Raw genomic sequence first — 72,089 nt, 5'->3', positions numbered from 1 at the left:
ACCGGCGTTTCCTTAAGTAGGGACTTAATCGTCATTTAAGCCCTTAGTTAACCCTAATGCATCCACCTAATTTCCACTATAAATACCCCATTAGTCTAATTGGAAGAGCATGTTCTTCTTATCAATTCTTAGAGTAGTTAATATCAATCAAATCTCTCTTTAGTTTTGTAATCAACAATTAATCAAGTTTTAATACAAGTTTTATTTCCTTAATCTCTCTTTTGTTCATCCTTTATTTTAGGTAATTGAAGATTATTTGGGTTATTATGGGGAGATTGACAACCTCTCAATCAAGCATCAAGTACTTCTTTTATTCTTTGCTTTATTATTGGAATCATTAGTAGGTATAATTCTCTTAATCCCTTTTTAATTATTGCTAATTACTTTCATTTGTTCATCATGTTTCACTTTGTTGGTATGATTGACAACCTTGCTAGCATGTTCAACATGATAATGAGTGAGTAGTTCCATAGCTAGGGTTAATGGGTAATTAGGGGAAACCAACATGGGGAAAGATTCATGCTTAAATTAATATGCTTTCATGGTTTATTTGCTTGCTTGTTTTGATCTCAACTCATGCACATGTTATGTTTGATGAAATGCGAGCCTATGAATCCTTGCATTTTTTACCCATCACCTACCTTTTCAATGAGACTTGTAAGACATAAACAAACTAGAGTCTCATTAGACCATGAATGTTATTGATTAGGGAAGACTAAGTCGACTTGTAGGTGTTGTATAATCTAATCGATTCGGCTCTGGGACCCAAACTTTCCTAGGATTGTAAGATATAGCCCAACTCAATCCATCACAACAATAATTGCTTGCTTATAATTTGAGAACATGTTTGTATGATCAATTCCCATGATTCCCCTATGACCCCATGATACCCTAGTGCTTTTTATCAATTGTTTACAACCCTTTCAAATCATCTTGCTTATTTACTTTCATTGCTATTTAGTTTAGTGACCTTTTACATCAACCCAAATTGTGACACCCCTAAGACACCACTAGTTTCAATCGAAATCTCATTTCAATTCCCGTCCCTTGGTATCCGACCTTTACTTGCCTCTTTACTAATTGTAGAGTTGTTTGTGGAGCTATAAATTGTGTTTTGGTCTAGGTGCTCCTAACGACAAGTTACCGAAAAGATTTAGTCCGACCAGTTAGTCAATAGGGAAAATAAATAAAAGACAAAATAAAAGAATTAAAGAAAAAGATAGAGTAGAGAAAAGCTTATTTGAATCTGGTACCCTCAGGCCTATGTGGATGTTGACTATTAATGAATTTCGACTTTTGCGTAAATTAACGGCTCTTATGCGCTTATATTCAACTGGGATAATTTAATGTGTGGTTTGAAACTGGGATAGAATATTTGAGACGGTTTGTACTGAGTATAGAATTTCTGGGACTGATCTTGTATTAAATCATTCGGTATTATGTGAATCTCGTCCTCTGGAGATTATTGTTGTCCCGTCTGTTCCCCCTTCTTCTGACTTTGTATGTAATATTTATATGATTGGGTTCAAGTTTCCATGTACACGTCCAACACAACAAAATGATCCAGTTGTTGGCATAAAGACTTTCTTATTCTTCTACTATCTCATATTATCCCGTATACTTGGATAGATTAGTCTGTCAAAATTCTAATGGTGTTGGGTTTCCTTGAATTAATCAATAATCCTAATCTTTGTCACTTTGGTACTTCCTGTAACCCGACACTTTGTTTGATAGTTGAATTGTTCTCGACTTTTACTGCTACTTTGATTAATGGGCCTCCATGTAGTGCACTTATCATAAGCATTAACCCAACGATGTGCTCATTTATGAACTTCTATTTTCTTAACCCATTTAACAAAAGCTTAAGTAATTATAAGATTTGGCCATAAAATGAGATATCAAAATGGAAAAGAATGGAACCGATATTTACTAATGGTTTTATACCATTTTAAGTAGTTTTCGGGAAATAAGCGTAAAGAGCCGTTAAATTATTAACATTGTCAATCTTCATTTAATCATTAAATATTAGCCTCATCATCGGGCACCCGTAAAAGGCTAGCAGACATTTTGAGGTGTGTCGAAGCCTCCACTTTGATCGAGTCCGAGTAAGACGAAGGTCAAAGTAGTCCGTCGGAGACAGATAAAGGATAAGATACGTCACAGGCCTCTTATTTACCCGTCTGGAGTATTTGAATCGGAGTAGCTTAGCAAAACTTTTTTTTACTAATCTGAAATGAAGATGGAACGGGTGCAACGAAACTTTGTTTAGCTGGTCTGGATTTGGTAGAGCGAAGCTTTGTTTCGCTGGTCTGGAATCTGGTATAGCTAAACTTTGTTTAGCTACTCTGGAATCTGGTTAAGCAAAACTTTGTTTCACTTAAGAGTGTACCTGCAAAATTTCATTTCACAAGCTCGAATGCGTGTCAGGGCCCGCCGACCGAGGATTCAAAATTTTATTTTGAAAAGGGATTAGAATATAAAATTTGATTTTACAAAATTGGATCTGCAAAATTTTATTTCGCAAAGAGGAAAGTTCAAAAGAAAATTATTTTAAGAACTCAAATGCATGTCAGGGCCTGCCGACCAATTTATTCAAAATTTTATTTTGAAAAAGGATGGGTAAGATCGTAAAATTTTATTTTACAAACTTAGATGCGTGTCAGGGCCCGCCGACCGATAAGTTTAAAAATTGCAAAATTTTATTTCGCAAAAAGAGCAAGTTCAGAAAATTTTATTTTAAGAACTCAAATGCATGTTAGGGCCTGCCGACCAAAGGATTCAAAATTTTATTTTGAAAAAGGATTAGAATGTAAAATTTGATTTTACAAACTAGGATTTGCAAAATTTTATTTCGCAAAAAGGCAAGTTCAGAAAATTTTATTTTAAGAACACAGATGCATGTCAGGGTCAGCCGACCAAAGGATTCAAAATTTTATTTTGAAAAGGGATGGGTAAGATCGTAAAATTTTATTTTACAAACTTAGATGCGTGTCAGGGCCCGCCGACCGATAAGTTTAAAAATTGCAAAATTTTATTTCGCAAAAAGGGCAAGTTCAGAAAATTTTATTTTAAGAACTCAAATGCTTGTCAGGGCATGCCGACCAAATAATTTCAAAATTTTATTTTGAAAAAGAAGCTGATTTGAGGATAGTAAAATTTTATTTCACGAAAAAAGAGCTGAGAAGCGATTGATTTTGGCGGCAAAATTTTATTACGAGAAAAAATGAGATTTTATGAGAAGCCCCCACTTTGGACGAATCTTGAAGATGAATGACAAAGAAGTCGACTGGAGCAGTTAGTGACAAATATATTACACATAAAATGCAATGCATGTCCTAGATATGATGCAAAAAAAAATGTTATTTTTTGAAAACATTTGAATGAGTATTAAAAAACATTTTATTTTTATTTTTTTTGAAAATATTTTGAAAAAGATGGGGTCTGACCCAAATGTGATCCAAGTAGAAAGATTGGACACTATTACTCTAGAAGTAACTCTAAACAAATTCTCTGATGTGGAGAATATTTATCATTTTTTATTTAACATAAGAATTTGAGTCATATTTTTGACGAGTTCTGCCCTTTTTAAAGTATCAAGCTCTACCAATTACGCAAAACTAATACCATAGAAACAAAATACTTTTGTGACCGTATAAACTTAGTGTACATCCTCCGAATTCTTAGATGTTGAACGAGGGTGATAAATGGAGTGGGGTAGAAGGTTCTATGGCGTTAGAAGTCACTGGAGACCTATGTGCCTCTCTCACTCACCTAAGTGAATGAAAGGATCGTTCCAGGAGAAATGAGACAATGAAACTGTGAATTGACTCGTCTGAGATGACTACTCTGGAGTTTGATTTGAATTGTAGTTTTGACTGGAATTTTTTGCCTCTTTTTTTTTACTGGATTTTTTTTGTCTTGTGAATCTTGCATATCTTTGACACTAGATTAAATTGCAACTTTGGTTGGATTTTTTGTCTTTTGAATTTTTGAGACTTTTGATATTTGATTTGATTGCAAATTTGACTGAAATTTTTGTTAACTTGTGAAATTTGAGTCTTTGACACAGGAGTTGTATCTATTTGTGATCATAACTTTTCTCTTTGAATATTTGATAGTCTTGAAACCGGATATGGATATATTTGAGCTTGCTTAGGTACTTAGACTCACATCTTAAGTTCATTTTAAGGGACTAGTGGTCACCTCCCTTGTTTTAATAGTACGGAGTGCGCGCTCCCGTGTCTTATTTGGCAAGTTCGGACACGGGTGTACTGAGAATCTGGTTTGAATATGTTCGAGCTAGTTTTCTAGCACCAATGGGAATGAATGATAATATTTTTTTTAATATGGTCGATCATATGAGTTTGTGCTCATCTAGTAGTCATTTGAGATATGGGAAATTGACAAATTTGGTAGAAAGCAATTTTTGCTTTTTTGGGAAATTGACGAATCTGGTAGTCATTTGAAACATGGAAATTTGACGAATCAGATAGATAGAGGGTTGTGCTCATTTAGATTAGTAGTCGCAGGAAATATGGAAAATTAACGAATCAAGTAGAAAGATGGAATCTCCAAACCTATAGGTCACCAAGTTAGAGACACGGCGATCAAGGAATTATCACACCACAGAAATGGAAAAGATGGTCTAGTGCACGCCCTCGTTTAGGCTGACTCTAAGAGGTCGATTGACCTACACTAAAAATATACAATCTAAAGTATTTCAAGTCTATTCTACTAGTTAAGAGTAAAAAGTAGAACAAATGACTAATAAAAATGACATATGCTCTTTGTTTCATTTTTTATGCAACTCAAAAAAATTAGGATGGTCCTAATTTTTATTCAAATTTCATGAATGGGTACGTTAGCACTGAAACTAATCTGTATACAATAAAACTGGGTTTCGTTGAATGGGTACACGTACAGTCGTACACTACCTTATTAAAAGCTCTATAGGAGTTGTTCCAGAAATTGATTTTGAGAGAAGGAGGCTTATAAAGTATTGATATTCATTTGTTTGGTAGACAGAGTATATGATGTGCTTTTGTTTTATGTGTATGTCATCATTTAATCTTTCCTTCCCCTAACTCATTGAGGTCAGCTTGTCGCAAAAAAAAAAAGTGCATGGTCGTTGAAGGCACTCAAATACTCAATGTGTGATGACAGCTTACAAGGATTTCTATATGGATCACAAATGAGTCTAAAAGAATGGAAAAAGAATAATTGTCAAAGAAAGCAAAAAAAATAAAAATAAATAAATAAATAAATAAATTGAAAAAAGATAAGACCCCAATTTTTAGAGGCATGGTAACAAGCCAAACAAACAAAATGCAAGCTAAGGCTTTAAGACTAACGAATGCTCGAGAAGTATCCTAATGTTCTAATAAAGCTATCATGCATTGTTGTTACAGATGATATGCACATGGAAACTACTACTGTGAAATCACAAATTCTCATTATAGACGGACACTATCCGTCTATACGTATAGACGGATATCATTTCCTCTCATAAAATACTCATTTGTCATAAAGTGGGAAGCACATGGGCGGTGCCCCACCTTGTCCCCCCTACCCATTTTATTAGAGGTTTTTACCCGTCTGTTCGCCCAACCCGTCTATGCCAAGACCTATTGCTGTGAAATATCTATGAGTAAATTAACTGATGGTATCATGTTATGTGGATTTTATGTACATAGTATGTTATTTATAGTATGTTAATGTAGAACTATCTTATAAATCATCTGAACTGAAGCATACAAGACCCATAAAAAAAAGGTTTACTGTTATCTACTCATGGAAACATATGAAAATTTGTTAAATGATTAATCAGACTTAAACACGCACAATTGCAAACTATTAATGTCAATAAATATATACAAATTATCCTAATCAATGGTTCTACGGGCTCTATGGTTAGGTTAATAGGTTGGAAATTGGGTACTCACGACATTAAAACACCCGAGAGTATCTCTCGCTTTTGTGCTCCCCCAGTCATATGGACCAGACGAGTTGCCAAAACGCGACGTCATGAGGTGGAAAATACGTGTAAGGCCTAGTCGGTCGAATCGACCTTCTAAGTATACAACATATTTTACCGAGGGTAAATTAGGGTAGCTTAAGATGGCGTAATATTGGCTAACGGAGAGCCTACACCTTTTTTGTCTTTATACAATGATATAGAAAATCAAACTCAAAAAATAAATAGGAGAAGACAAAAAAAAGAAAACAAGACATGAAGAAAGTTAATATACGAACATTAGTTCAAGGGCAAAAAAATCTTATGCAACTAGCAATTCGTGATATGTATAACGAGAAATATTTGATCAACATGCATAGATCTTAGTAATTTCCACCGCAAATTTCAATCTTGACAAATTTCCACGGTTCGACATGAAGATGCAGTTGTCCAAACTATAGGTGAAAAAAAAAAAAAGAAAGTCAAATATATAATATTAAAAATAAATTTCAAGTCTGACCCGCTTATTTATCCCCAGCGGAGTTGCCACTGTGAGATCCCTGGAAGATCTCCTTTTTGAAATATATGTAAATAATGTGGAGTCGCCGGAAGGTTTTATAAAAAAACATACAAAACAATTTGACGGAAAAAAGCCCATTTTTGGTCCCAGGACTGATCCGTCACTCTGGTCTGAACCAAAGATTGCGGATTCGGGGGTAAAGGTACGGTCAGGGAAGGTGTTAGGCACCCGGATCGCCCATCAAACTGACGGCCTCTACTATTTATTTATAATATTATATATTTGACGAAACTTAACAAAAGAAAGGTTAATTATACAATTTCAATAAGTCTTGCAGAAGACGGGTCGGAACAAGTGACGGATAATGCCACTCACAAAATGAATAGGGGCGTAAGGTGGGGGCACTCCCATGTGCTTCCCTCTCTCCTCTATATGGGTCATTTGTGAGGGAAAATGGTATCCGTCACTCCAAAGTGACGGATACGTGCCGTCACAAATAGATTTTGTGTTACAATTTTATACACAAGACGATGTAAATTTGAGACAAAGAAACATTAATTAGGTTAGTCAATAGAGAATAAATAAAAGACAAAATAAAAGATTTAAAGAAAAAGATAGAGTAGAGAAAAGCTTATTTGAATCTGGTACCCTCAGGCCTATGTGGATGTTAACTATTAATAAATTTCGAATTTTGCGTAAATTAACGGCTCTTATGCACTTATATTCAACTGGGATAATTTAATGTGTGGTTTGAAACTGGGATAGAATATTTCAAACGGTTTGTACTGAGTATAGAATTCCTGGGACTGATCTTGTATTAAATCATTCGGTATTATGTGAATCTCGTCCTCAGGAGATTATTGTTGTCCCGTCTGTTCCCCCTTTTTCTGACTTTGTATGTAGTATTTATATGATTGGGTTCAAGTTTCCATGTACACGTCCAACACAACAAAAAGATCCAGTTGTTGGCATAAAGACTTTCTTATTCTTCTACTATCTCATATTATCCCGTATACTTGGATAGATTAGTCCGTCAAAATTCTAATGGTGTTGGGTTTCCTTGAATTAATCAATAATCCTAATCTTTGTCACTTTGGTACTTCCTGTAACCCGACACTTTGTTTGATAGTTGAATTGTTCTCGACTTTTACTGCTACTTTGATTAATGGGTCTCCATGTAGTGCACTTATCTTAAGCATTAACCCAACGATGTGCTCATTTATGAACTTCTATTTTCTTAACCCATTTAACAAAAGCTTAAGTAATTATAAGATTTGGCCATAAAATGAGATATCAAAATGGAAAAGAATGGAACGGATATTTACTAATGGTTTTATGCCATTTTAAGTAGTTTTCGGGAAATAAGCGTAAAGAGCCGTTAAATTATTAACATTGTCAATCTTCATTTAATCATTAAATATTAGCCTCATCATCGGGTACCCGTAAGGCTAGACAGACATTTTGAGATGAACTTCTATTTTCTTAACCCATTTAACAAAAGCTTAAGTAATTATAAGATTTGGCCATAAAATGAGATATCAAAATGGAAAAGAATGGAACGGATATTTACTAATGGTTTTATGCCATTTTAAGTAGTTTTCGGGAAATAAGCGTAAAGAGCCGTTAAATTATTAACATTGTCAATCTTCATTTAATCATTAAATATTAGCCTCATCATCGGGTACCCGTAAGGCTAGGCAGACATTTTGAGGTGTCTACAGAAGGGTATAGGAAAGGTCCTCTCGGTCCACTTTCTGCCCTAAGATACAACTAACTTAACTCTCGCCCTCATTAGTGTAGTCTTACTGTTCATAACAGGTCTATTCATTCCAATCTCTCGATCTAGGTCTGAATTTAACCAAATTAACTGATTTAGAAGCGTGCACTCAACTAAACGATTACAGTTATATTGTTATAAAACAGTTATCAGAGTTCAACCATCTCATCTATTCATAACTTCATCTATTCACAACCATGGCTCCCCTAATCCTAACATAGAGAGAATTAGCTACTCATATTATCAATGAAACAAACAATAATAACAATGAATAAAATAGCAAGAGACATAATAGAATGATTAAAATAACAATATTGCATAAATTAACAACAGCGATACATAAACAGAAATTAAGGACAAGAGATTAAGATGCAAAGAAAGATTAAATTGTATCAAAGGGGAAAGAATGATTACAAAGTATTGAATCCGTCACAAGATCAGAGCAACGTACGAAAGAAAAAAAGGGAAGAAAAGTGTCTGCTTAAAGTTTCTGAGATTAGTGAGTAATTAAGGGAATAAAACAGAATGTAAAAGGTGTGTTTTAACCTAATGACGTCTTCACCTTATATAGGGAAGATTTTTATTAAATAAACTAAGATACTAATTAAGTTACAGGAATTAGAAATCTCATGTAAAACAGTAAACCTCTCGATCGAGGATCTTCATTCCACTCGATCGAGCAAATCTCTAGCCAAGTTCTTCGATCGAACAAAAAGCACGTTCGATCGAAGATCTTCAAATCAGTCTATTTCGACCGAGTTTAGCAAGGACTCGATCGAGCACTTGTAACCACCAAAGCCACTCGATCGAACAAAGAAGCCTTCGATTGAGTGCCCAGCTACTGAAACAGCTCGTATTCTTCACTTGGTCAGCTTCCAAGACTCATTCATGCTTCCGGAGGCATAGCATATCTGCACAAAACCTTCCATCTCCATAAATGCATGCTAAAGGACTGGAAACAGGTACGATTCTACTACTTTCGGGTCTATTCCTGCAATTAAGACAAACAAAACCAAAGTAGCCTATTCGGGGCATTTTGCAATACAAAACTATGAGAATGACATGAAAATACGTGCAATAAGAGGCCAAAAAGGACTATAAAAATTGCACGTATCAAATATTCCCAAACCGAACCTTACTCATCCTCGAGTAAACTAAATGCAAACTAATGGAATGTTTAAGAAAACTCAGAGCTAGCTATAACTTGTCCACTTAAACCAATTTAATGCAAATAAAACTGACACTTATAGCCATAATAGTCAAGTGCAAACGAGTTGTATGATGTCTATAAATAAGCTGAACTGTCGACCTTGTAAGACCTTTAAAAACAGACTCTCACGGGTCACTCTTCACTCATAAAGCAAAGGGTAAGTATATAAATGTAAGAGAAGAAGAGAAATAGTCACTCACCTAAACTACGACCCACATAAACATGCTTACAACAAAAATGATAGACAATTCTAATCACCATACATACATTCCAACCAATCGAGGACCGTCAGAGCTGAGAGCTTACAAAAATTATGGTAAAGTGAGGCAATGGGTAAGAAAAGGCAAAACAATTATTGGATTTTGAGGTAATAGTCAAGCTATCTTCCTAACGAAATCATACTAAGCAAATCCGATTCTTACTCAATTATAAAATTAAGCACAAGTGCCCTTCATTTGGCACAAAAACTCACTAACATACACAAAAACTCCTCAAAAGATATAAATAAAGCATAGGAGTGAAAACCATCACAAACAAACTTTTTTTTCTTTTCCACATGGTTTTTTTTCTTTTTTTTTTCTTCTTCTTCTTTCACGTTTTCTTCTTTTTCTTTTCTCATTTTCCTTCTCACATTATTTTTTCATTTTTCAACTCTTTTTTTTTCCTTTTAAACACATCCTCATTTTTTTCTTTTCTACCAACTCCAGGCAATACAATATAAACCAAACTCGAATCAAAATACCAAATACCGCAATAACATAATAAACTAGCTTGATAAGCAGGCTTAATTTGGGTGTAGTTAAGGGTAAAAAAGGCTAAGTTTGGCTAATAGTGGAGTTAAGTGGGTGAAAGTGAAAGAAAGGGAAATTGTAAGCACCTCCCTGCACGTGACACCGACCACAAACCCGAATGTATGCGAGCAAAAAAGAAATTGAATTTCATAAAAGTGAAAAATAATGGAACATGCTATGCAAGGAGTACACTACTCTAAATTCCTACATGAACTGGTCATAAATGACACCAGTTTTACGGCTCTAAAACTTAGAAATTTTAGGTAGTTTGCCAAATTTATTAGGTCAAGTCTATATTTTCAGATGTATTTTTAACATTAACTCGTAGATTATGCACATGACAAGCTAATAAAATGACAGTTTGTTGCAAGGCTTAAGTAAAATGACAAGTTATAGTGCAATATCATTACATAAATCTACCGTTCCGACTCGACCTAAATGCAAAACTAAATGTGAAATATTTTTAAATTTTTGAATTTTATGATTTTTATTTGATTTTTTCATTTTTTTTTTATAATTAAAGTACAATGCAAGCAGAAAATAAACGTGAATGCAAAACAAATGCAAATGCAGACTCAAAGGATGCAATACCCTCCCCAAACAAAAACGGACAACGCCCTCGTTGTCCTCCAGCATACACCAACAGTGAAAATGGGGAACGGGAAAAATACAACGAATAAATGAAATAAATAAGTAAAAGGAGATGAAAAAGAAAATAAAAGCAGAATACTCACAATATATACGAACTTCCCCAAACCACCCAGAAAACTGGGGCAGTGAGTAGACCAGCAGCTACTCGTCCGACTCCTCCTCGTCAACCACCGTGTAGTCGGGGTCACGCTCCTCCTCGGCTCTCCTCCTCTGGCCAGCAATGACCCTCTCCTCCTCCTCCTCCGCTGTGTCTGCCTCGCTCTCCGGTTGTGTGTACCCCTCCGCCGGGTACTGGTAAAAAGAGGGGTGTGGCCAGCCATCTAGAATGGGACGCCCTCTCATCATGTTGTACTCATATAGGGGGAACAAGGCAAGTGCCTGGTCCCGCTCTATACGAGCTAGTCTCCTGCACATCTCCAAAAACTGAGCATCACGACGCCCTTGGTCCATGACCTCGGGTGCCTCAAAGGGTGGACGAGCAACAAAATTAGCCGGTAACTCCGGCTAAGGGACAGTGGGTGTAGGTGTAGGGGTCGGGATAGGCGTAGGCGTGGACGTGGACGTCTGCCTAGCATGTGTCGATGTGGACCCCTCACCGGTCTTTCTGAAAGTAGTGTCAGGTCTCTTCCGCTTCTTAGAAGCGGGAGGAGCAAGTGTAAGGAGGTAAGAAGGTGGAGGTGGAGGCAACCTACCCGAAACAGTAGTCAAGGGTAAAAGACGGGGTAGGTCGGGTGAAGGTAAGGTCACGGACAAGGAACCACAAATATTCCATGTCCGCTGATCCTTTGCTAACCAAAACATGGCCAACATGGCCTGAATATCAATGAATGTGTCCATATCTACATGTGTCAGGCCGCGTGGAAAGTCAGTGAAGAGGCTACGGGCAATGTGGGTTGCTAAACCACCACAAGAAATCGAGCCTTTCACTTTCTTCCCGACAACGTTAAAATGTTGAGTTGTCAAGTAAGCAATGTTAAGAACAAAGGGGCCACCGCATCAATATTTAGGTAACCCGCTAAAATCCACAACTCAACATTGTTAACGTTGTTAGGCTCGTGGCGTTTAAAGATCATCTATCCTAAGAGATGGAGGTAGTAACGGGCTGGGGGAAGATGGACGTGAGCCACCTTCCTCTGGTCGAAGGGAGTCTGTGCAAGAGTGGGCCAAAGTAAAGCAAGGAGCATCCCAGGAGGCTCCGAGGGACCGTCATTAGTCAAACCGAACCGCCTCCCAAACTTAGCTAAGGTCCTGGTGAAGGTCCGGTTAAACAGTCTAAATGAAATACGAGAACTCCCTGGGTCAGTCTTATAAGCAGCGGGTGAAAATGTGAAAGAGCTAAAGAATTCGAGGGTCACTTGTTCATATGTTAGCTCTCTCATCGAGGCCAAACCCGTCATCCCAGTCCTATTTAACAACTCAGCCACGGGTTCATAAATTCCCAACTTTTCTAATCAAGAACGACACCAAAAACGAGTAGAGGTAACGTCACAGTCCAGCAAATGAGTGAAACGAACACGATAAAGCGGGCTAATGAAACAGTAACAGTAGCAGGGGTGACAGTAACGGCGGGAGTAACAGTGGCGGTGGTGACAGTTGTGGCAGCAGGGACCACCGTCTTAGTAGCGGATGGAATAGTAGCGGAACTAGAATCAGAAATAGGGGTACTACTATACATCCTATCAATCAAAGACAAGTTCTATAATCAAAACAAGCAATTAAACTTGAATTTTTCCCAAATTGAAAATTCTGAAACCCTAAATTCGAAATATCAAGGACAAAATGCAATTAAACAATAAAGAAGAGAGGAAAGAACTTACTTGACGATTTACCCGACAAAGATTGCAATTAGAATCAACAAAGAAAGCACAAAAACAATCGAACAATTTGATTGCCGCAAAACCCTAACCCGCAGAAAACCCGCAAAAAGCACGAAATTTCAAGGGGAAATTAAGGGGTAATGGTCGAAATGATTGCAAGGTTTGATTTTGGGTAATTAACTTGATAATTAAGGGAAGAAAAAGGAGGATTTGGGGAGATTTTAAGGGTTTATCGCAATAAAGGGAAAGAACAAAATGAAGAAATGAAATAGAAAAAGGGGAAAAGTTACTCCCTCGTGTTCATATCAGCTGCCGTCACTTGATCGAGTGATTTGGAACAACTCGATCGAGAGTTTTCCTTGCTATTCTGCTTGATCGAGTTCTTTGGAATTTTCTCGATCGAACACTTTTTCCTTGTTCTTGGATGCTACTAGATCGAGAACAGTAATGTGTTTGATCGAGTACTTTTGTTCTTCAATTCTTCTCGACCGAGTACAGGACAACTCGATCGAGGACCCCTCAATTTGGACATTTCGATCGAGTACCGTGGTTCACTCGATCGAGGGCTTTACCTGGCAATCTGCTTGATCGAGTAGAAAAACACCTCGATCGAGGCCTTTTCCTTTGGCACACATCCTAATGGTAGCATATCTTCCCCAAACCTGCATAAAAACACGGAAAATGCTTCCCGAAAATACCAAATTCACAATAGCAGTCTATATTCGGTCTTACGCTATTTAAAACTAACTACGCTAATGTCTAAAAATCAATTTAAAATGTCCAAAAAAATTATCAAATTACAAAGTTTTTTTCAACGGGACATCTCCCCGTTTATCTTTCAAAACACTTCAATGGCCCACGGGAGGGCTTCTGACTGGAGGAGGTCCCTTCAGCATTGAATTAACTGAAGAAGAATAGTTTGCGTCAACATAAGCCTTCACTTTCTTCTTTTCCTAGTTCCAGCCTTTCTCTTTCGCATCTTCTTTGGCATCATTTCTATACCTGTATCGACGGAATCTCCAATGTCCACTCTGTTAATACCTGTAACAATAGAAACACAGAATGGTCCTCCATATTGCTCTCAGTCTGAGGCGGAGGTGTCAATATAGCAGCACGTGACTCAATATTATCAATTGGAGAATCTGTGTCAGGGTCTATAGAGGGTAGTGCATTGTAAGGCTGAACCTGCATAGGGGCCCTACGAACATTGGATTGATAGAAAATCAGCTCCTCATCACCTACCTGAAAAGTTAAGAGTCTTCCCCCCGACATGTATTACTGCGCGAGCGGTAAATAGGAATGCTCATCCTAATATAATAGGAGTGTAAGAGTCTTCGGGGATGTCCAAGACTACAAAGTCAACGGGAATAAAGAACTTCCCGATCTTAACACGTATGTCCTCTAAGACACCTAGGGGTCGTGATAAAGTACGGTCGTCCATCTGCACAGTCATGTTGGTACACTGAAATTTTGTCAAACCGAGTCTCTTAGCGAGAGACAACGGTAAGACGCTCACACTAGCTCCCAGATCACATAATGCATTATCAATTAAATTGGTCCCTATATTGTATGAAATAGAAAAGCTACCCGGGTTAGACAATTTAGGTGGTGTCTTATTTTAAATTAGACCAGTGCCCACTTCAGTCAAAGCCACCGTCTCGTGATCATTGATATGCCTCTTACGTTTTAATATTTATTTCATAAATTTCATATAAGAGGGTACCTGCGTTAGCAATTCGGCAAAAGGAACGTTAACATGAAGGCTTTTTAAAATATCAGCAAATTTACTGAATTGTTGCCCGGCCTTTTTGTTCTGCAATCGCCTCGGGAATGGGACCGTGATGGGAATAGCTAGTCCTTCATTTCTTTTTGCCAAAGAATTCTCGTAATCATCACCAGTTTTACTCGATCGAGCTTCAATTCCTCTCGATCGAGTAACATTCTCAGCAATGTAATTCGATCGAGGACTTTCATTCACTCGATCGATTGCTCCTTTTTTAACAAGGCTCGATCGAGCATCATCACCATTCGATCGAGCAACTTCCATAGCAATTCCTCTCGATCGACCTCCAGAGATTGGTCGATCGAGTACTTTTCTCGGATTCAGCATTGTTTTGTCAGATGACGACTGTTCATGTACAAAAACATCTATTTCCGGGTCTGATTTATCACCTAGTCGGCATTTTGGGTCCTTCATAGGAAAGACAACTCCTCAGATTAATTAAATTTGCCGTCTCATAATGTTTCTTATCAGGTTGGGACGGCAAATGACCCGAGTGCCTTGAAGCTTGATTGGTGGCTAGTTGAGCTATTTGTGATTCAAGTGACTTAATTGATGCATCTTTTTGTTGGTCACTCTTCTGCAATTGAATTGTCAACGATTGTATCATTGACTTCAACTCAACCACATCAGTTACACCACTAGAGGAAGCACTGATGTGACCATTATTTGAGCATATTTAGTCCCCGAATTAGCCTTGTTCCCATGCTTTTTAGTGCATATTTAGGTCATTTATTGTCTTTAGTCCTTTGTTTTGCATATTCTTTGAGGTTTTGATCCCTTGGTAGGAAAGAAGTGCAAACCTTGCATTTTCATGGCAAAATAGAGCTAAATTGATTGAATTCAATGACCAAGCATCGAAGAGAAGACAAGACTAGAAGGCCTTTGTACATATTGTAGTAGATGGGCAATGATGAGAAAAGATCCTTGAATCTCCGATGAAATCCCCAAGGATTGTATGAAGAAGAAGGAAGAAAAGAAGAAGGGAAGAAGCTGACCAAGAATCCGAGCGGATTGCCCTCTGGATGCCCGTGCAAGACAAGGAATCCCAGCGTCATCCTCAGAGGGACGCTCTTCCAAAAGCCAGAGAATCTGCCCGTCCAGCCACTGAATCCGCTCGTCCAAAATCTAGACAATCCGCTCGTCCCGTGCCCTAGACGCTCGATTGTGTTACAGCTATTCCGTTTTCTTCTTGTTCTATGAAGGATGCACATCCCTCGGAAAGACTAGCAAAAAGGAGACTCGCATATTTTTCTGAGAGGAGCGATTCCTCAAGGACTTAATCGTCATTTAAGCCCTTAGTAAACCCTAATTTGTGTACCTAATCCCCACTATAAATACCCCATTAGTCTATTTAGATTAGCATGTTTTTCTTATCAATCTTTAGTGTAGTTTATATCATTTTCATCTCTCTTTAAGCTTGTAATCAACTTTTAATCAAGTCTTAATACAAATCTCATTTCCTTAATCTCTCTTTTGTTCATCTTTTATTTTGGGTAATTGAAGATTATTTGGGTTATTATTGGGAGATTGACAACTTTCCAATCAATCATCAAGTACTTCTATTATTCTTTGCATTATTATTGGAATCATTAGTAGGTATAATTCTCTTAATCCCTTTTTAATTATTGTTAATCATCTTCATTTATTCATCATGTTTTACTTTGTTGGTATGATTGACAACCTTGCTAGCATGTTCAACATGATAATGAGTGAGTAGTTTCCTTAACTAGGGTTAATGGGTAATTAGGGGAAACCAACATGGGGGATGATTCATGCTTAATTTAATATGTTTTCATAGTTTATTTGCTTGCTTGTTGTGATTTCAACTTATGCACATGTTATGTTTGATGAAATGCGAGCCTATGAATCCTTGCATTTTTTACCCATCACTTACCTTTTCAATGAGACTTGTAAGACATAAACCAACTCGAGTCTCATTAGACCATGCATATAGTTGAGTAGGGAAGATTAAGTCGACTTGTAGGTGTTGTACAATCTAATCGATTCGGCTCCGGGACCCAAACTTTCCTAGGATTGTAAGATATAAACCAACTCGATCCATCACAACAACAATTGCTTGCTTATAATTTGAGAATATGGTTGTATGATCAATTCCCATGAATCCCCTATGACCCCATGACACCCTAGTGCCTTTTACCAATTGTTTGCGTCCCTTTTTAATCATCTTGCTTGTCTAGTTTCATTGCTATTTTGTTTAGTGATCTTCTATTCCAACCCCAAATTGTGACACCCCTAGACACCGCTACTTGCAATTGAAAATCTCACTTCAATACCCGTCCCTTGGGATCCGACCTTTACTTTCCTCTTTACTAATAGTAGAGTTGTTTGTGGAGTTATAAGTATTGTTTTGGTCTAGGTGCTCCTAACGACAAGTACCGAAAACTAAACCTCTCAAGAGGGCTCGACCAAAAATGGCGCCGTTGCCGGGGACGGTGTTAACTTGATTTAGATTTTCTTAGATTGTTGCTAGTTGTGTCTTTCTTTGCCTTGGGGAAGTAAAATTCCACAAGGGTTGTTCTAATTATTTTCGAGTTGTTTGATATTTTGCATGTCTAGAAGATCACAAGGTAACTTGTTACCCTTTGTAATACTCCGTATTTATGAGTCTTGGGGTACTCTATCGAGTAGGCCTTACTCTGTCGAGTAAGGGAGTTTTGCGAAATAAAATAGTTTCTGACCTGTTGGGTACTCGATCGAGTAACTAGGGTACTCGATCGAGTAAAGGGGTACTCGATCGAGTAGCCTTGGGTACTCGATCGAGTAGCCGTTTCTGGGAGTTTTTCTCGGGTTTTGTTAATTATGCGATTAAGATATATAACCTTCCGTCATTGTTTCTAAATCACTTTTGCAAAACCTAATTTACTGTTTAAGAGAGAAGGCAAGTATGTTCTTAATCCTAATCGCATTGTTGACAAATCCCGGAGCTTGAGAGGTCGGATTCCATCGTTCTTTATACCTTTGTGATCCTTGCGTCGAAGGTAAGATCTGCATACCAATTTTATTGTATTTCGTCAAGTTTCGTTAAACCCTAATTTTGGGATTGAGGGTTTTTTTGATTTGTTAAGGTTAGATTGTGATTATGTGATTATGTGATAGGAGAGGGATTTGTAAAGGAGAGGTTTTGAGACAGCTGCTAGATCGTCTGATGATTGTGTTGCTTTCCAGGTAGGATTTCCTACTCAGTATTAGTCCCATAATGGGATATTGGTTGATGTATTGTATTTGGTTGTTTGATATAATAATTGTATTGTGATTGTGGTTGTGATCGTTGTTGATGGTTCTCGAGATGCGTTCTACCGAGTGGGGTCACTTGCGGGAGTGGCTTCACGCCCTAGTTTCGCTATTCGTGGAACCCGCCACGAAGGGATGTGCACATTAATGGACGGGGTTATCGCTCACTATGTGGAGCGGGGATTTGGTGGGTACGGCTGCGGTCCCCCATCGGCAAAGTGGCGGGTCCAAGTGGACGATCGATGATTGAGATGATTGGAGTTGGTTGGTTGTGTATGTGTGACGGTTAAGTTGTCTGTTTATCTTATTGTATATATATATGGTGAATTGTGTGATTAGTATCGACCCCGTTTAAATGTTTTAAAATCGTGGTGATCCATTCGGGGGTGGTGAGCGTGCTTAGGGTATATCTTGGATACGCGTGGGATCTAGTGGGATGGAGTCATCACATAGCAGAGTCTTTAGTCTTCCATTTGTGTTTGTTAGGACAGTTCCTTTCGATTCGTTTATAGTTTGAGAGCGATTTGTATTTTGCTTACGATTGGTTTTGTTATGTAATCACTTAACTTGTTTAATAAAGTATGTTTCTTCATTGTCTTATGATTATCATGCCTCGGGTAACCGAGATGGTAGCATCCTTATACCTGAGTGGTCCTGGTAAGGCACCTGGAGTATGGGGGTGTTACAAATGGTATCAGAGCGACGATCCTGAAACCTGTAACCAATGAATCTAATGAATCTAGGGAGTCAATTAAAATGAACCCGGGGTAAAGGTTGTAGGAGCTAATGCAAAGACTTGGGAGACGTCTTAAAGTCGCGAACTCGCCCTACAATTTTGAACCGGTCACCATGGGATATGTGTCGGGATCGTTATGTGCTTATTATTGTGTCTTTGTGTGTATCTATGTAGTAGTATGTTGTATGAATTGATGGATGAAAGATGATAATGACGTGAATTGTATGTTGGTTGATTGTAAAGCATGAAATTATAATTATTGATACATGTAATTTGACATGTTATAATTATGTAAGGAAAAGTGTTTTGTCTATATATATATATATAAACCGATGTGTAAGTATACATGTTATTGTTGTCGTGTTGAGTAAAAGTACAGAAGGTTGGGAGTGTGAATTGAACATGTGCTGGGTGAATATGTTGAGCGAATATGGTGGATAAATATGTGGTATGATGGATGAATTAGTGGAAAAAGATGAATCATCGTGGTATGGTAACATGGTTCCGATTAAGCATGTTATATAATGAAAGTTATTTTATAATGTTGTTATGCTAGTAACATGTGAATAGGGGACTTGATGTCATGTATTTGTGATTTTGTTTACGGAAAAGTGATAGAATAAAAACATGTGGGTAAGTCATAATTGGCAAGTTAGATAAATTATGTGCATGATGAATGTTGTTGCTTGGCTTTTGAAAATAGTAACATATGATTATGAATACTGGTTTTATGAGTTTTGGACTGGTTTTGTTTGCTTGGTTGTTGTTTAAGCTATTTGGAAGTAAAAACCAAATAGTTATGTCGTCGATTACACAAAGTTGTCTTTAAACTGTTATAACTTGAGATGCATAAATGATTTTGATGTGATTCTAATTGGAGGTGATAGCTTGTCCTTTTACGATTCTAACGATAGGTCACACGCCCAAAACGACCAAGTAATGAGTGAGTTATGACTGCTTTCTGGAAAACTGGACAGTCCTGAGAAATGCGTAGGTACTCGATCGAGTAGCCTTGGTACTCGATCGAGTAGGGGTACTCGATCGAGTACGTCAGTTACTCGATCGAGTGTCCCTGGTAATTTGTTTTACGTGCTTCTGATCTTCACCTACTCGATCGAGTAAGTCCCTTACTCGATCGAGTGGCATGTACTCGATCTAGTGACCCCTGTTTTGGGTCATATGCTTATCTTTTGACATTTGTTGCATATTATGTTTAATTCAAAGGTAATATTTTGCTTCTTTATGCACCGTTTTATATGTATATTGATCTTGATGCGTAAGTTACCCAATCTTATGGTGTAGTGAGTGGCTTTGTGGTGAGTAGGAGTTCGGTGGGAGGACATGAGTTCTATGTGTTGTGATAGATAGTGGAAAAAGAAAAGGGAGATTGGTATGGCTTAATTGAGGCATAGAGCATGTTTTGTGAGTCGGGATGAGTGATATGATTGTGTGTTGAGTAATGTAAGAATAAGTGAATGTGGGCAAAGAGTGATGCAAGTTTGAGGAACGTGAGAATGAAAAAAATTGAAAGAAAGGATGTGGATAGTAGCAACCGGAGATGTATAACGAATTATGGAGGGAGATGGTTAGAAATAGAGTTGAGTAAGAATATATGTAATGAAAGGTCGTTTTAGAGGAATTGAGAAGAGTGGTATATAGCGAACTTAATGGAGGCATGTCGCGACGTAGATTTGCAGATAGTGAGTGAGTTTGGGAGATTTGGTTCATTAAGAAACGAAACTAATGTGTGACTTCCTTGAGCAAGTAAGTCATGAGAGATCAGGGTGAGTAATAGCATGAGGTGGACTGGACTGATTTATGTTAAGTGTGAGTAAGAGCAGGATAAGAAAAGATTGATGGTAAGAAAGAGTGAGATGGTATTAATATGAAATGAGGGAAATTGAGTTTTGGAGCAACAAAAAAAAAAGGGGTAACTGGTTTACTAAAGAGTTAGGTAGAAGGAATAAGGAGTTGAACTATTAATTGGTATTATTGAGTGTAAAGAGAGAGGAAGGATAAAAGTAAGCTGAGGAAAATGTTCTGAGTTATGTGATATAAAAGTAAGGAATCATCGAAATGGGTGATAGTATCACGAGGATGTTAGCTAGTGGTTATATAGGAGTTTCAGGACAACATGATTGATAATGAGTTTCGAGGAACTAAGGGAGTAAGAAGTTGGTGGAGTATTGGAACGATACGAGATATTTGGTGGAGAATTGGATGACAATACAAATAAGATAGTATTGGGAATAATGTTGAGGTAATTTTGTTGATGGGTTTGATGTTCGTTGTTTGGGATGTTAACCAAAGATAGGAAAGAAATCGTGATGTTTAGAGATGAGTGAAGAGGTTTGATGTCCGGACAGTGGTAGTGTTATGGTTTATGACTAGTGGTTAAGGGTGACGGTATGTTAGAGAGATGGTAATTCTAAAGAGGTTGATTTTGGTAGAGGCGCATTGATAAGTATGGTTGTGAGGAAGTATAAGACATAGTCTTGGGAGGTCAAGCATTTCTCATAATGAGTGTTAGTTGTATGGTTATGTATGGCAGAAGGTGTTGGGTATGCGAATGGAAGAATGTGATGAGGGGCATGCGAGTTAGGCTCGGGTGACAGGTAACCTTTGTTGAGTGGTAACTTACGTGATCAGGATTGATTGGTTGGATGTGATTATGGGTCTATGTTATATATAAATGTTTGTGTGAGGTTCTGACCTCACAAGAAGTGGTATGGTGTGATAGTTATAATGTTGTTATCGAATGTTACGCAATATATGTTGAACACGGTAATTTAATTGAATGATATTCAAAAGGGTAATAATTTGATTGATCTGGCATGACTGGTTATACTTGTATGTATTCATGATATATGTTGATTCCGTGATGCGGTAAGGGGATGATATTCATGAGGTTATTATCTGTTTAATTCATATAATATGTTGCTTTGTGATTTAGCAAAGTGGATTTGAGTAAGTTTTTCTTGTTCAAGAAGTTATGTTGAGTCAATACTTATGGGATTGTGTATGTTGTAATGTCTATCGATGCGGTTGTGGTGCCTCGGGTGGTGATCCGGGCACGATATTTAGTGTTGTGATGCGGGTATTTTCGCACTGCGGTGTGTGTTTTTGTTGGTGGCGGTGTTGTGATGCCGTCACCGGTTGTGATGGAGTAGGCGGGATGATTATGATTCGAGTTTTGAAAGTACATACCAATTATACATAGATTGTTGTTTCGTTTGTTGTTGTTTCTGCGAGTTTCGGTTTGGTCGGATAGACGATCGTCTTGATCATTGGTGTTTTCTTTATCGGGTTAAGTTTGAGAATGAGGGTAGAGTATGATATGGAATAGAGTTGTATATGTCTTCGTTGTTGTCATGGTATAGTGATATTCTGTTAATGGAACACGGTTGTGAGAGGTTGTTCTGATAATTCGATCTTGTTCTAAATAAGGCTTTAGTGGACATGATAATGACAAGTGATTCGTAGAACATGTGTGGTAATGATCTGATATATGCAGGTGGTTCATAATCCTTTGTTGAGACAGTGAGTGTAGGGTGTTGAATAATAAGTGTCGTGTTAAGTTATGTATGAGTCTTGCGGTAATGAATGAAAGAACTTGAGGATCTAGTGTGAGTGTACGTAACGAGTGGGGATCGTGAGTTATGCGTTTGGGAGGTAGGTGCTTTACATAGAGAGGTATGTTGTTTTGCAGTAATAATGGAGAGTTAGTATGGTGATTTTGCTACGAGTTTATGGTATAGGTCAGGTGCTATGACGAATGAGTTGAGAAATGAGAAATGTTTATGTATGGGAGCCTTGAATATAAGAATGGTGAGTGTTTGGTTTATAAACGGTTATCTTGCACATGTGGTGGTAAAGAGGGTAATGAGATGTATCTAGGATTTAGTATTAGTGAGTTACGAGGACGTAACATTTATCTTAAGAGGAGTAGGATGTGATAAAAGAGATTTTGATGGGTGTGCATATGGTAATATATTTGGAAGGTTGAGTCTTGATGTCGAATAAAAAGGTTGATTCGTGTTGTGGTTAATTTTGTTAAAGGTCATGACCGTACTGGTAATAGTTCGATGTTTAGGAGTGTGAGAATATTTGGATAGTGTTGACAGTTGGATGATGATGGTTATGAATTCGATAGTCTTGGCAGTTGGATGAGGATGTTTATGAGTGTGAGTAAACTTCGAGGACGAAGTTCCTTTTAAGGGTGGTAGAATGTAACATTCCGTTTGATGTTATGAGTATTTTGGTAGGGTATGGAGTTAGTGTTGAGAGAGATATAATGGAGTTGATACGATATCGTGAGCCATGTTGTGGAGGTAGGAATAGTTAGTGGAGTTGGTGTTACGAGTTCATGTTTGGGTTGAAGTTTTGTTTTGAGTTCTTAGTCACGTTGTTGTGTCTTGATCGAGTTAGTATGTTTGTTTTTATGTATGGGTTGAACTTCGGGGACGAAGTTCTTTTTAAGGAGGGAAGACTGTAATACTCCGTATTTATGAGTCTTGGGGTACTCTATCGAGTAGGCCTTACTCTGTCGAGTAAGGGAGTTTTGCGAAATAAAATATTTTCTGACCTGTTGGGTACTCGATCGAGTAACTAGGGTACTCGATCGAGTAAGGGGGTACTCGATCGAGTAGCCTTGGGTACTCGATCGAGTAGCCGGTTTACGGGGAGTTTTTCTCGGGTTTTGTTAATTATGCGATTAAGATATATAACCTTCCGTCATTGTTTCTAAATCAATTTTGCAAAACCTAATTTACTGTTTAAGAGAGAAGGCAAGTATGTTCTTAATCCTAATCGCATTGTTGACAAATCCCGGAGCTTGAGAGGTCGGATTCCATCGTTCTTTATACCTTTGTGATCCTTGCGTCGAGGGTAAGATCTGCATACCAATTTTATTGTATTTCGTCAAGTTTCGTTAAACCCTAATTTTGGGATTGGGGGTTCTTATGATTTGTTAAGGTTAGATTGTGATTATGTGATTATGTGATAGGAGAAGGATTTGTAAAGAAGAGGTTTTGAGACAGCTGCTAGATCGTTTGATGATTGTGTTGCTTTCCAGGTAGGATTTCCTACTCAGTATTAGTCCCATAATGGGATATTGGTTGATGTATTGTATTTGGTTGTTTGATATAATAATTGTATTGTGATTGTGGTTGTGATCGTTGTTGATGGTTCTAGAGATGCGTTCTCGGCTGAGTGGGGTCACTTGCGGGAGTGGCTTCACGCCCTAGTTTCGCCTTCTGTGGAACCCGCCACAGAAGGGATGTGCACATTAATGGACAGGGTTATCGCTCACTATGTGGAGCGGGGATTTGGTGGGTACGGCTGCGGTCCCCCATCGGGGCTGGTCAGTGGACGATCGATGATTGAGATGATTGGAGTTGGTTGGTTGTGTATGTGTGACGGTTAAATTTCGTCTGTTTATCTTATTGTATATATATATGGTGAATTGTGTGATTAGTACTGACCCCGTTTAAATGTTTTAAAAACTGTGGTGATCCATTCGGGGGTGGTGAGCAGTGCTTGGCAGGTATATCTTGGATACGCGTGGGACCTAGCTGGGGATGGAGTCATCACATATCAGAGTCTTTAGTCTTCCGTTGTGTTTGTTAGGACAGTTCCTTTCAGTTGGTTTATAGTTTGAGAGCAGTTGTATTTTGCTTACAGTTGGTTTTGTTATGTAATCACATAACTTGTTTAATAAAGTATGTTTCTTCATTGTCTTATGATTATCATGCCTCGGGTAACCGAGATGGTAGCATCCTTATACCTGAGTGGTCCTGGTAAGGCACCTGGAGTATGGGGGTGTTATACCCTTTGATCACGAAATTGAAAGGACTTTGACAAACAATAGAAGACTTGCTAGAGGTACTTTGAGAGGTATTGGTGAGGTTGTAGATATTCAACCAAACACTATTGAGTTCGTCAACCCTTTTGCAAGAGAAGGTGTGGAGAACCCAACACAAAATCCAACACAAAATCAACCCACAATGCCTAAATTTTCATCACATTCCGTACCAACCGAGGAGAACCTACCCAATGGTACTCCCACACCACAACGCTTAACTGGAAATTTCATTGCCAAATCCGCATTTATCCAATTAGTCGAAAGAAGCCAATTTGGGGGGATGCCTAGTGAAGACCCTCACTCTCACATGGAGACTTTTTGTGACTATTGTGATGCGATTTCTCAAACTAGTGCAACTCAAGACCAAATTCGATGGGTCTTATTTCCTTTTTCTCTAATTGGCACCACAAAACAATGGTTGAAAGGCCTTGATAAGGCTACTCTCAGAATTGGCTCTTGGAATAAATTGGCTCTAGCTTTCTACAAAAAGTTCTACCCACCGGAAAAGACTAACATGCTAAGAGCTCAAATTACGGGCTTTAAGCAAAGAGATGAAGAATCTTTGTATGAAGCTTGGGAGCGATTCAAAGGAATTTGTTGCTCATGTCCTCATCATGGACTTAGCGAGTGGTTCTTGGTACAATAATTTTGGAATGGTCTTTATGAAGACTCAAGAAACATTCTCAACATGGGATCAAATAGTATGTTCACCGAAGTTGACGATAATCAAACTTGGAACAAGATTGAGGAAATGACGGTTTATAATTCACAATATAGTATACCTCGCAAGGCTACTAGAGGAGGAAAGCATGAAGTGGACTCTATTACTCAATTGGGTGCTAAACTTAGTGCTTACATTGATACCATCAATTTGAAGTTCGAAAAAGCTATGGCTAGACTTGAAGAAGCCTCAAAATCACCAAAACAACATGTTAATGCCATGACGGCATCTTCATCAATCCCAAGTGGGATATGTGAGAATTGTGGAACTTTGGGGCATGACCAAAGTGAATGTAGGGGAACAAATGAACAAGTGAATGCTTTTCAAGCATACAAGAGTGGTACCCCTTATTCCAATTATTACAATGAAAACACCAAATTCCACCCAAATCTCTCATACAAAAGCGACAATGTTCAAAACCCTCAACCAACATACACCCCACCTCCCATGAGAAACCAAAATCAAAGACCCTTTTCCAACCAAAACCAAGGTTACCAAAACCAAACTCCATACAATTAACAAAATGACCAAAGTTTTGATGTTCAAAAAGCGGTCCTTCAAATGAAAAAGAATCAACAAGAGTTTTTCACTCAAATGCAAAAGGATAGTCAAGCAAAGGAAATCACCATCAACAACATCATAGCCCACACCAAAATGTTGGAAACCCAATTGACTCAACTAGCATCTTCAAATTCTCAAAGACAAAAGGGGCAATTACCACCTCAAAGTAATCCCCGGAGACATGAAACGGTTAGTGCCATTCACTTGAGGAGTGGTACGAGGTATGAAGCACTAAAGAAGCAAGTTGGGGATGAAGTTGTGGAAGCTAGTGACAAAGAAGAAGTTGTGCAAAACTCCAAGAATGGAGAACCATCGAAAGAAGAATTTTCAAAGAAAGGTGAAGACAAGGCCAAGGAGAAGGAACCCATTGTGATTAGACTTCCTTTTCCAAGTCGTCAAGCTAAGCCCAAATTTGATGACCAACTTGGAAAATTTATGGAAATTGTGAAGAATTTGGAAGTCTCGATTCCTTTCACGGAATTAATCAATCACGTGCCGGCCTATGCAAAGTACATGAAGGACATCCTTACGAAAAAGAAGTCGATCCGGAAGCTTGAGACTATCTCCTTCACTAAGGTGAGTAGTGCAATCCTTCAAGGGAGTTCACCTCCGAAACTTAAAGATCCGGGAAGTTTCTTAATATCGTGTACCATTGGCGACACAACGATCAACAAAGTCCTATGTGATCTAGGGGCTAGTGTGAGTGTTATGCCGTACTTGGTGAGTAAAAGGTTAGGGATGGGAGAGCTTAAATGTACCAATCTCACACTCCAAATGGCCGATAGATCGACGAAGACACCATTAGGGATATGGGAAGATGTTCCCGTAAGAGTTGGGAAATTTTTCATCCCGGTGGACTTTATCATTGTTGACAAGGAAAACGACTCCAATATTCCAATCATTCTAGGTAGACCTTTCTTGCACACCGCGGGTGAGGTGATAGATGTGAAGCATGGAGAGCTCACTCTAGAGGTGGGAGATGAGAGCATAACTTTCAATCTTGATAAGGCCATGAGAGCTCCCCGTTTGCATGAACCATGTTTTATGGTTGATCATTATAGCCGGAAGGATGATAGGAAGAAGTCGGAATTTCAATGGAAAAAGAAAGTTGATGATGCTCCATCAAAAGAGCAAGTGAATAGAAACAAAGAGAGCTTGAAAAGCTCACCCATAACAAGTGAAAAGGATGGCCTCATTGGCCAAATCAAGAAAGGAGGAGAGTTATCTCTATCAACTCAAGAGATTTTTAATGATCAAGTAGATGAAGTTTGTGGTCTTTGGGACGATGAGTTTGAATGGATTTTTAATCCCTGCATTGGTAATGCTATCGATCAAGACCAACATGAAGGACAACAAGTGCAAAGATCTATTGAGGATCTTTATCATGATAATGAACAAGCTTTTGATTACTTCTTCAAGGTGTTGAGTAACATCAACAACACCTTGAACATGCCCCCATGACATCTCACTAAGGATGAGAGTTTGGTGGAGTCCTCTTCACACCACCATTTGTAAATATTTCTAACTCCCTAACTTGCATTTTAATTCTTACATTGCATTTTTGTCATTTTTGGATTTTTGTGCCTTGATCAAGATATTCATCATTTTTTAGAGATGTGAGGGAGGGACTAATGATTTTATTGATGTGTAGTGCTTTAACTTAGTGTGGGGATAGCAATTGCCTAGGCTATTCATGCCTTTGTAGTGCCCCTACAATGAAGAACACGGGATTTGAAGAATGAAAATGACGCGGGATATGCAAGTGCACGGATGGACCTGAATCCGGGTAGACCATGAGGAATCCGAGCGGCTTAAGGGTAATCTGCTCGTCTTATAGGAAACCGAGCGTCTGTGGAAGAATCCGTCCATCTGAATGAGCTACAAAATGAAAAATTTTGGTCTGTAAGAGAATCTGAGCGTCCAAGCTGAGAAGACGCTCGTCTGAAACTGGCCGCATGTCTTTCTAGAAAGACGCTCATCTTTTTGCCAGTGCAGATAAAGCAAAGTTCCTGTAAGAGAATCCGCTCTTCTTTGAGGAAAGTCGCTCGTCCCACATTCAGAATCCGCTCGTCTTCTTTGAAAGACGCTCGTCTTTAGGCGAGTTTTCCTGAAGCCAATTTGAGCAGAATCCGAGCGTCCCGACAGGAATCCGCTCGTCTTTCCCCTGCTGTTTTGAATTTTTCGGGTGTTTTAATACACCTTCCCACATTCATTTCATTCATTAATTCATTCAAACACTACCCATAAACCCCAAAACCCTCATCCTCTCCATCACCGAAAACAAGATTTCCTCAACCAAATTCAACAAAATCAAATTCAAACTTCCTTAAAACAACAAATAATCACTCCTTTTGCAACAATAATCAATCCAAGCACCAAAATCTTCAACCTTTGAGTCGATTTTTGAAACACAATGCAAAATCCTTTCATCTTAAATCGATTTGAGTATAATTAGAAATTGCATATTTTCAATCTTTTCTTGGTGTAATCAACAATGGCAAGAACAAAAGGAGCAACAAAGGCACTCAAGGCAAAGACACTTTCGAAAAGGCAAAAAAGCCTTCAAGCAAAGAAAGCTTCAATGGCTATGGTGGTTTCTAATGCAAACTTGGAAGTTCAAGAACAACAAGATCCTCCCTTGGAAGCAACAACATCAACAACTCCGGAAATTGCTCAATTATCCAACTATCCGGAGGTAATTTTCATTTTCAACTCCCATAGGGATACATTTGCCAAGTATGCTAAGAAAGCCATTTTGCCCACCAAACTCATTTGTGAAGATGCCTTAAAAAAATTGGGTGTCCTTGAACAAACAAAAGCCTTCTTTGAAGCCATGGGTTTGGGTAAATTGTTCACCACAAGAGAATTGACGTACCCCTCCCTTACTTTGGAATTCTTAAGTTCATTGAAAGTGACTAAGGTAGAGACTAGAGAATACATCCAGTTTCGTCATGTGAATGTGAATAGGCGCATCACCTTTGATGTTTTGGGTAAGATATTAGGCCTTAGTGATACACCATATTATCACAAGATGCCCGAAAAGTATGACCCCGCTCCTCTTTGGGAGGTAATTTCCGGGAAGAAATTTGTGAGCTTTCATGCTTGTCGCGCTCTATTAGTCCATCATCCGGGCATTAGAGTGTGGCACAAGGTCATCGGAAATACTATAATAGCAAGAAAAGGCACTAATCACTTTACCAAGCTCGATTGTGTTCTACTTGAGTAGGCCTTAAATGTAGGAAGGGAATTCACTAAGCCCTACAATGCTCTAAGGCTTTTGATGGAAATATGGCTTAATATTGATTGTGGTAAGGAAGGCACCGCTCATATTGTAAATGGAGGTCTAGTTACTCTCTTGGCCAAACACTTTGACGCAAATTTCAACAAGGATAACACCTATTTGGCGATCAAAGGGGGTCATCTCATTGACATGGACGCTATGATTAACAAGTATAAGTGGGTCAAGCATAAATCTCTTGACACCAACTATGGGTGGCTAACCAATGATGCTAGATCTTTCACTTTCCCTTCCAAGATATGCCGATTAAGTGCCCACCGAACAAACTATCTTCTTCCACTCTCCAAGGGCGCCGAATACATCATCCGTCAACAAAGGGGCGAGATTGAAGAGCCCTCCTCCTCCATTGTCACACCACCCTACCCATTCAAATATCAAGAGTTCAAACCCAAAGATGTTGAAGTGGGAAATGATTACATCACCCTACTCATGAGAGAAATGCATAAACAAGCTTATAATGATCGAGTAGATGCATATTTCGCCCAATATCCACCCCTCCTTCATTTAGCTAGGCAAGGACTACTTGATCCAACATGTCCTTTGCCTAGTTGGGCGAATAGGGAAGTTTTCTTTCCAAGCACATCTAGGGGTGAAAGACCGGGTGAAGATGAGAATGTCGATGATGAGATTGTTGATGATGAGGGTGTTGATGAAGAGGTAGATGAAGAACAAGAGGCTAATGAAGATGATGAGGAAAGTGAGCAAGATCAAGGAAGTGAAGATGCGAGTGGAGATGATTCCACTTCCATGGAGGAAAATGATGACAATGATAATATGATGGAGGATTAGCAAACTTTGGAGGCTCCTACCCTCTTGAGGTTTGTCTACTTCTTTCTTTATTTTCTTTATTTATCTTGATCATAGTTTGGAGAGTCCTAGCAACATGAGGACTAACACCTTGGCCCCATTGAGGTGTTTTTTTTATTGTTCCCACTTGAAAAATCCAAAATGACAATATATAGTTTCATGCATTGCATTTTGTGTGCATGAACTACCCCGAAATTTAAGACATTAGAAATAATGTCTATCTCGGATTGGGGAAGTACATGCATACGCAACGAGAGGTAATCTAAATTACGCTCTCCGTCATAAACAAAAACCCATGCATCATGTAGTGTAGCTTGTATTTAGTCTAGAAATCATGCATCATACTTGCATATTTCCTATCATATTGGCCATTGAGGACAATGCCCATATTAGTGTGGGGATGGGAAATTCTAACTTAACTTTTATTCAAAACTCCAAAAAAATTTAAAATTTTGAAAAAATAAAACAAATTGAAAAATTGAAAATCCAAAAACAAGTTCATTTCCTTTGTAGTGTAGTCTTGTGTATATATTGTTTGTATATATTATGTTCGTCTATCCTTGTTCACATTGATCGACTACGCCACATCCGAGACATGAGGATATTGACGACCGCATGATATGATCTTTCCAATCTCCTTTTTCCTCTTTATGTTAATGACTATGTGGCTTTATTTTGATTGATGTGGTATAAACAATGTGAATCTAGGACTTGCATTTAGATTATTTGGCATATTAGTTGGTAGAATTATATGCATTAGGATGTATATATGTTAGTTACATCATGGCATGTAGTTGCATGTTAGAAAAATTTTGTGAAACCGTCTACTTGGGAAGTTTGACAAGTGTATATAGGCCCAGTAGATGCTTTTTCTTCTTAAGACTTTGCTTGTTAGAATACTTGTAAAACACCCTAGGATGTGTCATGCTAGTATCCTTTGACCCATGGATTAAGGCCTAGTCAAGAGTACCTTGTGGTGTGATAACGCCTTCGCTACCGTTTATTTCAAGGTGACCCTTGAAACCATGCAAACATCATTCATCCATGTTCTACCATACATTTTGTCATCAAAGGGAATGGGCACAAAAAAAAATTGATTTGAGTTCAAGAAATGAAATGAAAAGTGAAAGAAAGTTTGCAAAATGCATCAAAATGAAAAGAGGAGTAACAAAAATGAAAACTCCTATGCTTCAAATATAAGGCACCCTCACTACATATGGGGTGACTTTGAAAATGTTCAAAAAGAAAAATGCAAAAAGTTGAAAGTTGTCAAGTGTTGAAATGCCAAAAATTAAAAGAAATGGCAAAAGAAAGTGTTCTCAAATGTTATATGCCACAAGAAATTGGGGGGGAAACAAACAACAAAAGCAAACTCCCAAATGAAACTCAAATTCTATCGATCCCTTTATCCATCGTATCCATTTTTGTGCATGGTAGAGAGGGGACGACCCTTCTTCTTGTCTAGGTAAGAAGGGGAATTCCGCATTCCTCCAGTGTTTCTAACACCATAGGGAGCCTATTCTTGACAAAAGCATTTAACAATTGAGGACAAAGGTACCCTAACTTGACACAACTTGGAGGTGATTTATTGGTATCCTTCTAGGCTTAGTAGTTTGAAGAAATTGCATCTATGAAGGAGTGTGTACCCTTGAATTGCTTCCCCTTTAGATAATTTCCGCCACTTAGATGAGGAAAATGGCTATTCTTTTGTAGATGCATCCATTACTTGATTTTATGTGCTTTAATGCTTGGATGTGTCGCTATTTTGGCAAGACCCACCTTGCCTTGCAAGAAGGCATCCTACCTCATGGTTGTCTTGTTGTGAGTTGAAGGGGCGGAGTGAGACCCGCTAATTATCTCATATCGGCTATGCTATTAGGTTAGTTTAAATAACGGTCCTAGTTTTTATCACCTCTTTACTCGGGAGGAGAAAGGTTCGGTTTGGGGATATTTGATGTGACCATTATTTGAGCATATTTAGTCCCCGAATCAGCCTTGTTCTCATGCTTTTTAGTGCGTATTTAGGTCATTTATTGTCTTTAGTCCTTTGTTTTGCATATTCTTTGAGGTTTTGATCCCTTGGTAGGAAAGGAGTGCAAACCTTGCATTTTCATGGCAAAATAGAGCTAAATTGATTGAATTCAATGACCAAGCATCGAAGAGAAGACAAGACTAGAAGGCCTTTGTACATATTGTAGTAGATGAGCAATTATGAGAAAAGATCCTTGCATCTCCGATGAAATCCCCAAGGATTGTATGAAGAAGGAAGAAAAGAAGAAGGGAAGAAGCTGGCCAAGAATCCGAGCGGATTGCCCTCTGGACGCCCGTGCAAGACAAGGAATCCGAGTGTCTTCCTCAGAGGGATGCTCGTCCAAAAGCCAGAGAATCCGCCCGTCCAGCCACTGAATCCGCTCGTCCAAAAGCCAGACAATCCGCTCGTCCCGTGCCCTGGATGCTCGGATTGTGTTACAACTATTCCGTTTTCTTCTTGTTCTATGAAGGATGCACATACCTCGGAAAGACTAGCAAAAAGGAGACTCGCATATTTTTCTGAGAGGAGCGATTCCTCAAGTACTTAATCGTCATTTAAGCCCTTAGTAAACCCTAATTTGTGTACCTAATCCCCACTATAAATACCCCATTAGTCTAATTAGATTAGCATGTTCTTCTTATTAATCTTTAATGTAGTTTATATCATTATAATCTCTCTTTAATCTTATAATCAACATTTAATCAAGTCTTAATACAAATCTCATTTCCTTAATCTCTCCTTTGTTCATCTTTTATTTTAGGTAATTGAAGATTATTTGGGTTATTATTGGGAGATTGACAACCTTCCAATCAATCATCAAGTACTTCTATTATTATTTGCTTTATTATTGGAATCATTAGTAGGTATAATTCTCTTAATCCCTTTTTAATTATTGTTAATCATCTTCATTTATTCATCATGTTTTACTTTGTTGGTATGATTGACAACCTTGCTAGCATGTTCAACATGATCATGAGTGAGTAGTTTCCTTAACTATGGTTAACGGGTAATTAGGGGAAACCAACATGGGGGATGATTCATGCTTAATTTAATATGTTTTCATAGTTTATTTGCTTGCTTGTTGTGATGTCAACTTATGCACATGTTATATTTGATGAAATGCGAGCCTATGAATCCTTGCATTTTTTACCCATCACTTACCTTTTCAATGATACTTGTAAGACATAAACCAACTCGAGTCTCATTAGACCATGCATATAGTTGAGTAGGGAAGATTAAGTCGACTTGTAGGTGTTGTACAATCTAATCGATTCGGCTCTGGGACCCAAACTTTCCTAGGATTGTAAGATATAAACCAACTCGATCCATCACAACAATAATTGCTTGCTTATAATTTAAGAATATGTTTGTATGATCAATTCCCATGAATCCCCTATGACCCCATGACACCCTAGTGCCTTTTACCAATTGTTTACATCCATTTTTAGTCATCTTACTTGTCTACATTCATTGCTATTTAGTTTAGTGATCTTCTATTCCAACCCCAAATTGTGACACCCCTAGATACCTCTACTTGCAATTGAAAATCTCACTTCAATAGCCGTCCCTTGGGATCCGACCTTTACTTACCTCTTTACTAATAGTAGAGTTGTTTGTGGAGTTATAAATATTGTTTTGGTCTAGGTGCTCCTAACGACAAGTACCGAAAACTAAACCTCTCAAGGTTTGCACTCCTTTCCTACCAAGGGATCAAAACCTCAAAGAATATGCAAAACAAAGGACTAAAGACAATAAATGACCTAAATATGCACTAAAAAGCATGGGAACAAGGCTAATTTGGGGACTAAATATGCTCAAATAATGGTCACATCAAGCACTTTGTTGCGGCGGGGGTAAAGATGGAGACTTTTGAGAGCTTTGTTGAGCTTTATGAGGCGGCACATAAGGTTGTTGATGCTGCGGTGGAGGTGTACGATTCAACACATTTTGACTTGTCCATCTCAAGTTAGGATGGACTCCACCTTGATTGTTGTAATAGGAGCCTCCTTGCCTGTATTATTGAAAGGCAAAAACCTGCTCCTTCTTCGCTCGACAATCTACAGCAGTGTGACCATCATTACTACCACATCTCTCACATGAGACGGTCTCTTTTCTAGTCAACAAGTGGACCGTCTGTTGATCCCCCATCGCCTGCAACTCAAGTTTATCGAACCTGGCATTCATGGCTTCCAGCTGAGCCACAAGTGCACTATCAACAGAAGAAACCGTTCTAATTCCTCCTCTTGGGTTCCCATATTCAGCACAATGGGTGGCCATCTTCTCAATGATTCTGCATCCTTTATCATCATCAATATTCTTCTGGAATTGACCATTTGATGTAGCATCCAAAATAGCACGGTGATCGTCATACAACCCATTATAAAATTGGTTGCACAAAAACCACTGATCGAAACCGTGATGAGGAACGGACCGCACCAGTTTCTTGAACCGACCCCACACCTCGTACAAGTTCTCGTCTGGTGTTTGCTTGAAATTTGTAATCTTTCCTCTCAATTGAATAGTTCTCTGCGGAGGAAAGTACCTTTTATAGAAGGCTAGGGTCAGGGTCTCCCAGTTGGTAATCCCAGCTACAGTCCTATCAAGATCAGTGAGCCACTCTCGGGCTCCATCGGTCAGAGAAAAAGGAAATAGAACCTCCTTAATCTTATCCTGCGTCACTCCCTTTGTAGCGGAAATGGTAGAATAGTAATTTATGAAAAACTCCATGTGGTTTCGCGGGTCCTCACTAGCTACTCCACGGTACATATTTCTCTCGACCAAATTGATATAAGATGGCCGAATGTCAAATGTGCTCCCATCTTCTGTTGCAAGGTTAAAACCTTTAGGAATAGAAGCAGATGTTGGCTCGGAATGGCTCGCGATGTTAGGCATCTTCACAGAATTGGCTGTAGAAATAGAAGTATCTTCTTCAAAAGACTGGTCTTCTGCAAATAGAAAATGTTCAAGATCGGGTTCAAAAGTACTCAAGGCTTCCTTTTGACGATTCTTTCTCAATAAGCTCTGTCTATAGTGAAAAGTCCGCTCCGGTTCAGGATCAGCTGGTACTAATTCTGACCTGTTAGACCTGGGCATACACAAAACTAAGAAAGAAAAATAATAAGAACAGCCTCAAGGAATTGAAAATCCCTTGAGACTAAGACAGTTGAAAATAAACAGATAAATAGGCTAATTGCCTCCCCGGAAACGGCGCCAAAATTTGACACGGCTGTCGCAACCCTATCAAAAGCAAACCAACTGGCTCAACTAATAACTATAGCAAAGGTAAGTCGGGTATCGTATCCACAGGGAGGCTATTATATCTATCTGCTAGTCTAAGTCCGTCAGGTAACAAACTGGGTGTTTTGAATTATTTTCTAAACTAAAAAGGATTAAGGAAAAGAGAATAAGAGCAATAAAGACAGTAAAGGGAAGTAAGTTTTGATCGAATAAATAGAGGAATGCTAGGAAGTCGGTTCACCATGGTAAATAATAACTCAATCATAAATAGCTCAGACGGTATAATGTGAGAAGGGTATAGGAAAGGTCCTCTCGGTCCACTTTCTGCCTTAAGATACAACTAACTTAACTCTCGCCCTCATTAGTGTAGTCTTACTGTTCATAACATGTCTATCCATTCCAATCTCTCGATCCATGTCTGAATTTAACCAAATTAACGGATTTCGAAGAGTGCACTCAACTAAACGATTACAATTATATTGTTATAAAATAGTTCTCACAGTTCAACCATCTAATCTATTCATAACTTCATCTATTCACTACCATGGCTCCCCTAATCCTAACATATAGGGATTTAGCTACTCAAATTATCAATGAAACAAACAATAATAACAATGAATAAACTAGCAAGAGACATAATAGAAGGATTAAAAGAACGATATTGCATAAATTAACAACAACGATAAATAAACAGAAATTAAGGACAAGGGATTAAGATGCAAAGAAAGATTAAATTGTATCAAAGGGGAAAGAAAGATTAAAAAGTATTGAATTCGGCACAAGATCAGAGCAACGTACGAAAGGAGAAAAAGGAAGAAAAGTGTCTGCTTAAAGTTTCTGAGATTAGAGAGTAATTAAGGGAGTAAAACAGAATGTAAAAGTTGTGTTTTAACCTAATGACGTCTTCACCTTATATAGGGAAGATTATTATTAACTAAACTAAGATACTAATTAAGTTACACGAAATAGAAATCCCGTGTAAAACAGCAAACCTCTCGATCGAGGATCTTCATTCCACTCGATCGAGAAAATCTCTAGCCAAGTTCTTCGATCGAACAAAAAGCACGTTCGATCGAAGATCTTCAAATCAGTCTATTTCGATCGTGTTCAGCAGGGACTCGATCGAGCACTTGTGAGCACCAAAACCACTCGATCGAACAAAGAAACCTTCGATTGAGTACCCAGCTACTGAAAAAGCTCGTATTCTTCACTTGGCCAGCTTCTGAGACTCCTTCATGCTTCCCGAGACATAGCATATCTGCTCAAAACCTTCCATCTCCATAAATGCATGCTAAAGGACTGGAAACAAGTACGATTCTACTACTTTCGTGTCTATTCCTGCAATTAAGACAATCTAAACCAAAGTAGCATATTCGGGGCATTTTGCAATACAAAACTATGAGAATGACATGGCAATGCGTGCAATAAAAGGCAAAAAAGGACTATATAAATTGCACGTATCATCACCTGGGGCAGAATGTTTTCATTCTCGACTCGATTCCAAACTTCCTATTTCATCACATAAATGATAATAGACTCCGATGGTTACTAACACACCATTAAATAACCGAATTTAAGCATAACTCTTGGCCCTATGGCCATCATCATTACACAATTAAGAGAGAACATCCGAGACACACTACCGACACAAACATACTATTTCATAATTCTTTTCGCAACCGGTCTATTTTCCCCTATACCCGGCTACGGTATCACTATAGCGTCATCAACAACCACAATAATCACATCGGTATCCACAACACTTATACTATCTCATGGACACGGCCTTAACCACTCATTACTCTCAAGGAATAATACAACATCATCACCCGTCGATTGGGCACTACCATAAGGTCACTATTTATACCACAGACGCTTTACATGACGATTATGAGGCAACTTTGCCACAATATCTATACTACCACTTATGAGGTCGGAGTCCCACACAACCACTTTCACACTTCATGCGTATACACTTAAATTAAACGGTTACACTCTATAACAGGGATAGTCAAATACCTCAACAATATGATTGAAACCTCAAGCATTACATGCCACACTCTTACTTTCATGACCGCAACACCCAACTTGGTAATACTAAATTTGCCATCATATATCTCAATTATTTACCAACCAAAGTTCCCAAGTCATGCTCAATAACACTATTCCTTAGTATGCAACCTAACTTCATTCACTATCCATAATTTCAAACACTCAACAGATATTCAACTTAGATTACACCTCACTTATTATCCACAAATTACTTCATAGTATCATCTTACTCAATTCAAGTCACCTTACACAAGCTAAAGTCACTTTCTCATGCTCCAAATTTTCAAGGTAATTTATACACAAAGTCACCAATATCACCGCTTAACACAAAAGATTCCTTCCTCAAAAGTCAATAATCATGCTACGTCCTCATATTTCTAAATTTTCATACTCTATGTTTCCAACACATACTCTTACATCACTCATTTTCATTCACAATTCCCTTACTCACACTATCCACATTAGCACTTTATCGAATCCAGTTTAATCACTAACAACCATTTCCATAATTTAGACCAATAACATCCTTATTCATAAAATAACTCTCCCCTCTCTTTTACAAAATCATACACATGTCTACTTACACGGCTCAAATCCACATCAAATGAACAAACTCGCATCAATCCTAATAAAACACATATTTCATATTCATAACTCTCAAAATGCAACACCACTCATCACACATTATTAGAACTTGCCCTATTACCTTAACAAGTTCGCTGACTCACTCTCGCTTAAGATCTTTTCAATCACAACCACGGGTGCCTACACGTCCTCAATCATCAAGACTATACAATCCACAAGGTAAATCAAGTAAAATCGCACATTATTAACACGAGTCATAACACCACAACACAAGGAAACTATACTTTAAGTACAAAATTTAAAAGTTAATCATGTATACCACGATGCAAATTTTTAAGGCAAGATTTTTGATTTAAAGCAACACATAACATTATTAACAAAATTGAAATCTTTTTAATCATCTAAATCAAGAAAACTCTGAAACAAAATTTTCAAAATTTGAGACCATGCTTAACATCATTAAATGGCATTTGAATCTTCATTATAACATTAGATAAGGATGAATTATGAAATCAAGATTAGGTAACTTCTCGATACAACTAACATACATGTCAAAAATTGAGAGGTTATTTGTAAGGCAAAATTCCTAGGTTCATGCAATAGAAGAAACGATTAGATGGTGTTATGAGTGCAAAAATCATAATCATTCACTTTAAGATGAAATTTTAAAAGATTTTGAGCAACCCTCTAAGGTGAAATTTTGATTCTAGGTAATACATGCCGTCATTAACAAATAGAATTCAAAACTTAAACATGATAAGACTTTTGGGCCTCATTAGTCAACTAAATTAAGTTTTAAACACTGGAATAAATCAAAACTCAAACATGAACATCTAAGTTTCAAAAATTTTGTGACAGCATTTTCAAAATAAAATTTCAAATGTATGATAATAGTTAGCAATAACAACCAAGCTTTAGTCTTTGTTAAGCAATTAACCATGCAAGATTTACAAAATCAAATCGTTGACTCAAAACACAAATTTTCGAGTTCATAAAAAAAAAATTGGCAAAAACTCGACATGAAAATCTTATACTTGACATCGTAAATGATGTAAAAAGGTGATTAATATCATGAATCAAATAAAACATGCCATTAATTGACAAAATTGGTCAAATTAGCGTAGATTTAACAAAACCAAATTGGAAAATAAGAGAAAGAAAACATCACTTAAATGGTGAGATTAGCCAATTTAAGAGGATAAAATGAAAGAGAAAACTTGAATCCGAACAACAAACATCACAAGGGAATTTTAGAAATAATTTTAAATGACGAAAGAATAAAGAGAAAAAATAAAAAAGGTAATAACAATTTTTTTTGCGAAATTTACAACCCAGAAATCGGCACTCGGTCGAGTGCTGAGTCCACTCGGTCGTGTGCCCTCTTCACTCGGTCGAGTGACTCACTTCTAGAAATTTTCAAGTTTTTCGAAATTGGTCCACTTGGTCGAGTGGTAGGATTCACTCGGTCGAGTGACTGGTACTCGGTCGAGTACTAGCTCGTACTCAGTTGGGTGTCTCTCTATGATTTGCAATTTCCGACTAAGAAATATCATTTTATACTAATGAATAATCTACTAACAACCATTACTAATCACATTCTAACTATAACACTAATGAAGTAAAAACCTATACGCTATTAAAACGCCTAAACACAGGCATATTTTCACATGATCAGATACACCACATCATAAATAACGATATAATGCAAGAAACCGATCGATTGTTATAGTAAATACGTAATCACGTCACATTTTACACATTATCATGCAGGGTACATAACCACGATCAAAACTACATGTAATCATACAACATTTCATTTGAGAAAGTAAATCATGCAAGGTGCTAAACAAATTCATATCACGCATATAATCATGCAACATTTCAATTCACGTTTCCCGACTCATAACCACCCACGTAGTGACTAACCGAAACAATAGGATCTAGTTTTGAAATGAGGGATCCTTCTCATCCAAAACCGACCTCCTATTGTACTCATGTCGATTTCATTTTATTAGACACACCTATGTTCATTTTGGTTCATTGGTTTAGGTTCCAAAATCGCCGCTCTGGTACCACTTTGTAACACCCCCTTCTTACCCGGCCAAGGTAATTGGGAGATATTACCATCTCGGTTTCCCGAGGCGGTAAATCGGAGATACAATAAAGAAACGTTTATTATAAATAACAAGTTTAGTGATTAAAAAACATGAATGAATAAACAAAGGAATACAACTCATGACTACTATCTATGTTATCTATCAACTATCCAAGTATTCGACTCCAAGTCCAAGCGCGGCCCAAAACACGATCACGTCAACAAACAAACCTGTACTTAATTAGCCCCCAATATGATCGGAAATATCATATGGATTGACACAGGCCACCCCGAAAGTAGGTAACAATTACACAGACAGACAAACGTCAGTTTCAATAAATAAATAAAGTGTGACTCTACTTAAAGTGTGTGAGCATGCAACATGACCATGGTATGCATAACATGCTATCAAACAATCACCACCATGGTACCGGGATACGCCCAGACATACCGACAACCACACTGGTACCGGGACACGCCCAGACATACCAACAACCACAAACACGTACCGGGACACGCCCACATGTACCGGGTCCGGAAGCCAGCCGGATCCCCTACCAGACGTCGTGTCTCAACCACACGAGTCCCTCCGTGACTCAAGCCATTAATGTGCACATCCTTCTTGGAGTGGGAAGCTCCAAGAGGCGACCCGAGTATGAGACAGTCTCCTAACCACCTCACGTCTCCATAACAACAAGTAAACCACCAATTCCTCCGACATACAAGATAATACAATAAATGCAAGATACCGTACAATATGCCAATTACCGACTCATTCAATGCAATTAACAAATATCATGTTATAATGCAATGAGCATTAAAATACGAATCACATGACCATTTAAAATATATTAAAACTGAGTAGGATTAACGTACCTTTTAGAAAATCTCCATAATCAATCCGAATAAAATAATCTTCCAAAAAACCGTCACCTAAAATTAATTAAATATAATTAATTACTAACTAATCTAATCTAATTAAACACTCCGTACGAATTAATTAATTAAATAAAACCCGTCTTAACCTATTTACAACCCGTCTCAAAAACTCGTTAACTACATGGTTCGAATCCCGACTCGTAACCCCTTATTCAATAATTAACCCTGTCTTTAAACCTACCCAACACCCACGAATACACTCACAAACACACGGGTTAAACCGTGTGCTTGGCCACAAAACAACCCTATTTTTAACACTCCTAACCACGGCAACCACTACCACCCAACACCACCATGTACCACCCTCAACACGGCCAGCCACCACCCTTGACAACCACCTCCCACGACCCTCAAAACAGTGGCAATAACCACAACAAATACCAGCCCAATCGACATACAATACGCCGACATACACACCCATAAACACCACCAAAAGCCGCCACTACAATAGCCACCACCATGGCCACCACCACCACGGTGGTCACAACTTGGCCCCACACCCTTGGCTGCCACCAGCAGCCACCACCAGCAACAGCAACTGCCACAAACAACAACAACAACAACCGAACAACACACAACATCAACACCAACCCATCACCTCCTCTTTGACACCTATTTTCGACCACCTAACACCACCCATTCCACCACCCATTACCACCACTACAACCCCTACTCAACCCTCGACAAAACCCACCCAAGGTAAGCCTAATATCCTCACGAAAGGTGGGTCAAAAATCCGTCTTAAGACGGTCGCATAACAACAATAAATACCTATAAAATGTCTTGGTCAAATCCGTTTTTTGTTGGTCAACGGTGGTCAATGAAGGTCAGAGGCGAGTCGGGGTCAAGGCGGGTCAATGGTCTTAATTAAATAATATAAATGCTAGTTTAAGACGGTTTTACCTTACGATCTCGAGGCGATCTCGAGGCGGAGGGAAAAAATCTCCATTTTCTTCTAATCTCTCTTTCTCTCTTTTCTCTCTAACATTTGGTGGTGGATTTTGTGAGATATGGAATGGATAAGATTTTGGTGAGGATAAGGTTAGTGGTATATGTAGATACCCAGTATCTGCTAAGACTCCAACAAACACCCGATGATTATAGGACAACAACATGCTTTGGAATCGCAACGTTTGATCGACATTTCGTGTACAACTTTACGTTGGAAAACTTAAAACGATTTCGAAAATAAAACATTTAAAAACTTTTCAAAAGTACCTGGAGTGTTTATGCATGACGACGGGGTCGCAATGACATTAACTAGAGTCAAAACCGACACCGGACCAAAAACCGACTCAAAAATTCCAATCCCGACTCCAACAACGAGTCAAACCGAGTCAAACACAAAAAACAAACCATTCAAATGCTTCATGTTAAGATTTCCTGGGATCATGCATGGTCAAGTACCAAACATGTGCATTCAAATCCAAGGATAGAACAAATCATGATTGTATTTGTGTGAAAGCGACAAGACACCTCGAAGACGTGCGACGTGGCTCGCGCCTCTTTGAGCAGCCAAGGTGGCCACGTCACTCAAAACACACACAACCACTCATTTTCCTATAAATACCCCTCAAATGCAACCATTTGAGAGCTATGCGAGTGTCCAACCCCTCTTTTCTCCCTTAAAATTCTAGACTCGACTTCCTAAGTCACAATCCGACACGTGTTTACGACCTACCGATCGTAAACACAAGCCTTACACATTGTTTGGTACCGTCATCGTGCATTAAATCACTAGACCGACCATATCTACCACTACACCATCACTAAACTTAACAAACCCTCTTTTTACTTACTGAAACGGTTTTAAACCGAGTCTTTTCCGACCAAACGAGTTGATACACTTATGTCGGTTTCTCGCCATAAGCCAAGTATGTAAGTATGAGGGTGTAAAAATCCCTTTTTATCATGTCTTTACTTGTTTCATGACTATAACATGCTAGTCATGCATAACATGGTCCAAAACATAGGAAGAATGAGCCAAAATCAGACTTTTTGGTTGAGGCAGAGGCTACTTACGTAGCACATAGGCTCGCGCCTAAAGCACCCTGCCCAGCCTTAAGTCCAATCCGTGTTTGGTCTCTTCTTTTCCCCTATTTTCATTTTCATATTTGTAATCAGTTTTTACCATTTCAAGTAATTTCAAACCATTTTATACAAGTTTTAACCATAAAACATTTTTCACCCTTGGTTCTTAATACCAAGACAGTTTAATCCGTTTTTCGGTGATAATATTTGGTTAATTACATTTAAAAGGTATTTTAAAGCCTTTTATTTCATTTCTGTACATTTTAGAAGGTATTTTAAAGCCTTTCATCATTTCTTTACATTTTCAAAATAAATGTATTAGTCACCAACACAAAGTCATCCTTGGTTCTACATACCATGTCGGATTTTAATCCGAGTACGATGATGAGTATCGACTAATTATATTCAAATGAACTTAAAACAATTAGTTCATATTCATTTTCAAAACTATTCATGTCAAGTTTACAAAGTCGAACCCGACATCGAATACCGCCAAAACAATGACGATTATTCAAGTCTCGTTCTTCAAATCAAACCAAAACGGGTTCAAATACCCATCTTTCAACACGTTTTATAAACGTTTTTCAATGGTCAGAGCACGTCTTATACCGTTGACTGACCCGCGCCTAAACATGACACTTATATTCCTATTTTCGAACCAGGAGAGACCCCCTTACATCGCCATCAGGCTCGCGCCTATTCTGGCTGCCTGATGCAGGGTCTGTTCCCCTTCTAGCATTGGTCTAGGACGATCCTGACTCCGGCTAACCTGGATATAGGACAGATCAGACGACTAATTTGCTCATTCAAAAACCGTATTTGCAAAATGCCTTACTAAGACAAATAGATCACGTTATGCGCCATAAACCTAATTTGGTAAATGGGTGTTTAATTTCCGTCTTGCATGCAAATCAACCGTAAATCCAACTCGATATCTTATACTTAATACTTGGATTAAATCAACCGACATAGAAAGCTCTCACATGTTAGGTTTAAACTATTGGATGCGCATTCATGCATTTAAACCGTTTTATCAACTTTTGCATTCAACCAACCAAGATCGATCGGTAGAGGCCGTTACCGCGGGCGGGATTGGGTGTCTGATTAAAGGGCTTTCCAATACGTACCTTCACCTCTTACTCAGAAACTTTTGATAGTGGACGACCATATCCAAGGCGTACGAGAGTCATTCTAGAGATAGGATGCTAAAGAGGGACGATTCCTTATCTATAATACCAATTTCAAACACTGCTTTGTTCTTCGTTTAATCGAGGTATAAAGTAGATTCGAACGGGTTCCAAGTATCCCACAAATGCTTGGTGGCGATTCCGAACATCTCTAATCATTTTGAGACCTTTGTCGAGATGAAACCGACCGATCTAAAACGATCCGGTCGAAAGCATATTTTTACGCCGCCGAGCGTGGCTTTCAAAAGACCGCTGTATGTCCATAGATCGGCTGGGAGTGCAGGTGGGCCCACGTCCGCAGATTGGCGACTCTGCTGGGGATGACTAGGACACTTATGTCTTTGTGATCCCTAGATAGTGAGACTCGAATGATGTCTTGGTTGGAATGCATTAATTGATATTACGGTCACCGTCGGGTTCCTTGTCCGGGCCCACAACCTAACCCTTTTCGACCAATTGGCTCGTCTCGTTGGCGTGAGTTTTCTTATACCCATGTTTCGAACCCCGATTGAGTCAAGCATGCCATTGGCGATACACATTTCTGTTTCGTCAAAGAGCTTTCATCACCTTCGAGCACAAGGCTAGGGCACCCTCCTTACACATTTTGTTTGGATTGGTTTCCCTCTCGCAAATCAGGGTTTGATTGCTCGGTGTGTAACCCACCCTTTTAAGCCAAAACCCGTGTCAGCATAATGCATAATATAATGAAACTGTGAGTGCTTATGTGCTATGTGATCATAAGTCCTTGCGTGTCATTTTCAAACTTCCAAAAACACCTTTTTGCGCCGTTATAATGGCCGTTTCAAACCTCGGTCTTTCGCCGACCGTTGCTTTTCAAACACGTCTTTCTAGGCCGTCGTAATGACGATTTTCAAACCCGGTTTTTATAACCATTTCAACACGCCTTCCTAGGCTGTTGTAATGACGATTTTCAAACTCGGTTTTCTATAACCATTTCAAAACACGTTTTTACGCCGTTATAATCACCCCTGCTAGACACGGATTTTAACCCGTTTCGCGCCGACAATGGCTCTTTCAAAACCCGAGGAAAGCACACACCCTTTTCTCGAGACACCTTCGAGATCCCGAGGACCATACGCCGTCCTCGAGACCTCTTCAAACATTTTAAACCCGATTTTCAAAACATACAATTTTGAATTTCAAAAACCGTCTCGGGAAACAGTACATTATTTTCAGAGCCGACTCAAACTTAAACCGTCTTTTGCAAACAAACTTAAGACAACCCTTTCCTCTGACCGACTTGCGGAGATCCCTATCTTCGGAAGCTGTCCATAAAGCGACAAACGAATCTTTTTGAAAATTTCTATTTTCGAAACCTTCAGTCCACCACTCCAATTCCGCCTCATGTCTATCGAGTCGAAGCACATGTACTTATGGGTCTTTACTTATGAGTCGTCTCACCACGAGACTCGTCCAACGGCGTCACGCTGCTCCGTTGGACGCGTGCCAAAATTTCGGTCAACACCGTCACGTTATAAATTGAGTCAGCACCGAGGTACCACAAACGGTCACCCTCGTCTGGTTGAGTCTAATCTTTGTCCCGTCCTTTATGTTATCTCCGTTCAGTCTTTGAACCATTTCAGATTGAGTTGTAATGTGAGCCGTTTTCTCTGCCTCAGGACCATGGCCCCGTCTTCAACTTCGTCCAACAACAACAATGATAACAACAGAGATGTCACAACTGCTCAGCTAGCCAGCCTAATCACTGCTCTTAAGGTCACTCTAGACCGTGTCGAGACCCGTATCGACACCCTAGAAAATAAGGAAACTGGAGAGCACAACACTCCGCCTTTGACTGAAACTGAGAAAAGGCTCAAGTTCTTGGAAGAACAACTCCTAGCCGGGGGTAACAATATCCATCCTGAGAACAATCGAAGATTTTAACCTGTTCGGGATCAACTACCTGACAACTTTACCTTGACCGATGGGCCCAAATTCAAGGGAGTGGAGGACCCACTCGATCATATTCGAACTTCAAAGACTACATGGCCATTAAGGGGGTTAAATAGGAACTTTTCACCCGGATCTTTCCATCATCCTTGGAACCAATCCCTCGCCAATGATACTACTCCCTTAACCCGAAGAATCTCACTACCTGGGATGAGGTCGCAGTTGAATTTACTAAGAAATATCCCGACAATGTCGAAATCCAAGCCAATACCCGTACTCTTAAAGTCCTAACCCAGAATGACAAGGAGGGATTCACCGAATTCTTGACCCGTTGGAGGAGAGTAAGCACTCAGTTGGTCAGCAAGCCGAGTGAGTCAATTTTGTTGGAAAAGTTTGTCAACAATCTCCTCCCGGTATATGCCAACTTACTGAGGTACCAAAACATTAAGACCTTCCAGGTTCTGCAAATCCTCGGGACACGCATTGAAGACGAGCTTCGAAAGGGCGTCCTAGCAAAAACCACCGGTAGAGGCTACCAGGGATCCACATCAACCGGATCTCGCCCTGATGGTCAGACGAAAAGATTGACGGGGTCAACGTCCTTGAACCAACCGCCAAGAGAGCTGAGCGCCCCCAGAGAGTGTTCACCAATATAGGGTCAACTTATGCAAGCTCCATAAAAAGTCTTATGGACCAAGGGAAATTACAACCGATTGGACCCACCCCGGATCCATCTGATGCTAAGAAATCCCGCTTCTGGAACCCTAATGCCTACTGTCAGTACCACTAAGGGAAAGGGCATGACACGCAAACCTGCTTCAAGCTCAAATACATCATCCAAGATATGATCGAGAAAGGGGAATTGCCTTTGCCTCCACCAACTAAACCGAACAATAAAACGAACCCTTTGGGAATCCATGCTATATCCGATGATGAGCCGACCTTGGACTGCTCACACTTCATCTTACCAATTGATGACGAGGTGAATGCCTTGGGGAAGGATGCCTCAGACGGGATATTTATGTTCAGCGCCGCAACTATGCTTGCCATTTTCCAACAAGTCGAGGAAGCTATAGCTAGTCTCTCCGAAAGGATTACCCGAATTGACGATGCTTACCGCCGATTGATTTTTAATCCTCCAACACCATGCCCGAGGGATGGTCCCCCAAGCACCCAAAACTACCCTCACCAGGATGGATTGCTCCCGCGACCATTCTGGCACGCACCTCACAAAAACCAACCTCACAAAAACTACCCTCACAAAAACTACCCTCACAAAAATGTCCCTCACAAAAACTACCCACCGAGGAATACCCCTCCAAGGTACCCTCAGGATCCCGAAATCAATGGTATCTGGAGAGATGATGTTGAGGATTTCTATATTGTCCCAGGGAAAGTGAAGCAGGCGAAAGAGATCGGTCGTCTTACCCGGTCCGGACGCCCCTACCAAAACCCGAACAATTCAACGATCGCTCCAACAACGAATGACCAAGTTGTCCCGGACATGGACACTCAACCCAAGGCTTCCGAGAATTCGATCCTCAAACAACTGCAGAAAGCAAAAGCCGAAATTTCAATTTGGCAACTGATTGACACGTCCTTCGAGTATCGACAAGCTCTACTACAAGCCTTGGGAAAACTGACTGTGCCCTTTACCTCCTCCCCGGAAGAACTGGTAGCACACATGACAAGGGATGTCCCTGATTTGAGTAACCCGGTCATCTTCTCTGACGAAGATATCACTCCCTTCGGAGCCAACCACAACATGGCCCTGTACATCACCGTACAGTTCCTCCAAAAGAATGTGCCTATGGTCCTCGTGGATGACGGATCCGCGGTGAATGTCATTCCCCTCAAAATGGCTCACAAACTGGGTATCAAAGAAGGGGATTTGGTCCCAACTAATCAAGGAGTGCGCGCTTATGACGGCACTCGTTGTAAGGTTGCAGGGCTTATCTCTCTAACCGTCGCAACCGGACCACTGGAAAGGCAAACAAGTTTTCAGGTAGTTGACATCGACGCCTCCTTCAACATGATTCTGGGATGTCCCTGGATTCATGCCGTCAAGGCAGTTACTTCTACCCTCCATCATAAAATCAGGGTCCCCTTCAACGGGAAAACGATCACGATTTCTGCTTCCCTGATCAAAGCCGTTATGAAAAAGGGAATGACCTCCCAAGCCATTGAGGAGGATGACAACAAAATGTGGGGATTCCAAGCTGTGAATACCCTAACTGATGAATCAACACCCTCTGGTTGTGACCCGTTTGCCAACCTTACGGTCAACCGCATCCTGATGCACCAGGGTTACTTCCCGGGTTTACCCCTCAATCCGCTGAAGAACACCTTGCCTCCCTTGAAACAGGCTAAGGTCCCCAACATCCGCTTCGGACTGGGCTATGAACCTACCGATGAAGATATCCAGGAGATGAACTTCCTAGTTCGAAAGCGCAAGAAGCACGGAGTTATCCTCCGTCCCTATCATTTGACCCTCAATGGATACTTTGTCCCCGAGGGAGAGTCCGAACTCTACCATGGCTGCCCTGAGCTGATCTATGACTATGTGACCAAGGTCAGACACCCGGGTGTCGAAGTCTTCCAGGACTGCTACTTCATCCTCAACAACACCAAAGCTGCATCAACCGAGTCCAAGTCGTCCCCATGCCTCGACGGACAAGCTATCACTCTCCTCTTTCGAGAGGATAATATCAAGCACCTCGACTATGAGGACATCATCAATATTGCTCTAAGGGACAACCAATTTAACCCCACCGCCTTGATCTCCGACACTGACCCGGAGAAAGCTACACAGGGCTGGAGGAAAACCGTCAAGTGGACCGATCACCAAGGCCGCATTCTCAAGATCATAACTGGAGAAGGCCCTATGTTTAAAGAGGGAGGTTAAGAAGAATCTGAGTCGGAGTCGGATTCAGAGTCTATCTTAGCTCCAACCACTCCTGATGTCCCAATCAAGGTCCCCTTCCCGCTGTTTTATCACAAGCTTGTGGCTGCTTCAGACGCCGAGTCTACTAGGGTCATCCCCACTCCCATGGAAGGTGACAACCTGGAGCCCGTTCTAGGGGCCACCTCCTCTGATGTATTGCCTCTGACTGACCATGAGATGTCTGTCCTGTCCGAGCTTTTCGCTCAGGTCAACTAAATGAACGCTAAGTTTTCTTATGACTCGTCTCAATTTAACTGCAATTCAATTCTGAATGACTATGAGGAATTTAACTTGAGTGACTACCCACCTCACTTAGCCAAAGAACTTGACAAATGGGAAACCAAGACCCCCATCATTGAGGATACCGAACCTATTATCGTAGGAACCGACAACACACCTCAAGAACTTAGGATAGGGACAACCCTTGATCCCTCGGAAAGACAACAGTTCATTGACCTACTACACGAATACAAGGACGTATTCGTCTGGTCCTACAGAGATATGCCAGGGTTCGACAGGGAAATTGCCGAGCACCGATACCCATTAAGCCCGGAGCTAAACCCGTGTAGCAAAAACTGCGCCGGATGCGTCCTGAATGGGCCCTGAAAATCAAAGAAGAAGTGGGTAAACAGTTCAAGGCCGGTTTCATCAAAGTGTCGATATACTCTGACAAGGTGGCCAATGATATGTGCATTTTATATAGTCCTTTTTGGCATTTTTATGCACGTATTTCTATGCTATTATAGTAGTTTTACGCTACGAAATGCCGCGAATATGCTACTTTGGTTTGTTTTGTTCTATTTACAGGAATGGACCAGAAAGTAGTGAAATCGAGCCTTTTAGCATCCGTTTAGCATTTATTTTGGAGGAAGAGTGAATTTGGAGCGTAAATGTAGCTGTCTTGAGGTGCGCAAAGAAGTAAGATAGCTAGGCAAGCAAAGGAAGAACTTCAAATTACTAGTGCCTAGTTTGAAGAGCCATATCTCGAGTTCTACAACTGATTTTCAGGTGATTCAAATTGCAGATGAAAGCTTGTCCCCTTAGATTCCTAACGCCACCAGAATCGTCCTGTTTGCCCAAGTAACGAAGAAATGGCAGCCGTTTGAAGTTCAGTACGCGAAGTAGAAATTGTGCGCTGGAAAGTACTCGATCGAGTACAATTGTGTTCGATCGACTCCTTTTTCTACTCGATCGAGTAGTTGTATTTTAGGGGTTACTCGATCGAGTGGTTTAAGCTAAATTTTGTTCGAGCGAGTGATATAAAGTTACTCGATCGAGTGGTTTTGATGTTACGCGGGATTAATTAACCCGTGTTGGGCTTAATTTCGGGATAGACTTTTGTTATCCTATTTAAGCTTTCATAATTAGGTTAATAAGGACGTTTTTTACTCATCTTGGAATGCCACTTACTCTCTTAATCTCTCCCTTCAACTTTCCACTGTAACTTTTACTCTTGGATCTCTTGGCTTGGATTTTGGTTGTTCTTTACGCCGGAATCGCTTGTGATTGTACTCTCTTTTTTTCCTCTTAATCTTAATCTCATTACTTTCTTGCTTTAATCCTTGCTTTATTGTCTTAATTATTCTGCCCTAATCTCAGTTTATGCTTAATTTCTGTTGTTGCATCATGTCTCTAGTTAGTTTATTCATTATTGTTATTGTTGACATCACTAGTGATATGAGTAGCTAATTTGTTTTATGTTAGGACTAGGGAATCCATGGTAGGATTGTGACGATGTAGCGAATAGGCTAGACAATTTATATTTGAGAATCTGTCCCCTTGGCAATATAATTGTATCACCAATTTAGTTGAATGCATGCTTCTAAATTATTTTAATTTGGTTAACTTCGTTCCTGGATCGGAAGATTGGAATGAACAGACCTTCTATGAACAGTAGACTGCCATAATGAGGACATAAGTTAAGTTATTGGAAATCTAGGGTAGAAAGTGGACCTTTCATGTATCCTTCTCACAGTAGATTGTCTAGGCTATTTGCAGCTGAGTCGATAGACTACCATGGTGAACCGAAATCCTGACATGTTCTCTCACTTTTGATCATCTTACTTGCATTCTCTGTCTTTTATTGCTTTTTCTTTACTGCTCTTCCCTTAAGCCTTCCTTAGTTTAGAAACCAAATATAAACCCCCCAATTGTGACATAGATAGACGGACTATAGATAGATACCTTGCCTCCCTGTGGAGATCGACCCTACTTACCAATGACTTCTGTTAGTTGTACTTAGGTATTTATTTTTGGTATTGAAACGATCGTATCAAATTTTGGCGCCGTTGCCGGGGAGGCAATTGGCCTATTTATCTGTTTATTTTCGTTTGTCTTCCGCCTCAAGCGATTTATTCCTTGAGGCAGTTTTTATCTTTTTCCTTCAGTGTTGTTTTGATAGGACCTACAGGTATTACCTAAACAGGATTCTAGGAGAAAGATCGTCAAAGGGAAGGCTTGAGTACCTTTGACCCTTATACCAAGATGTCTAGTGTCTCCCGAATTATAGCACAGTTTGAAGCTCAGAATGCAGGATCTGGCAAGCTGGAGAGTAGACAGTCTTGGAGTGGTTCACCTCAGCTACACACTACGGCGCAAAAGGTGGTCCACTATAAGAGATGCGGTACTGCGGGGCACGAAGCTGTCGTTTGTCCAGTAGATAATGATGTAGTCTATGCGTTCAGGAGACGTAGACAGGCTAGCCATTCTTCATCACATGTGCTGCCACATCCATTTCAGCAAAGAGGCTATCAAGAGCCCCCATTTGTTTGGCCGCCGCCGCAACAAAGTCCTCCTAATAAGCAGAAAGAAGAAATTGCTGAGTTGACATCTGTAGTAAAGACACTTGCGCTACATATGCAAAAAGTTGTGCAAGCAAAAGACGACATTATCAACTCACTTAAAGTTCAGCTGGCTCAAGTATTGGTCGAGCAAACCTCTAATCAACCTGAAACTGTCTATGCTATTCGCACTTGGATTGACACTCCCTATGAAGGACCGGTTCTGCCTATTGATGCTGAAAATGATGGCATAGATGCTGAAGATACCGTTCAAGAGGATATTGTCTCGCCTACCCATACTCAATCACTCGATCAAGAGCCCTATTTTGCTCGATCGAGTGAAATTACCGAGGAAGTACTCGGTCGAGAGGGTGAAAGCTCTCGATCGAGCAATGAGGTAAATCAAGTCCTTGATCGAGTGACACAAGTTGCTCGATCGAGTATAAATGCTGAAAAAATACTTCGATCGAGCTACATAAGTGCTCGATCGAGTAATTTTTTGGCTGATATCAATGAATGGTCGTCTAAATTTGTTTCAGACGATATTTCTGCAATTAAAGCTAATTCCTTTGTTACTTCTTCTGCAGGTACTGATGGGTTGACAGACCCAGAAGGTGGGCATCATACGTTGACTTTGGAGACTGGAACGGTGTGGATTGATGACCCAGGCGGAGGAATGGACGAGGCTAGGCCGTACAAGAAGAAAGCGCGCAAAAGGGCAAAAGGTGGAGGCCAATACACTGCGATAATTTGTTGTTCTCCTGTTGCTCGGATGGTATGGAGCCTAAAGTCAAGATGATGGATGCTGAGGGAACCTCATTCAGTCAACAACCTTGTTGTGGGCCATTAATTTCTGTTGGTGGATGATAAGAAGAAGGTCGAGCTGGGACCTATCTGAAACTAGCGCTACTGGGAGGCATCCCGGAATTTTAGAACATTATATTTATTTTGAACACTTTATTTAGTTTTGTTGTGTGCCTTAATAATTAGCCTATTCGGCTATAGACTGTGAACAATTTAGCCCTCTTTGCTTTGGCAGTCCTTTTGTGTGGTTACTATTTGCGAATTTGCAGGTACTCTTGCACTCTGTTCGCAACTTACCTGCTCTGAAGCCGCTAGCTGTGACCTCCCATGTTGCTGGCTGGTTTGGGGATGTCCCTACTTTGCGTATTCTTGTAAGTTTTTCCGCGTTTCACTCTCTTCTTTTCTAGTTTGCATTTCCTTTCCTTATTTTTGGGTATAATGAGGGCATTGTACGGTTTGGTTTGGGAAGGTTATGCATCCATTTCTGTGTCTGCATGTTATTTTAATTGAATTTCTGTTATCACGTTTAATTTCTGTATGCATTGCTTGTTTATTTCCAAAAAAATCAAAATCCCATAAAAATTAAAAAAAAAATACAAAAAAATCAAAAAAAAAAAACTAATAAAAAATTCACATTTCATTTTGCATATAGGTTGAGTCGGAACGGTAGATTTCCGTGATGAAATTGCACTTTAACTTGTCTTTTTACTTGAGCTTTGCATCTAATTGATAGTTATTACCTGAGTCTTGCGCATATCTACGAGTTTTTGTTCAAATTTAGCCGACTATTTAGACTTGACCTGATAAATTGGCAACCTACTCCATAATTTCTGAGTTTTAGAGTCCATAACTGGTGACATCCATGACCAGTTTACCTAGGAAATGAGAGTAGTACTCCTTGCATAACATGTTCATCATTATTGCACATTCATGAAATTTGATTACTTGTCAAATGCATACATTCGTGTTTGTAGTCGGTGTCACATGCAGGGAGGCGCTTGCAAATTTCCCTTTCTTACATTTTTCACCCATTTAGCTCCACTTAAGCCAAATTTAGCCTTTTTTACCCTTTAGCTACATCAAAAACTGAGCCTGCCTAGTCAAGCTAGTTAGTATGTCTTTTGTGGTATGTGTATTCCGTCTGCGGTTTGGCCTGTTTTCATTATTGGAGTTGGTGGAGGTTGAAGAAAGGAAGAAATGAAAAAAAAAATTGAAAAAAAGGGCTGAGAAAAAAACGTGAAAGGAAGAAATGAAAAAAAAAAAAAAAAGATTGAAAAAAAAAGAAACTGATACGTGAATGAAAGAAAAAAGAAAAAAAGAAAAAAAATTGAAAAAAGTTGAATTCACATGCGTAAAGAAAGAAAGAAAGAAAAGTTAGAAAGTTTGTTGGTTTTTGAGACCGTCTGCTTTTAGTTCTATCATGTGACGGTTTACTCCTTATTCTTATTTATACAGTTTTTGAGGAGATAGTGTTTTCGATGGTGAGTTGTGTGCCAATGAAGGGCACTGGTACTTTATTTTCTAGTCAGTTGAGATTCGGATGGTCTTATATGGCCTTGTTTAGGAACTAGCTTGACGCTTTACCTTTACATTTCCATAATTTGTTTTGCCTTTTCTCACCTGAACCTCACTTTCCCATATCATTTATAAGCCCTCAGCTATGGCGGACATTGTTGGTTGGAATGTATGTGTAGTACTTGAATCGTCTATTATTTTTGTTGCATGCATGTTATGTAGGTCGCAGTTTAGTTGAGTGACTGTGTTCTCTTTCTCTCTTACATACATATTCACCCTTTGCCTCATGAGAGAAGAGTGATCACGTGAGAGTCCGATTTTGTTGGTCTTGCAAGGTCGATAGGTCAGCTTTATTTATGGACATCTTGTAACTCGTTTGCATGTTGACCGTTGTAGCTGTAACTGTTGATTTATGTTGCATTAAATTGGTTTAAGTAGACAAGTTATAGCTAGCTCTGAGTTTTCATTTCCGTTCCATTAGTTTGCATTTAGTTTACTCGAGGACGAGTAAAGGTTTGGTTTGTGGAGATTTGATACTTGCATTTTATATAGTCTTTTTTGGCCTTTTTATGCACGTATTTCTATGCTATTATAGTAGTTTTACGCTACGAAATGCCCCAAATATGCTACTTTGGTTTGTTTTGTTCTATTTGCAGGAATGGACCAGAAAGTAGTGAAATCGAGCCTTTTACCGTCCGTTTAGCATGTATTTGGAGGAAGAGTGAATTTGGAGCGGGAATGTAGCTGTCTTGAGTTGCGCAAAGAAGTAAGATAGCTAGGCGAGCAAAGGAAGAACTTCAAATTGCTAGTGCCTAATTTGAAGAGACATATCTTGATTTCTACAACATATTTTCAGGTGATTCTAATTGGAGATGAAAGCTTGTCCTCTTAACTTTCCAACGCCACCGGAATCGTCCTGTTTTCCCAAATAACAAAAAAATGACAACCGTTTGAAATTCAGTATGCAAAGCAGGAATTGTGCGCTGGAAAGTACTCGATCGAGTACAATTGTGTTCGATCTACTCCTTTTTCTACTCGATCGAGTAGTTTTTTTTAGGGGTTACTCGATCGAGTAGATTTTCTACTCGATCGAGGGGTTTGAGCTTAATTTTGTTCGATCGAGTGATATAAAGTTACTCGATCGAGTGGTTTTGATGTTACGCGGGATTAATTAACCCATGTTGGGCTTAATTTCGGGATAGAATTTTGTTTTCCTATTTAAGCTTTCATAATTAGGTTAATAAGGACCTTTTTTACTCATCTTGGAATGCCACTTACTCTCTTAATCTCTCCCTTAAACTTTCCACTGTAACTTTTACTCTTGGATCTCTTGGCTTGGATTTTGGTTGTTCTTTACGCCGGAATCGCTTGTGATTGTAATCTCTTTTTTTCCTCTTAATCTTAATCTCATTACTTTCTTGCTTTAATCCTTGCTTTATTGTCTTAATTATTCTGCCCTAATCTCAGTTTATGCTTAATTTCTGTTGTTGCATCATGTCTCTAGTTAGTTTATTCATTATTGTTATTGTTGACATCACTAGCGATATGAGTAGCTAATTTCTTTTATGTTAGGACTAGGGAATCCATGGTAGGATTGTGACGATTTAGCGAATAGGCTAGACAATTTATATGTGAGAATCTGTCCTCATGGCAATATAATTGTATCACCAATTTAGTTGAATGCATGCTTCTAAATTATTTTAATTTGGTTAACTTCGTTCCTGGATCGGAAGATTGGAATGAACAGACTTGCTATGAATAGTAGACTACCATAATGAGGACGGAAGTTAAGTTAGTGGAAATCTAGGATAGAAAGTGGACCGGAAGGACCTTTCATGTATCCTTCTCACAGTAGATTGTCTAGGCTATTTGCAGCTGAGTCGATAGACTACCATGGTGAACCGAAATCCTGACATGTTCTCTCTCTTTTGATCATCTTACTTGCATTCTCTGTCTTTTATTGCTTTTTCTTAACTGCTCTTCCCTTAAGCCTTCTTTAGTTTAGAAACCAAATATAAACCCCCCAATTATGAAATAGATAGACGGACTGCAGATAGATACCTTGCCTCCCTGTGGAGATCGACCCTACTTACCACTGACTTCTGTTAGTTGTACTTAGGTATTTATTTTTGGTACTGAAACGACCGTATCAGCCAACATTGTTCCCGTACCGAAGAAAGATGAGAGAATTCGGGTTTGCGTCAACATCAGGGATCTGAATAAGGCGAGTCCAAAGGACAACTTCCCTTTGCCACATGTTGACATTCCGGTGGACAATACCGCCGAGCACGCCTCCTATCATTCATGGACGGGTATGCTGGGTACAACCAGATCAAAATGGCTAATGAAGACATTCACAAGACTGCATTCACTACACAGTGGGGTACATATTGCTACACGGTCATGCCCTTCGGCCTCATCAATGCCGGGGCTACCTATCAAAAACCGCTACCACTCTTCTACATGATATGATGCACAAGGAAGTAGAGGTATACGTCGATGATATGATTGTAAAGTCAAGAGAACGGGATGACCACATCAACTCCCTCTGTAAATTCTTCGCTCGTTTGCGAAAATATAACATGAGACTAAATCCTCAAAAATGTGCATTCGGGGTCACCTCCGGAAAACTCTTGGGACATGTCGTCAGCAAAAGAGGCATTGAGATTGATCCAACCAAAATCAAAGCCCTTCAACAAATGCCTCGGCCTAAGAACGAGAAGGAGATTTCGGGGATTTCTCGGTCAGGTTCAATACATCAGCCGCTTCATAGCTAAGCTCACCATGATTTGTGAACCAATATTCAAGAAACTTCGCGCCTCCGATCACACCGATTGGGACGACGACTGCCAAAAGGCCTTTAACAGGATAAAGGAGATCTTATCCAAACCTCCTGTCCTCATGCCACCTCAACAAGGGATTCCTTTATCCCTATACCTGACTGTCACCGACACAGCCATGGGAGCAATGCTAGCACAAACAGTCGAGGGTGAAGAACGAGCCATCTACTACATCAGCAAGAAGTTCATCGAGTACGAGACAAGGTACACCCAACTGGAAAAGATATGCATTGCCCCAGTATGGTTAACAAAGAAGCTGCGACATTACATGCTCAGCTACACGGTCCACATCTATTCCAAGATGGACCCGGTCAAGTACATCTTCGAAAAACCCGTACTAAACGGAAGGCTGTCTAGGTTGACACTCATGCTGTCCGAGTTTATCCTCAAGTTTGTACCCCTCAAGGTTATCAAGGGAAGGGCATTCGCCGATTTCCTAGCAGAGAATCCCGTCAACGAGGATCCAACGACCGACACATGGTCACTTCCTGACGAGGACATCCTTTGTGCCGACACTGACGCATGGGACCTATACTTTGACGGCGCATTTAACCTAAGAGGCTTCGGGGTAGGAATACTTCTAATATCACCAAAGGGAGAACATGTTCCAATCTCGGTCAAGCAAGACTTAGCCGTCACCAAAAATGCCGTTGAATATGAACCATGCCTCATCGGCCTACATGCAGCCATAGCACTTGGCATCAAGAGACTGAGGGTCCACGGCGATTCCTCACTCATCATCAATCAGGTGTCCGGATCATGGAAAATCTGAAGTGACAGCTTAGCTCCCTACCGAGCTAAAATCAATCAAGAGGCCGAGTTCTTCGACCAAGTCGACTACTTCCACCTGCCGCGAGAGGAAAATCAATTTGCTGATGCCCTGACAAAACTTGCCGCGCTCGTCAACATACCTGACGATATGACGTCAATGCCCCTATATGTCGAGAGAAAGAGCAAGCCAGCTCACATTTGCGCCATTAACAACGACGAGGAAGACCATAATGAACTCTGCTACCAAGCCATCCTCAACTACAAAACAAAAAACGAATTACCTCCTAACTCTGATCAAAGAAGACAAAGAGCCATCCGTTTACTTGCATCACAATTCGTGATAAACCAAGATCAACTATACAAAAGAACACCCCAAGGGATTCTCCTCCTTTGCATCGACCATCACAAAGCCAAAAAAGGTCATGGGAGAGGTCCACGACGGAGAATGTGGCCCTCACATGAGCGCAATGATGCTTACCTGAAAGATCATGCGGCTAGGCTACTATTGGACCACCATGGAAGCCGATTGCCTTAACTACGTCAAACATTGCCACAATTACCAAATCTTCACCAACATACAACACATACCACCATCCCTTTTATACACCATGACATCACCTTGGCCTTTTTCAACCTGGGGCATCGACATCATCGGGAAATTTAACCCGATAGGCACCAAGGGGCATTGCTTCGTCCTCGTCGCCATCGACTATTTCACCAATTGGGTGGAAGCACAGTCATATGCAGCCTTGACCGCCATACAAGTGGCCAAGTTCATCCAGAACAAGATCATCTGCCGATATGGGGTACCCCATGAAATCATCAGCGATCAAGGCTCTCACTTCCGGGCGGAAACACAAACCTTGCCGGACAAATACAAGATCAAATGACATCGATCATTCCCCTACCGTCCCCAAACCAACGGAGCAGTTGAGGCAGCTAACAAAACTCATGTCACCATTATCAAGAAAATGCAAGACAACTACCGCGATTGGCCGAGCAAACTCCCATTCGCACTCTGGGGATACCAAACCTCCATTCGAACACCAACAGGCGCCACACCCTTCTACCGAACATACAGTATGGAGGTGGTTTAACCGGTAGAGTTAGAGGTCCCTTCTCTATGCATCCTACTGAAGAGTCAAGTCCTTGAGGTGGAATGGACCCGTCGAAGGTACGAACAACTCACTCTTCTAGACGAGTGGAGGCTCAACGCCTTACAAAATATCCAGCTATACCAACGATGCATACAACGGCCATTCAACAAGAAGGTTAAACCCAGGAACATCCAGGAGGGCGACTTGGTCCTCAAGTCGGTTCGAGCACCACTACCCGTCGATCCGAGGGGAAAATTAAAACCCAACTGGGCCGGGCCATACCTGGTCAAGAAAATAATTTCGGGGGCGCAGTGAGACTGAGTGACCTAGACGGGGAGGATTTTACAAACCCGACCAACCTAGACCAACTCAAGAAATACTACCCTTCAACCGTAGCAAACAAGGACCTCACCCTAAGTTTTACAACTAGTAACCACCTTAACCCTTTCAAGTCAGGTTCCTCAACGTGTTCTTATTTGAAATTGCATGTTTTATCGAGTCTAAGTTACGGCACTTTGACCGTTTCGAATGTCCTTTGATCTCTCAAAGGCAACATACATTTGCACTAAAAAAACAAAAAAACCCCTGAACTACGAGCACGGTTTGATTTCACCTCTTCAGGTGGATATGTAGGCTGTCCCTCTTATACATGAGGGATACAACCACAAAACCCAATCAAATTTACAAAACATTTCAAACTACGATCTTGGTTTGATTTCACCTCTTCAGGTGGATACGTAGGCAGTCCTTCCTTACACAAGAAGGATAAAACCATCCGCATAATAAAAAAAAACGTCCCCATAATAAAATAAAAAAACATCCCCATAATAAAAAAAAACATCACCCATATCATCCACATCCAAAAAAAAAAGGGAAAGAACATTCCCTTTCCCAGAAAATACAAAAAAGAAGCCTTTCTCCCTTCCTACAAAAAACCCACCTTCCCGAGTGCAAATGTTTAGGACGATTCAAACCGAATTGCCTTTATAAAATGGATGGAAGAAACAAGCATTCACAGTGTGACACGAGCAATCCTCTTATTTAATTAATAATGGGAGGGATTACAATTTCAACAACAAATAAAGCTCGACGAGTATACAACTTGTCAAAGCTAAGGTGTCGACTAAGATACCTCACATAATAAAACTAGCACAAAACGCACAATACATAGCTAGTACAACATAATAAAAAACTCACAACAATAATACAACATAATAATAAAGTGGGTAATGGAGGTCTTCATTCTTCTATTCTACCCTTGCCTTTTCCCTCGGGGTACATCTTCCCCTTGTTCTTCTTGTTGGCCCGCCTAGCACGAACTTCGCTCGTAAAAGATCCTTAACGGATCTACAACGGTGACGACCTCCGGTCTATTGCAAGACCCCATGTTCGGCCCAAAACGAGCCAATGCACGGCCTACTACATATTTGGGACCCGAGCTTCTCCTCTTTGGTGGCCTCATCCCATCCGGGCTAACTCCATCAACATAATCCTCAAAGATGGCACGGTTGACCTTGCCAGCCTCTCGATACTTCAAGTCGACGACCTCGTCCTTACGGTATTTGGACCTCTCTTCCAAGGATGAAGCTCTTGACCACCTGACATAAGCGGGAGTTACCCATGTCGTGGCAACGGGGTTTGGCACCACCCAAAGCGGCCGAGCGGCCCACCATCTTTCGAAGACCTCCACAAGCTCGAAGTTTCAAAAAACATTCTCTTGGAAAAGAGTATCTTGAGCGGGCAGCTTCTGTTGACGCCCCATTTGCCTCATGAGCCTTTCGGGATAAATGAAGGAAGCAACCTTTAAAACCACCACCATCAAAGAACGAGGACTAGCACCCGAAGTGTGCAACCACGTGAAGGACCTCATGTGCCACCATGGCACCACCCAACGGATATGAGGACCACCCTCCTCGGCCAATCTTGTGGCCCAATAGGCCTCGGTGGAAGCAAAATTATCCGATTACAACTTCTTCCTCATAGTAAGGTGACGGAAGGAATAAGAAGAAGAATCAACCGCAGGCTCTACATACCTTAGCCTCTCCAATAGCCACACTTGGAGGATCCTTGGCAATCCAAACGAGGAAGCTTCTCCACGAGATCCCCTCTTGTCCAAGGCTTGGATAATCTCGCAGAGCACCAACCATGATGGATCCCTACCATGCTCCATTTGCTCAACCACATGCACAAGGTTCATGCTACCATAGCATTTTGGCCCCTCCTTCTTTAAAACATCAACAAAGAGGTATACATGGACAAGGCAAAAGGCAAGAGCCCTTCTCCAAGCCACCTTCGAAACATTGGCATCCAATCGGTTTGAGAAAATATTGATAAGAGCCAACATATCCACACCATGAGGAGCAAGGAGGAAGTTGACTTGGCTTGTTGCCAAGCCCAACACGGAACGGAATTTCTCCTTATAACACAACCGAGTCGGAGGAAGCACCGGATCACAACCCGGCCACCCACCAATGGCTCCACCTTATTCGGTAAGAGGACAAATTTCACCTTTCGGGAAAACGAAAACGTGATGTTTCGAATCCCAAAACCGAGAACATGCTTCGAGAAATGAGGATTGCACCTTGACTTGATGGAGCACCAACAATTGACCAACTCCCATGCAAATGAGTTGATACTTTTTGGCAGGCGACAAATCCCGGCACCATTGTCGCAACGCATTCTCAAAGGCATCCATGAAATATTTTTGTGGAAGAAGAAGAGGTTTTGTAGAGATCTTTTTCGTGTTTCGGATGATGAAACAATGAAGCACAAACATAACTATTTATACAAAACAATCAGCGCATTTTTCAGAAAAAGGAGAGTTGCTTCCTATCGCCAAGTAGCTCGCGCCTCTTTGGGCTTGTTCTCAGGATTCCCACCTTGAATTGTCCCTTTCAAGTTGTGTTTTCTCATGACACCTCAAACCTCCCGCCGGAATGATCGCGCCTCTTCGGGATGGTCCAGGACATTTTGTATCTTCTCACACTCATATTTCCTTGTTTTCGCGTTTTACGAAATCCGACACGGTTTCCATGACGCAGCTTCAAACATACAGATTTTTCTTTCTTTTTTTAAAAGGGGGAAGGGCTAGTCGCCCCGATCCGTGACGGATCGTTTCCATGTCAATCGAAATTCCAAAAAATTTTCGTTTTTTCGCACTTTTTCCAGCAAAAATAAAATCGAAAATTGATAACACGACATCAGTTTCCACAAAATCCAAGCACTCACAAATCCGAGTCTTGATCTCACAAAAATCAAAAATCAAATAAACTCAAAGAAAATCTATTCTAAAATTCACCCCTGGCAGTTTGAGTTTGAATTTTTTTCGGGTCATAAATCAATTACAACAATTTTGATGCAATTTAATTCAAGACACGAGTTAATTGCTCAATTTTCAAATCAATCCTTTTGAGAAATCCAAACGTGATGAATTGTCGCGGAATTTTCAAGATATCATTTCGAATTTCGAATTTCAATTTTAACTTTGATCCACCGTGATTAATTTTGCTTTGAAATACTTTCTACGTGTTTGAGTTTATGCATATGTGCTACATGTTGCCAGTTTTCTACACTAACGATGCAGGAACTAGCGCGAAGCAAAAGGGGAATTGACAGCCGACAGCGCTCCTATGAAACACAACACAAAAAAGCCAAAATCAAAAAATGAACCACAATCCAAAAACACATATATACAAAACGCCTCACGCAAAATGTAAATATATACAAATAAGAGTCCAAGACACGGACAAGCTACTACAACTACTCAGCACCCCCCGTCGGACCAGTCTCGATCTCATGAGGAGTCGCAGCCAAGGCAGACACCACCATCCGCTCAGACTCCCTCTCCGGAGAACTCTCTAGTGTCTCGTGCTCTATCACGACGCGAAGCTCTTCCACCGCAGCCAACTGAGCCCTGAGAGAGGCAATCTCCGCATCTCGGCTCCGCAACGCGTCCTCACGACGCCTCAACTCCTGGTCTCGACTGGTGATTCCCAACCCCTGGGCCTCGATCGTCGACCTAGCTGTGTCCAGCTCAACGCGGACCCGAGCAAGCTCCGCCGGATCCGCAGTACCCTGCAAAACATAATACAGATCATTAAGATTTAAAAATGTGAAATGCAACACAAAATATGCAAAAACAACATACAAAAAGCACCTGAGTAAGTCGAGCCTCCCTTGCAGCCAGGTCACCAGCAAGTGCCCTCGACCGGTTAGCCATTTGCCACAAAGCCTGTTGAGTAGCGGTCGTCACCTACAACCAAGAAGGTCCTTCAATACAATGCAAGGCAAAACATAAATGAGGAAGAATTTTCGGATCAAGAACTCACCCTCAGAACACTCAACCTCCACTCCATGCCAACGTCGGTCACCTCAGCGACCGCAGGCTCTGGCAGGCACAGCTGTAGCACCTCACCACCCGGCCCCTGAAAGGTGGTCTCCGCCGGGAAAACTGGGGGCTGAGTCCTCATCAACGCATCGACCCCTTGCAATTTGGATCCACAGCAAAGGTAATAAACCCGTACTAAACGGAAGGCTGTCTAGGTGGACACTCACGCTGTCCGAGTTTATCCTCAAGTTTGTACCCCTCAAGGTTATCAAGGGAAGGGCAGTCGCCGATTTCCTAGCCGAGAATCCCGTCAACGAGGATCCAACGGCCGACATATGGTCACTTCCTGACGAGGACATCCTTTGTGCCGACACCGCCGCATGGGACCTATACTTTGACGGCGCATCTAACCTAAGAGGCTTCGGGGTAGGAATCCTTCTAATATCACCAAAGGGAGAACATGTTCCGATCTCGGTCAAGCAAGACTTAGCCGTCACCAAAAATGCCGTTGAATATGAACCATGCCTCATCGGCCTACATGCAGCCATAGCACCTGGCATCAAGAGACTGAGGGTCCACGGCGATTCCTCGCTCATCATCAATCAGGTGTCCGGATCATGGAAAATCTGAAGTGACAGCTTAGCTCCCTACCGAGCTAAAATCAATCAAGAGGCCGAGTTCTTCGACCAAGTCGACTACTTCCACCTGCCGCGAGAGGAAAATCAATTTGCTGATGCCCTGACAAAACTTGCCGCGCTCGTCAACATACCTGATGATATGACGTCAATGCCCCTATCTGTCGAGAGAAAGAGCAAGCCAGCTCACATTTGCGCCATTAACAACGACGAGGAAGACCATAATGAACTCTGCTACCAAGCCATCCTCAACTACAAAACAAAAAATGAATTCCCTCCTAACTCTGATCAAAGAAGACAAAGAGCCATCCGTTTACTTGCATCACAATTCGTGATAAACCAAGATCAACTATACAAAAGAACACCCCAAGGGATTCTCCTCCTTTGCATCGACCATCACAAAGCCAAAAAAGGTCATGGGAGAGTTCCACGACGGAGAATGTGGCCCTCACATGAGCGCAATGATGCTTACCTGAAAGATCATGCGGCTAGGCTACTATTGGACCACCATGGAAGCCGATTGCCGTAACTACGTCAAACATTGCCACAATTGCCAAATCTTCACCAACATACAACACATACCACCATCCCTTTTATACACCATGACATCACCTTGGCCTTTTTCAACCTGGGGCATCGACATCATCGGGAAAGTTAACCCGGTAGGCACCAAGGGGCATTTCTACGTCCTCGTCGCCATCGACTATTTCACCAATTGGGTGGAAGCACAGTCATATGCAGCCTTGACCGCCATACAAGTGGCCAAGTTCATCCAGAACAACATCATCTGCTGATATGGGGTACCCCATGAAATCATCAGCGATCAAGGCTCTCACTTCCGGGCGAAAACACAAACCTTGCTGGACAAATACAAGATCAAACGACATCGATCATTCCCCTACCGTCCCCAAACCAACGGAGCAGTGGAGGCAGCTAACAAAACTCATGTCACCATTATCAAGAAAATGCAAGACAACTACCGCGATAGGCCGAGCAAACTCCCATTCGCACTCTGGGATACCGAACCTCCATTCGAACACCAACAGGCGCCACACCCTTCTAGCTAGCATACAGTATGGAGGTGATTTAACCGGTAGAGTTAGAGGTCCCCTTCAATATGTATCCTACTGAAGAGTCAAGTCCCTGAGGTGGAATGGACCCGTCGAAGGTACGAACAACTCACTCTTCTAGACGAGTGGAGGCTCAACGCCTTACAAAATATCCAGCTATACCAATGACGCATACAATGGGCATTCAACAAGAAGGTTAAACCCAGGAACATCCAGGAGGGCGACTTGGTCCTCAACTCGGTTCGAGCACCACTACCCGTCGATCCGAGGGGAAAATTAAAACCCAACTGGGCCGGGCCATACCTGGTCACGAAAATACTTTCGGGGGCGCAGTGAGACTGAGTGACCTAGACGGGGAGGATTTTACAAACCCGACCAACCTAGACCAACTCAAGAAACACTACCCTTCAACCGTAGCAAACAAGGACCTCACCCTAAGTTTTACAACTAGCAACCACCTTAACCCTTTCAAGTCAGGTTCCTCAACGTGTTCTGATTTGAAATTGCATGTTTTATCGAGTCTAAGTTACGGCACTTTGACCGTTTCGAATGTCCTTTGATCTCTCAAAGGCAACATACATTTGCACTAAAAAAAACAAAAAAAACCCCTGAACTACGAGCACGGTTTGATTTCACCTCTTCAGGTGGATATGTAGGCAGTCCCACTTATACATGAGGGATACAACCACAAAACCCAATCAAATTTACAAAACATTTCAAACTACGATCTTGGTTTGATTTCACCTCTTCAGGTGGATACGTAGGCAGTCCTTTCTTACACAAGAAGGATAAAACCATCCGCATAATAAAAAAAAACGTCCCCATAATAAAATAAAAAAACATCCCCATAATAAAAAAAAACATCACCCATATCATCCACATCAAAAAAAGAGGGAAAGAACATTCCCTTTCCCAGAAAATACAAAAAAGAAGCCTTTCTCCCTTCCTACAAAAAACCCACCTTCCCGAGTGCAAATGTTTAGGAAGATTCAAACCGAATTGCCTTTACAAAATGGATGGAAGAAACAAGCATTCACAGTTTGACACGAGCAATCCTCTTATTTAATTAATAATGGGAGGGATTATAATTTCAACAACAAATAAAGCTCGACGAGTATACAACTTGTCAAAGCTAAGGTGTCGACTAAGATACCTCGCATAATAAAACTAGCACAAAACGCACAATACATAGCTAGTACAACATAATAAAAAACTCACAACAATAATACAACATAATAATAAAGTGGGTAATGGAGGTCTTCATTCTTCTATTCTACCCTTGCCTTTTCCCTCAGGGTTACATCTTCCCCTTGTTCTTCATGTTGGCCCGCCTAGCACGAACTTCCTGCTCAGAAAAGATCCTTAACGGATCTACAACGGTGACGACCTCCGGTCTATTGCAAGACCCCATGTTCGGCCCAAAACGAGCCAATGCACGGCCTACTACATATTTGGGACCCGAGCTTCTCCTCTTTGGTGGCCTCATCCCATCCGGGTTAACTCCATCAACATAATCCTCAAAGATGGCACGGTTGACCTTGCCAGCCTCTCGATACTTCAAGTCGACGACCTCGTCCTTACGGTATTTGGACCTCTCTTCCAAGGATGAAGCTCTTGACCACCTGACATAAGCGGGAGTTACCCATGTCGTGGCAACGGGGTTTGGCACCACCCAAAGCGGCCGAGCGGCCCACCATCTTTCGAAGACCTCCACAAGCTCGAAGTTTCAAAAAACATTCTCTTGGAAAAGAGTATCTTGAGCGGGCAGCTTCTGTTGACGCCCCATTTGCCACATGAGCCTTTCGGGATAAATGAAGGAAGCAACCTTTAAAACCACCACCATCAAAGAACGAGGACTAGCACCCGAAGTGTGCAACCCCGTGAAGGACCTCAAGTGCCACCATGGCACCACCCAACGGATATGAGGACCACCCTCCTCGGCCAATCTTGTGGCCCAATAGGCCTCGGTGGAAGCAAAATTATCCGATTACAACTTCTTCCTCATAGTAAGGTGACGGAAGGAATAAGAAGAAGAATCAACCGCAGGCTCTACATACCTTAGCCTCTCCAATAGCCACACTTGGAGGATCCTTGGCTATCCAAACGAGGAAGCTTCTCCACGAGAGCCCCTCTTGTCCAAGGCTTGGATAATCTCGCAGAGCACCAACCATGATGGATCCCTACCATGCTCCATTTGCTCAACCACATGCACAAGGTTCATGCTACCATAGCATTTTGGCCCCTCCTTCTTTAAAACATCAACAAAGAGGTATACATGGACAAGGCAAAAGGCAAAAGCCCTTCTCCAAGCCACCTTCGAAACATTGGCATCCAATCGGTTTGAGAAAATATTGATAAGAGCCAACATATCCACACCATGAGGAGCAAGGAGGAAGTTGACTTGGCTTGTTGCCAAGCCCAACACGGAACGGAATTTCTCCTTATAACACAACCGAGTCGGAGGAAGCACCGGATCACAACCCGACCACCTACCAATGGCTCCACCTTATTCGGTAAGAGGACAAATTTCACCTTTCGGGAAAACAAAAACGTGATGTTTCGAATCCCAAAATCGAGAACATGCTTCGAGAAATGAGGATTGCACCTTGACTTGACGGAGCACCAACAATTGACCAAGTCCCATGCAAATGAGTTGATACTTTTTGGCATGCGACAAATCCCAGCACCATTGTCGCAACACATTCTCAAAGGCATCCATGAAATATTTTTGTGGAAGAAGAAGAGATTTTGTAGAGATCTTTTTCGTGTTTCGAATGATGAAACAATGAAGCGCAAACATAACTATTTATACAAAACAATCAGCGCATTTTTCAGAAAAAGGAGAGTTGCTTCCTATCGCCAAGTAGCTCGCGCCTCTTTGGGTCTGTTCTCAGGATTCCCACCTTGAATTGTCCCTTTCAAGTTGTGTTTTCTCCTGACACCTCAAACCTCCCGCCGGAATGATCGCGCCTCTTCGGGATGGTCCAGGACATTTTTTATCTTCTCACACTCATATTTCCTTGTTTTCGCGTTTTACGAAATCCGACACGGTTTCCATGACGCAGCTTTAAACATACAGATTTTTCTTTCTTTTTTTAAAAGGGGGAAGGGCTAGTCGCCCCGATCCGTGACGGATCGTTTCCATGTCAATCGAAATTCCAAAATTTTTTCGTTTTTTCGCACTTTTTCCAGCAAAAATAAAATCGAAAATTGATAACACGACATCAGTTTCCACAAAATCCAAGCACTCACAAATCCGAGTCTTGATCTCACAAAAATCAAAAATCAAATAAACTCAAAGAAAATCTATTCTAAAATTCACCCCTGGCAGTTTGAGTTTGAATTTTTTTGGGTCACAAATCAATTACAACAATTTTGATGCAATTTAATTCAAGACACGAGTTAATTGCTCAATTTTCAAATCAATCCTTTTGAGAAATCCAAACGTGATGAATTGTCGCGGAATTTTCAAGATATCATTTCGAATTTCGAATTTCAATTTTAACTTTGATCCACCGTGACTAATTTTGCTTTGAAATACTTTCTACGTGTTTGAGTTTATGCATATGTGCTACATGTTGCCAGTTTTCTACACTAACGATGCAGGAACTAGTGCGAAGCAAAAGAAGAATTGACAGCCGACAACGCTCCTCTGAAACACAACACAAAAAAGCCAAAATAAAAAAAATGAACCACAATCCAAAAACACATATATACAAAACGCCTCACGCAAAATGTAAATATATACAAACAAGAGTCCAAGACATGGACAAGCTACTACAACTACTCAGCACCCCCCGTCGGACCAGTCTCGATCTCATGAGGAGTCGCAGGCAAGGCAGACACCACCATCTGCTCAGACTCCCTTTCCGGAGAACTCTCTAGTGTCTCGTGCTCTATCACGACGCGAAGCTCTTCCGCCGCAGCCAACTGAGCCCTGAGAGAGGCAATCTCCGCATCTCGGCTCCGCAACGCATCCTCACGACGCCTCAACTCCTGGTCTCGACTGGTGATTCCCAACCCCTGGGCCTCGATCATCGACCTAGCTGTGTCCAGCTCAACACGGACCCGAGCAAGCTCCGCCGGATCCGCAGTACCCTGCAAAACATAATACGGATCATTAAGATCTAAAAATGTGAAATGCAACACAAAATATGAAAAAACAACATACAAAAAGCACCTGAGTAAGTCGAGCCTCCCTTGCAGCCGGGTCACCAGCAAGTGCCCTCGACCGGTAAGCCATTTGCCACAAAGCCTGATGAGTAGCGGTCGTCACCTACAACCAAGAAGGTCCTTCAATACAATGCAAGGCAAAACATAAATGAGGAAGAATTTTCGGATCAAGAACTCACCCTCAGAACACTCAACCTCCACTCCAAGCCAACGTCGGTCACCTCAGCGACCGCAGGCTTTGGCAGGCGCAGCTGTAGCACCTCACCACCCGGATCCTGAAAGGTGGTCTCCGCCGGGAAAACTGGGGGCTGAGTCCTCATCAACGCATCGACCCCCTGCAATTTGGATCCACAGCAAAGGTAATAAACCCTTCCATCAAAGGAGGCAATAAAAACAAAGAACAAAAGAAAACATACCTTGATCGGGTACCAGGCAAGTCTCAACAACCGAAAAGTGTCGTAGTCGACATCCGCAGCAACAACTCCTCACCTCCCTGACCATGAAGGTGCTCCTCAACCTCGCCAGGGGTCGACTCCTGGAACAAAAGCCTAGGTGGATCGACCGGTACCACGAAAGTCTCAGTAAAGCACTGACAAGCTAAACGCTCGCCCAGGTACCAAACCGAATCGATCGCCGTCTCAAGGTATAAACGCTGGGAACTGCGAGGCCGCAAACACTCCCTGACAATAACCGGCACGTCTGTGTAGTGCTTCCAAGGCCACCCGACGAACTGCACTCAAGGCAAAGCTAATCAACCAACTGGGGGCTTTCTAAGCTACCTAGTCATCCTATCTCTATCTATTTCTACAAAGAATAAAGTAAGGAACAGCTACTTACGTCAGCAACTCGAAGGGCGTTCACACGACGCCTACAGTCCTCGTAAGTCGACTTAATCGACTTCTTCCGAGCCACCGTCCAAGCTCTCACGGCAGGGTAAGTCGAAGGGATGCCACCAGTGGTCCCCGGACGCAGAGGTATGAAGTAAGCATACAACCAAGCCTGTAACCAAACACAACAAACACAAATCAGCCAATCTTCCAAAAATTGCCAAAGTCAAAATCAAAATCAAAACTACAAAAGATGCTCGTACCTCCAAGATAAGGCCAGGACCAACCAAAGCAGGGAGACTACCATCTCCCACTGCCTCCGGACGCACTGCTGCGTGCATGTACCGAGTAAAACTCGCCAAGACAGGCGTAACCCAGTCAAACTGACCTAAAGTGTCAAGGTCAGCAAGCAGAGGAAGTACCTTGATCGACAAGCGCTCACCCTTGTCACCAAAGTACGTGGCACCCAAGAAGTACCACAACCACAACCATGCCTACTGCGCGTCAGCTCTAGCCTCAGCTTCCGGACTCGCCAACGGCGCCGGAGCGTAGCCCACCGCTCTCCCTCTGAAGTGTCTCTCACATACGAGCTCGCGATCAGGTACGGGGTAACGTCAGATGGCTCGGGCAAAAAGGTGCTGATTAGATGAGTTACCGCAGGAGAAGACACCCTCTCCGGTGTCTCTTTGAACTCAACAGGCGTCTCGCCACAGGAGAGGCCGGATATCATGGCAAAATCCTCTAAGGTCACACCGACCTCCCCAAACTCTATGTGGAACGACGACGTCGTATCCCAGTACCGATCTAACATGGCACAAATCAGACACAGGTTCGACCTAATCGAAGACCTGTGAATGTCCCGCCAAGCAGCCACTATAATACCCGTCCTTTTAGGGACCCGTTGACTGACGTTGACCGACCTTAGGGGCATGTTGTAACCTTTGGGAGTTCGTACAAGAGATGTCTGGTGTGAGGATAGGCTTTGAGTGAGTGGTACTCGATCTAGTAGAGGCTACTCGATCGAGTAGCTTGAGTACTCGATCGAGTAGGGGTCACTCGATCGAGTAAGTTGGTTACTCGATCAAGTAACGTCGTTTCAGCGAGGGTTTATAATCAGGTTTTGATAGAATCGCAAATCATTTCCGCCTCCTCCCTTCAGACCTAGATGTCATCTTTCCTCATTTCCTTCACAATAATTCCTCCCATGGGAGCCTTTGAGGATGCTTGTGCCTTGGGGATAGGTTGCTTGAGTCGGGTAGCGGTCTTGACACCGATATGCTGGGCGTAGGTATGTCATCATCGTCATCTTTGTCGTTGTTGTTTCTTATAGGGTTGTGGTAATAGTAATAGGAGTTTGTACTGTTTGTATAGGGGTTTTGCTTGCTTGGTTGATGTCAAGTGATTGAACAAGGAATCGCTGCGGTTGGCTAAAGGTAGGTTCGCCTACTCAGTTTCTGTTGGTTGTCTAGTGTGTCAGTTGTTGTGTTGATTGTAGTGTCGGTATGATTGGATTGATTGTGTTAATGGTTGGTGTTGTGTTATCTCGATTGGCGTGTTTGTGATCATTGTATAACTGTCTGTGATATTCGGGGCACGTCCCTGGCTGAGTGGAGTCACTTGCGGGAGTGGCTTCATGCTCTAGTTTCGCCCTCCGTGGAACCCGCCATGGGAGGGGATGTGCACATTAATGGGACAGGGTTATCGCTCGGTATGATGAGCGGGGATTTCGTCGGTACGGCTGCGGTCCCCCACTGGCAGGGCTGGTCCAGTGGACAGTCGGTGACGGTGATTGGCTGGAGTGGTTGTGGCTTGCGTGTGTGATTGGTTGTGTTCGTAGTTGGTTGGTCGTTTATGTTGTGTCTTGCCTCAGTTACTGACCTTGTGTGGTTGTTTCATGTTTGCTTCTGTTGTGTCTGCCGTGATTTCTTATGGTGAGCAGTCGGTCTTTCAGGTGATGTCTTGGAAGTTGGTTGGAGTCTTGGCAGGGATGGGTCATTCACAAGTTACGTCAAAAGATAGTTCACCTAAGGATGTCGAGTTGTATCTTTGTATCAGTAGTTTTGGTTTAATCACTTGTAATAATTTATAAATGTTCTTTTATCGACTTTTGATAATTACTTTCCTCGGGCAACCGAGATGGTAATGCCTTTATATGCTATGGAAGGTCTTGTTAAGGCTCCTTGGTATATGGGGGTGTTACAAAGTGGTATCAGAGCGACGATTTTGGAACCTGTAACAAATGAGCCTAATAAATGTAGTGAGTCTAATAAAATGAACCTGGTGTATGTATCTTGGGAGCCCCTGCTGATGCTAGATTTTGGGTGAGTAGGCGCCCTCATTTCAAAATCATGGCCCCATTATGCTTAAGCCAGACACTAGTCAAGGCATATTAAGTCGGGAACTATATGCCTAGTGTGTATAATAGTGATGTAGAGATGTTTGTAGCGGAGTCTTTGTGGATGTCAGGTGTGTATGGTTATGAATAGAACTGTAAAAG

The 72,089-nt window shown here is 40.9% G+C and overlaps 1 non-coding gene across 1 annotated transcript; it reads right to left on the bottom strand.

Annotated features, from left to right (window-relative positions):
* Window positions 1-24,867: 24,867 nt before the first annotated feature.
* LOC141637029 (small nucleolar RNA R71) lies at window positions 24,868-24,974 on the bottom strand. The gene has a single exon (XR_012541593.1). It is a non-coding gene; the product is annotated as a small nucleolar RNA R71 (small nucleolar RNA).
* Window positions 24,975-72,089: the final 47,115 nt, after the last annotated feature.

The sequence above is a fragment of the Silene latifolia genome, chromosome Y, assembly GCF_048544455.1.
Source record: "Silene latifolia isolate original U9 population chromosome Y, ASM4854445v1, whole genome shotgun sequence".
NCBI classification, from domain to species: domain Eukaryota; kingdom Viridiplantae; phylum Streptophyta; class Magnoliopsida; order Caryophyllales; family Caryophyllaceae; genus Silene; species Silene latifolia.
The sequence above is the reverse complement of the archived record's forward strand: the minus strand, read 5'-3'. Positions and strand labels throughout refer to the sequence as shown.